Raw genomic sequence first — 72,089 nt, 5'->3', positions numbered from 1 at the left:
AGATATATCTGAAAGATAAAGGGTTTAATAATACATCTTTTTCCGGTTTGTAACACATATAAATGAATTTAAGCACATGTTTTTCCCACATAGTTAGATTCAAAAAATACAAAATAGTTCACATAACAATATTGATATAGAGGAATATAAACGAATAATTTCTAATAAAAATCACTTTATGAAAATCCATTTTCTCCTAAACCTTTGTAAGGTTCAAATATTGAAGGGACAATGTAAAAAAAAGAATAATAGATAAGAATGAGAATCAAGTTGGTTTGTGAATCACAACCTCATGTCACAAGAATTTTCTCTCCACCACCTTAAAGTTGGCCATATCAAAATTAATGGGTTCTATTTTTCTTAGCTCTGTACTATAGTATAAAATTACTCACAAGCTTTAAATTTGATTAATTATTTTGTTTAATAATAAATCATTCTATCTCTAATATTCAAGCTTCCAAAAATGTAATTTTTTATTTTTTAACACTAATACATCTCACTTTATTATGATGGTTCATATAAATTTATAATGATGGTTCATATAAATTTATTAATTTTTAATTAATGAAAGTATACTATTCCCATATACTTATTTGAATATACCAACAATATTTTTTTAGTGGTAACATTTCACACGCTCTTACATGAAGATCATGTTTTAGGGATTTTGAAAAATTTAAGTTATTGAGTAATAGGCCTAAACTACAAGGAAATATTATAACAATAAAATCACATTAGTATGTTAGGTTTTTTATTATCATAAAAACAATCTATTTTTAAGTCTTTCATTATGAACATCCAGTTCAACATCTTATATCATGTATTCCAGAATGAACGAGTTATGAATAACAAGTTCAACTCTTATATTGTAATACTCCTCGTGAAAAGTTAATATCGGTAAATAGTAAAGTTAACCATGAACAAAAACTTTATTTGAAAAGTATAAAACTATGTTGCTAGTATTATGATAATTAAAATTGTGTTAGTGCTATTTGATTTGAGCATATGATTAATCATGGTTAATAACTGTGGAGGCAGTTAAAATATAAAAAAAACCCTAACTACCTTAAGGAGGTAGTTGAGTCCCTAGAGAAAAAAGGGGAAAGATTGCCAAGTCTGGTAAGGATCAGATGGCAGAAAAAAAAGAAGGAATGTTATGTCTGGTAGTGATCAGATAGCATAGGAAAAAGGAAGAGATTTTCCTGTATTCGTTATGTCTGGTTAGGATCAGATAGCGAGATCTGGCGAGGCCAGTGAAATTGCAGTCAAGAGAGTCTGCAAAAGTGCTTGGGGGTGGAAGATCGAGAAGAATCTTCCTACGGACGGGTGGTTTGACAAGCATTACAAGTAGGTTTGTTGTTAAGCAGGTATGGCTTACTATGTATATCCGCTGAGAAATTTCTTGTGTGGTTCTGTGCTAAGAGAATAGAGATAGTGGAAAGTAATCTGTCTATTTTTTTTTTTTTTAAAGGAAAGAACATTAGATTCTATGTGACGGACAGAGACAGAACCTGCATTCTTTATTTGAAATAAAAGTGAAAACATAACGAACAGATCACTGTAATCTTGGCGGTAGCAAGGATTTAATGATAGGGAATAAATACTGTAGAACCCTTTTTCCATATTCAATAATCGAAAACGAAAGACTAGTAATCTTTGTATTCAGAAACCGGAAAGGAAATTATAAACATTCTCTGCTGAAAGAGACTGTAGCATACACTTATATTCACAAAAATGTACACAGAAAGTAAATCTGGTGTGATATGCACATCAAACAAATCCATATACTAAACTATATTATTGTCCATAGAGAGGTGATGAAATACCTTAAACCTCGGTCAAGTGGACCGCGGGATTAACCAGAGATTGATAACAAAACAGGTTCAACTCAATAACATTTTCTTATAACCGCATAACTGTGTCACATGATTAGAAATATATATATACATTCACGGTTAAAATAATACGAAAAGAAATAAGTATGAATGCTGAGGAACTGGCATAATAACCGTGGTCACATGCATGCTCAGCCAAGATTAACTTGCAACCCCACTCTGGATGAGCCACTCTAGCCGAGCCGTAGCATGTGCTTAGCCAGCGGAGGGCACCAAAGTCGAGTCATGTAATATATGAATTCATTATCTAAAAATAAAGGAAAACAATAGCTTTACCCTGAGTAGGGAGATAATATAAATTAAACATTAAGTCTGCAAACATAGTACAGTACAGAGAAGACGGATAAACCGAAAAACATTATGTGTAGAGCTAAAAGCTTACTAAAACCTTCGTGTCTCATTCAAGTTATTTCAACAAGTCTAAATCAGGAAACAAACCCTTCCACTTCAGCACCATTGTTTAACAAGTTACTGTCGGCGTTCAAAGACAAAGCTAATAGTTAATAGACAGTTACACTTTCACAATGAGACACGGATGAAATGGTCGTGCTCGCTATGCAGCACCTCCTAACAAAGAAATCCGTCTAAGCAGGGGCGAAAAACCCGATAAGAAAAAGTAGAACAGACAAACTGTCAACAGGGAAACCCTTGAGCTTGCACAGGGACCCAAATCCGAGAGAGTGACACCCGGCATCCCTGCCCAAGTGAACAAAAGTTCAGCCGTGGCCCTGAAAAGTCGAACATAGAAAGCTTCAGCAGTATATAAGCCTTACCTGGTATTGGGCTAGCAAGTAGCGTGAAGAAGCTTCTCGTCATCGAGGGCTAAACGACAAGCCATCCACCTGAGCACGATAACCAATTCATAAACTGAGAACCTGTTTAGAAGACAATGAAAGACTGAAACGGGAACAGAAAGACTTGTGCCAGCGGTAACCAAAAACTGGTGTGGCGTAAACTATTACCCGAAACATCAAGCTTTGAGAAAATATGAACCAGGTTAGCTTAACATTTTACCTGACGCCGAGGCGCAAAGTTGCTGGAGTAAGAAGGATTTCAGAACAATGCAATCGCCACAGTGTTGTGAGCGGACAGTCACACTAAAATGAAAAATAGAATCAGTCGAAAAAGGGAAACACACCTCTTACAAATATCTCATCCGCCTTACCGCATCGTGGCGTAATCTTAATCCTCGATCCGGAGCAACCTCTTACCACCGTTCGATGGCTTTTTGGAGTTCGGGAAAGATCAGGCGTGAAATGGCAAGCCCAAGGTATCCGTCCGTATGGCGCTTGGAGCCCCGGGCACGCGTAGTCACATGGCGGGTTGCCAGCTGACCATTCATCCATCCAAATGGACGATGGTGGTGTTGCCAGCGGGTTCAACGCACAGTTTCGGATATCTTGGGATTATAAACTGAAGTTCGACAACAATTGCCATAAATCCAGCATTTAAGATTGACAACCACTCCATGCGTTGTATAGATCCCGCATTTGCAACCGCAGAGTTGTATTATGCCATTACATCAAACTTTGTCAACGTTCAACTATTAACGAACCTTTGAAATAGGTGATAGCATTGAAAGGAGGCAAATATATAATCAACATAACCATTATATAGAGTGTGTAAGTATGTGTGTAACCATATTTATGTATAAAAGCAAAACTTGAAACTGTGCTGCTCGATAAACCGAGACACATGTAGATATTACAAAAGTGTGTATTCAAGAAATATTAATATGGATCGCATGTATAGTTTATGCATGGTAGATAAACCAAAAAAAAAAAAAATTACTTTACTTGTATAGCAAGGGAGTGTGACATATATCATGTATTTCAGAATGAACAAATTATGAATAACAACTTCAGTGTCTTATATCATGTATTTGAGAATGAACAATTAATTCAGTATTTACATCATGTATTTCATAATGACCAACAAAGTTCAATGTCTTATATAGTGTATTGTATTTCAGAATGAACAATTAATTCAATAACTATATTGGATTTCCCATTCATGGTTATACCACCACTGCTTTGCCAACAATAGACAAGACATTTATTAAAAAATAAAAAAATAAAATTACTTCCCTTACCATTTCAACATTGTACTCTAACTGCACATGACGTGCATGATGTAATGGCTGGGGCGGATGGCTTTCACACCCCCCACCCAAGTTCGAATCCTGCAAGGTTGTAAAAAAGTGGAAAATGAGTGGGTCCTACCGAAGCTTACAAAAAAAAACATTGTACTCTAACCAATACAATTCGTTTAAAAACAAATCTGCAAAAATAATTTGAAAACAATTTCGACCAACATCTTTTTATTACAAAATAAAAAATTACTTTTACGATTTCAGTATTGTACTATGAATAATACAGATCGTTTAAAAATAATTTTGAAAAAATTTCGGCGGGTATTCCCGTCTGCAACGTAGACCTTCTGACAGACCCTGGCAAGGACTACCGGCTACATGCAACACTCGTTATTCATAAATTATAAGTCAATTTTTTAAAAAATAACTGTATATATATATATATATATATATATTACTTTATAATAAAATTAAAAAATATATTTCAAGAACTCATAACAACAAACAAACAAAAAGACAGGCAAAAGGGGAGCGTTGTCTATGAACAGAAAGTATATCCGGTTTTTCCGGCGTTTTAACTTTCTATGGCTTTTTTTTCGGCTTTTTCTTCTTTTGATAACGTTCAAGTTTTATATAAATATATGGATAATTATTCAAAATATTTTATCAATCTTTTTATAATTTAATTATAATTATTTAAAATATTAAAAAATTAAAATAAAATAAAAAATAATTAGTTTATTATTTATATTTATAAAAATAAGGATCGGGATCGAGATGTAAAGGTGATAGTGATCTAATAGGGATTTGTCTGCACCTAATATTTTTTTAAATTTTTTTAAATTTGTTAAAAATTATTTTTATAATTTTTATTTTATTTGAAATTTAAATTTTAACCATTTTTTTTATTATGATTTTTTATATTTTTTAAATAATTTAAAGGTGAAGTATGTTTTAGGGGTATAATTTTTTAAATTAAATTGATATTAAATTACACTGTATTAATTTTTTTTTTTCCATAGTAACATTAAAATCTTTTTGCCATGGACAATTAAATTGTAAATCACAACAAATAAAATTTCTAAGTGAAATAGAGAAATCATAAATTAATTGAATCTATCAATTAAACATGAAAATAACAATAGTGCTTGGAATTGATATATTGACTAGAGGTATAGATTTAGTTTGTTATAGAAAGGTTACTCAGTGTTAGCCATAAAATAACACTTAATTTCACCCAAAAGGAACACACAAACAAAAATAATAATGACATACATGCAAACCCACACAGAAACATAAGAATAGGCAAACACAGAGATGAAATAGGTGAGCGTTGTAAAATTCGAAGATAACGTATGTCCGGATTTTTCGGCTTTTCCTCTTCGTGTATCCGGATTTTTCGGCTTTTCCTCTTCGTGTATCTTGCTTTTTCAGGGTTTGCAGTTGGTGTGCCCTGCTTTTTCCAGGTTGTCAAATTTTATTCTAAATATAGAGATAACGGTTAGGTTTTTTGAAATGACAATTTAAATAAATTGGAGAATGATAATTAATTAATTGTCATATTAATTATCCCTAACTTCTCTCGTATGCTTCGTCAACTTCACGGTCATATTTGTAGATGATGGAAGATTGCATCCAATTCAATATAGCATGCAAAGAGATTTCAAAATATCGTTCCGAACACTGGACACTGCTGCAAACACATGAAGCAAGCCTGAGAGATGGCACAAACCCAACATGCGTATTTCCTCACTCCACTCACATTTAGAACCCATCAAAGCCAAGTGTGCCACGGACCCTCTTAATGAAACTACCAGGCCAAGCTTCATTAGTGACCATGGCCGCTCACTGCAGCAGTAGCACGAGCGGTAGTGACCATGCCATCGACATTGTTTACGGACATGGGATTGTCAACCGGCATGGATCACACGAAGAATGCAATTTCACAGAAGACAGCGAAGACGATGCCAAGGCCTCAAATCCTCGAGATTTCATGGCGATTTTCAGAGAACAGCTCTGCGAGATACTGGAGGTATATCAGCCACACTCGTTTGTGTTTTCACATTTTCTGGCCTCCTCCTTTTCTCATAATCCCTCTTTACTGTGGAATTCGTTGACTAAAACGCTGCCCATATAGAGAGTTCGTAGCTCTCTTGACAATTGGGCAATTTGTACTCGATACATTTTAGTTTTACATAAAACCCTATGTACGTTGTCAGCTCCAGGGGAAATCATTGGTTTTAGAATTTCGTTTGGCCATCCCGCAACAGACCTTATCCTGGAGAAGATCCCTCAAACATTATAGTTGTCAACAACTTAGAGAAGGAAAAACCCTTATTACCAATTATTTCTCGCTCTGTACTGTTGAACCCTTATTACAAATTATTTATAACCCTCTAATTTGAACACTTTGAAGGATCTTTCCCCAGCGTGCTATTTCATTTTCTATCTTTCAAATTGAATGTTTCATAGCTGGTTCGAGATACTGCACTAGCCACAACGATTGTCTTTCTGATAATACGCCAATTTTAGGGTTTACTGGCCAGCGGCGGAGGTAAGTTATAAATTTCATTAAAACCCCTAACTAGATTTCATGCAACGATCCAAAATATCGTTCCGAAACAAAGATTATCACTGAACGCATTCCGGATCTTCCAGACTTTGGGAAATCCGCTTGATACAATACAATGATACATCTTTAAGATTGAATGCACGACATTCTAATCATAGCATCATTTACTATGTATAGTTTATATGGTTTAGTTGCTTTGGCAATTTTTTTATTTCGTTAAAATTATATTTATTGAGATTTCCATTCGTTATTGCTTTTTAATACTTAGGGTATTTAAAATATTGATGGAGGTTTTCTAAATAAAGTGAACTTTTTTTAAATATTGGCGGAGTTTTTCCATTAATATAATTTTTTTTTAATTTACTTTTTATTTATAAGTTAGAGGGTATTATTCATTAATTTATTCCTAAAAAGGTTAGATAACATGTTATCCTTTTATTTTTTAATTTATGTTTTATATTTTTAATTTAAATTATTTTGAATAATTTCTTAATTATATTTTATATTTTTAATTTAAATTAATTTTCAAAAAGTTGTATATAATTATATAATTGTATTTTTTGTTTTATAATAGTATTTCAAAAAATATTTTAATATCTTATAAAATCACAACCGATGTTATGTACATAGCTCCGTTTATACACAACACCAGATATACAACATCGACACATCACTGCATATAATACATGTACACAACACCACAGGTACAACATGTACAACATATAAACAAGAGTAGTACTTCACATGGAGAGACCACACTCTCTCTAGCAGGCAACCTAGCTTCTAGGGGAAACATTCTTAGAGCACTCTAGTATTCACTTGGATTGGAGAAAGAAGGCAAAGGAAAGCGAGAAAGCAGAAGGGAAAATTTGGATCAGTAACTACAGTTGGATTTCTTTGCAGTTATTGAGTTGTGTGTATGACTTCCTTGTTAGTTTTGGAATTCATGGTACATGCATCTGGTTTCTTAGTTATGCATTGTCATTGGCATGGAGGATTCCCTGGATTAACAGTGGTTTGAGCCTTGTCATTTCCTCGATATCCATGGTGTTGTGGGTTTCCCACTTGATTGTTTTATTATTGTTGCTCATGCACTTATGGTTGTGCTTTGAGTTACTAGTTCTTGGAGCCTTGGTTTGACAAACACTCTGGAAGTCCTAGAATAGCTTGGGTTGAGTTACTAATCCTGGAGCCTTGGTTGGAAAAACGATCTGGACCCCTTGGTGGGTTAAGTTACTAGTCAGAGAACCTTGGTTGGATAAAGTCTCTATAGCCTTGTGGCAGTTGTGGGTTGAGTTACTAGTCCTAGAGACTGGTTGGAACAAACACTATAGAGCCCTCGACACCTTGGGTAGAGACCGATCTAGTTGGTGTTGGTGATGTCTGAGCATGAGGTGGAATCGATGATGGTTGAGGTGGTTTGGAATTTGGAAGATTCGGTTTGGTTTTGGTTGGTTTATTCCATATGATCATACATTCATGTTTGAAATTTTTATGAATAGTTAATGAATGCATCAGATAATAGATATTATTGGAGCTATTATGAGAGTTCATTAGACCTTCTTGGAGAATCTCAAATAAGTTCCAGGCCCCTATGTTCAGATATGCATTCATTACTTGTAGATTTCATGTTCACCATATGTTTGACGAAATGATTGTCATGGTTAGGCTTGGTTAGATAAATTTATTTACTAAGATTTTTACGAATGGATTTGTGTTGATGTTATATATAATTCTAGAAAGTCTCACTAAGTTTTGGGCAGTGTTTGGGAGACAAGCCCTGAAAAGGTGGAAATTATTTTGGGGACGTAGGCTTAGAACTAAGCAATTGGGTGAGATGGATGTTGATGCTATTTTGGATCGGTTTGTACATATATTTAAGGTTATGATATTCATGTATGAGGCGATATAATTGTGATATTGTGTCATACTAATATGGACTGACTTGTGCAAATGTGATAGCCTCCCCTTAGATACATTGAGGTATGAGTGTGATTATGTCATATGTTTGGTTTATCTAACATGATATGTTTACAGTTTGTCTCAATGTTTGATTAATTGCATTATATGTGTCTGTGTCTATAATATTGCATTAAAGAATTATCTTGTTTTAAGATTATTTTACTATCACAATATGTGTTGGGACAACCAATATGCACTTGAGTGTAAGTCGGTGCTAGTTGTAGTATTATGATTAATGACTGTGAGTTGATTAAGGCATGAATATCAATCTTGGTAAAGGTTGATTTCAAATTAATATACATTATGTCTTGATCTTTGGAACATGTGACTGACATGTGTAACATCTGGTTTCATGTTATGGGGGATTCATCAAGGAATTGGAGTCCCTTGAGAGATAACATATGTATGTGTTCAGTTACAAGGAAGTATGCTCAACACAACAAGGTAAGGTAACAAGTATATTGTTACATTTATGTGTGCACTAATAGCTACGTGTTTATGGAAGTATGATGCAGGGGATTGCATGGAAAAAGAGATGGCCATGGAATCTTGGAGAAGGGTGAGGTTGATCTTTCCCTTGGAGGCATTGGGAACCCATGGGGTTGAGTCCTGGTTATTTTTTACTAGTCTTGTGATTTCGATGCTTTGTGATCTATTTGCACTTGATTTGTAGTTTATTTTATGTTTGGTGCATGGCCATGCACTTTTCTTGTGGTATTATAATGTTTTTTGTTTTTCATGGTTTTCTTCATGTTCTTTCCTTTTATGTTTTGGGGGACTTGGGAATTCATTGGGGAAAGAGGGAAGTTAATGGAGCTTGGGAAGCATTAAATGAAACCCAAGAGGTAATGTAAGACTCGAATGAAGCTTCATGCATGAGTAAATGATAGTTGAAGGAAATAATATGATTGTCAGTTGGATTGGTTGGGTCCATTGGGATAAATGGATGGTGGTAGGACATTCATGAGAAATGTGACGGGAAAGGTAAAGTGAATGAATCTAAGGTATTAGATGTGTTGGCTATGTTGAGAATTGTCCTTCTCAATGTTATGCATGTCATGGAGGGTAAAGAGAGTTATCTTAACCTTGACCATACAATAATAGGTAATTATGTTCAGAACTAGATTATGTTGATGTTTATATATGTATACATGTATGTGTGTATGTCATTGTCTGACATGGTTGTTAGGGATCATGATTATTTTATGGTAACGATTATGTATATGTAAGTATGTATGTCATTGTCTGACAAGATTGCCAAGGATCATGCTTTTGGAGGAACAATTTCTTATGTAGGTGAATGGCATGAAGAGTTACTTGGCTTTGTGAGGAATCAAGTGGGAAGAATAACCTGGAAGATCCATGAGGTTAATATTGCATGGATGAGATTTGATAATGTATGCTTGTACTATGCCTCTGTTGTTTTATGGATAGGTAATGACAAAGGATACATCGGCTAAATCAAATCATTATGATCGGAGACATGTTGGAACATGAATGGAGAGTGGAAAGACCCTAGAAGCTAGGTTCCCTGTGAGAGAGAGTGTGATCTCTCCATGTGAAGTACTACTGTTATGTATATGTTCTACATGTTGTAACTGTGGTGTTGTGTACATGTATTATATGCAATGATGTGTCGATGTTGTATATCTCGTGTTGTGTATATACGGTGCTATGTACATAACATCGGTTGTGATTTTATAAGCTATTAAAATATTTTTTGAAATACTATTATAAAATAAAAAAATACAATTGTATAATTATATACAATTTTTTAAAAATTAATCTAAATTAAAAATATAAAATATAATTCAAAAATAATTCAAAATAATTTAAATTAAAAATATAAAACATAAATTAGAAAATAAAAGGATAACATGTTACTTAACCCTTTTAGAAATAAATTAATGAATAATAACCTCTGACTTATAAATAAAAATTAAATTAAAAAATTTCATATCGATGGAAAACCTCCGCCAATATTTAAAAAAAAAATTACTTTATTTGAAAAACCTCCACCAATATTTTAAATACCCTATGTATTAAAAAGGAATAATGAATAGAAATATCATAAATGTAACTCATGGAAGTGCTTTTAACGAAATTCAAAATTTTATTTTTAGGTACCTTCTGAGGAGCAAAAGCAACTAAACCATATAAACTATACATAATAAATGATGCTATGATTAGAATGTCGTGTATTCTGATAGGAGGATTTGGTGTTCAATCTTAAATATGTATCATTGTATTGTATAAAGCGCATTTCCCAGAGACTTGAAGATCCGGAATGCGTTTAGTGATAACCTTTGTTTCGGAACGTTGCTTTGGATCGTTGTATGAAGATGCGAGATCATTGACATTGTGGTTTAAATCTCTTTGCATGTTATATTGAATTGGATGCAATCTTCCATCATCTACAAATATGACCGTGAAGTCGACGAGAGAAATTAGCCTTAATACGACCGATAATTAATACGACAATTAATTAATTATCATTCTCCAATTTATTTAAATTGTCCATGCACATATGTAGGATTTCAAAAAACCTAACCGTTATCTCTATATTTAGAATAAAATTTGACAACCTAGAAAAAGAAAGGCACACCAATTGCAAACCCTGAAAAAGTAAGATACGTGAAGAGGACAAGCCGAAAAATCCTGATATACATTATCTTCGAATTTTATTTCGCTCCTCTTGACATGGTGGTAGTCTGATGTGATCAGTATGAGACAATGCTCACCTATTTCATCTCTGTGTTTGTCTATCTTTATGTTTCTGTGTCTCTGTGTGGGTTTGCATGTATGCCATTATTATTTTTGTTTGTGTGTGTTACTTTTGGGTGAAATTAAGTCTGTGAGCCACAAAGCATGAAGGAGAGAAGGGAAAATTCCTCAAGCAGAGGTATTTCAGTACTATTCTATAGCCTAACCAAACCATCCAATGCAATCTCCATGACAGTTCTTGATGGATGGATGAGGTGAGGTAGATCTCGTTTCAATTTTTTTTATTAAATATCTTTCATTTTAGCATTGTGAATTTACTGGGCAAGAAGTTTTAAGGTACCTAGTAGTTACTTCTCAATACCTTCTTTAATATACCTGGAAGTGATGATGCTACTGTGTGGTGATTGGTATTTGGTTTAGTGATATGTGATGGTCTCGGTATGTGAGTTATTGATTGATTCAATGTGATAATGATTTAGACTTAGTTTTTCAGTATTTTGAGATTTGTATGTAGGTAGTCTTCACGAGAAGTGCGTACATACAAAGGTGTGATTCATAAGCGTAACTTATACCTTATGGCATATGATTGATCAAGATTTGTAGTGAAATTATCTAATTTATGTGATCTGAATGGTTATGCACTGAGATGATATGTTATGAATTAGTTTGATCTAGTTCCACTGGTTGATTAAGATTCAGTTACTACTTTGATGATTCAATTGGTTCCGTGATTGAGTGATTTGATATAGTGATTTATTTCATAAATGTTATTTGATATTGAGCTTAAATGATGGAAGTGCATCTAGTCTAAAAATATGATGAAAAGTGGCCTACAAGTTTGATGTTTTGAGTTAGTTTAATCCAGTATGAAACATTATGAAACGTGGTTCGCAAAAGAGCTAAGGGTTGGAGCCTTGAGTTAGGGAGTCAAGGCTTTCTTCTATTGGTAGCTGGTAAATCTATTCAGGGGTAGGAGATCCCTTCCAATGGGTGTTAGTAAATGAGATTAGGGTTTGCAACTCCCTTCTAGTGGGTGTTAGAGAATGAGAGAATGTTGTAGCCTTATGTAATTTGCTTCATGCATAGTGGTATGAGTCTGCTCCAGTACAATATTGTACTATGATTTCCCCTATAATAAAAGAAGAAGATATATACGATGACAGTTGTGGTTTTCTCCTACTTTTGGTTTCCACCTAAAATCCTAGTGTCCTCATGTGTTGTTGTGTTTCTTATGTGTGATGGTTTATTCTGCTCGTATTGTTCATGGTTAATGTTTAATTAATGCCTAATGAATTAATGATGCAATGGTTCAAGTTAAATATATTGTGAAATAAATAACAAGTTAGTCAAATGGGGGTATGATGTTTGTCTTCATCGTAGTTATGTGCATACGTTATTGTACTTAATGACAGTAGCATACAGAAATTTGAATAAGAAATTGAAAGGTTTATGTGAGTTTTAAAATATTGATTCATCGGCCCCCAGTATTTTTTCCAACATCCATCAATTCTCTAGAATGTATATTTTGTAGGCCTTTGATGACTCGTTATAACAAAAAAATATGATTTCTTTCCTAAAGGATCAAGATTGTTCCTCTTATATTTAGGGACATAAATATATATAGGAGAACCAAACATTCTCATGTGTCCAACCTGTGGCTTCCTTTCAGAGAATGTTTCTTCAAGATCCATACCTACTATAACTTTACGAGGGCTTCTATTTTGAATGTACATGGTTTTCAGTGATGCTTCAACCCGTAAAAAAATAGAAATTCCAAATCATGCATGATGTCCTTGACATACTCTTCAATGGACCTATTCTTTAATTTTTCTACACCATTCTAATATGGATTATAGGGTACAATTAGCTCCCTTGTAACCTTATTATGCCTATAGGCTTGTGTGTGGTATAGATCGAAGTGCCATATAACCCTTAGTATGCGGTATTTAACAATTGGTAAATTCATCACTCACCAACACCTTGTGTAATGGACTAAACCACTAGGAAACACTCATTTCATTAACTTAGTACAAAGTTTTATAGTTCAACATAATTTAGCGTGGAATTATGCAGCAAATATTTATTTTACTATGTTGCTTTTAGTAATTATTTAATGGGAAACCAATAATAATATAAATTCCATTTAACCAAAAAGAGGTTCTATGACAATACTATGCAAATACCTAGCTTAAAGTTTGGTACTAAGAAAATAACAATAATCTCACAATAATGATTAGCTAGATGTAACATCATTATTTAATTAATTACATTTAGTCTCATCTCATGTATAGGTCCATACCTTTACAATACATATAGCCCAATATATTTATGGAGAATGTAACTTAGTTCAATTTAGTTTATGAAAGAATTTGAGTGTAAGTATGGAGGTAACTTAGTGATCTCTTTACAATATATAATCTAATATAAATTATACATAGAGAGAGAAATTTAAATTAATTGGGTTTATTTTGAATATTTTGGAGTAATGGTTATTATTCTCTCCCCTCAAATTTCATTTTTGAAAGTGATTTATAAAAATGATATGATAAAATTTTTCATAATAGATTTTAACATTATTTTTTATTTTAATCCTTTTACTATTTAGATAGAAAAATCAAGTAAACTCATATTAATGGTCATGAAATCCCATCATGCTTGAATGCTATTTTTTTCTTTTTAAAATATTTTTTGCATTTAATAATTATATATAATGGCATAAATAGGATAATTGACGTAACTCGGGTAGTTCAATTGGAAGCCATGGGATCTAAGAGTGGTTGTAATAGTAGTAGTTGTTGAAACTTCACTAGTCATATTTTCCTAATCATTATATTCGATTTAAAAAATCCAATCTCATATGATTAGCATGAATAAACACTTACCCCTAGAGATAGGTGACTAGTATTTTGATGGTCAAAAGCAAAAAGAGGAGTTATGGAGGTGAGCTTCATTGAAATAATCTATAAAAAAAACATTTCCAAATATTAATATAATAAAAGTGAAGAAATGAAATCCGATTACAAATTTAGATATGTTATTTCTGACCATTTTAACTGAAGTAATTTATACCTTTATCTAGCTTTTCAAGGACTACACATAGTTGATGATTTCCTCTAACACAAGTGTAAGCTAGTATATAACATACAACGTAATAATAATTTTCAATTCAATCGATCAAACAACATTAATGGTTAATTCAGCCATCTTTAAAAAAACCATCGACTCAAAAAACAAAACCATATTGATCCGTCATTAATTTAGAAATCAGATTTAAGTCATCAATTCAACAAATATGAGAAGAGAGAAGATTTTTTTAAGCTCTCACTAGCCTTTATAATATTTAAATGACAACATAAGAAAATATTCCTTTTACAAAATTGTGTCACGATAAATAACTTTTATCTTAATGCACCTACTGCCTTTTCTATATATGCATTTTATTGATACTTCAGCTTTTTTAGTGTTGTGAAAGAAACTATGTAAAAAGAGCAGCAATATAACACTTTTGAGCAACCAAGAATAAGGTTTTGTACAACATTCTTGTCATCACTATTCTATGGCCTTTTGACTTACATTTCATTGAAATTTAATGTATATAAATATATTATGCGTCAAACCAATAAATTATTAATGTTTTATATGTATATATACCCTTTTCTTCTAGTTACGACTGTCTATAAACTATCCTCTTCTTGATCTCATGTGGATATAACCCTTCTGAGAATACAATGTTGCATTTGACCTCTACTTATTCTTTGCTATTGTTGATGATCTCAAAATCCTCAGGATCATGTATGAGAATTGGTGGAGTTTCATGTTCACTTAGGTCACGAGATGTTCTAGTCAACAAGATCGATGCATGGAAACACTATACAAGATTAACAACCGATGTTAGAAAAGTGTGAAAACGCTGAAAAAATTCAATCGAGTGAAACATTTAATACAAGGTAAAGAATGAATAAATAGAGTTCATATGCAAAAATAATTCATGGAAATGATGTTGCATGAGTGGATCCATAAAAGCATTAATTAATTGTAGACAAGTTTTCCTCACTCCATTGCAAATACGAAGATAAATTAGTGTTGAAAATCGGGTACCTGTGGGATCCATAAAGGCATGATGCATTGCTCGCAGATATATTGTTGTATGCAAAAGACCTAATATAGGATATCCCACTGAATAAACCCCTTTTCCAATTCCAATAAAGGCAATAGTTGTTTGTGCATTCCATGAAAGGATAAGATGTATGGATATGACAATTGCTCGACAAAATGGTTTGGTTAATCATTGTACGCCATTGTTCAAATCTGAGGAACCCTAAGGTATTGTGTCATACACCTCACCCGTCACACACATCATCATAGCAACATCAATAAGCCAGTGGCCGTGGTGTAGTGGAGTTGCACATAATGACGTATCTCTACTGATAATGGTGATTGTATCCCCAGATGCATAGTCAAGGTGGAGAATGAGGCCAATGTGGTAAAGGAAAGTGTGCTTGTTAATGGAATATTTGATACTTGAAGGAAAATGTTACCTATTGGCAAGTCTTTTCACGTGCACATCATATTGCGTTCGAACGTTATTTACTTTAGGGAAATGTTGTTCTAAAAATTAGGTGTGACAAAGCAAATTCACCAGCCCCCATTTGTCAGTTTTAATGATGAATATTGCATCCTTTCATTTAATTCTTAATTGAGTTCAAGTTTTACAACGAAGATTCACTTTATTCTGTGCATGATACTTTGGAGATAGGCTTCTGTCTTATAGTGTACTCCACCTGCAGATGATGAAATAACAAAATATAGGTAGTGAACTCTATGTTTCGACATTAAATTCCACCTGTACTTTAGACATGAGGTTTTAATCTTACACTATGCCCCACCCATAAGTAAAGAGAGTGGAACATTATTATTGTGCAAGATTTGGTTGATATTGAATTGTTCCTTTCTTAGCTTATTTCTCTTTAATGAGTTTAAAACCTAATAGCTTATCTTAATTAACGCGTTAAACTAATGAGATTATATTTTACAAAAATTAATTAATCTAAAAAAATTTAAAACCATTACTAATTAAACTTCTAAATATTATGTTTAAAAAAAAAAATTAATGTATTAAAATAAAAGTGTTTAAGGTTTGTTGTAATCTTTTGATTGTTGTTTTAGAATTGAATTAGTGATGTCAATTATAAGTGGAAATTATATGCAAGTGGAAATTTTATTGAGTATCATCCCTTGGAATAAGATTTCTCTAAAGTATCAAAAGGAAATGTCTCTACGGAGGCAGAATGGTCAAAGAATGCACATGAAAGTTGACTGAGCAGAATGAATAAATAAAATGAATATATTTTAGGTTAAAAATTCCACTCAACGTTTTCAAGATATTATTAAACAAACTTCAATATTACGGGTGAGGCCAATATTCTATAAAGTTTAACCTCTAACCATTGGTTGGGTCACTAACCATAAATGAAGAAAAAAATCATGTATGAATAGTGAAGTCTATAATGAATTTTTCCTATTCACATCAGTATTGCTCACTTAATGCTCAAACGAAATGATTCTGTAACACCCCCTAGCTGATTATCCATGTAAAAAAAATATAAGATTAAGGTAATGGGACACATATTCTAAGATGAATGGTGAGAAAAACATCGTAGTAGGTGTCACTTTCGGTTTATTTATGGCTAAGGAAATTGGCAAAGGAAATGGAAAAGAAAAAAAATGTATTAATTGGCATTTATTTATGAAAATAATGGAAAATAGGAGAAAAGGAAGTTTAAAGGTCATAAAATTGTCTGAGGATGAAATTGAAAGAAAATGAAGAAAAATAAGGAAAATAGAGGCCTTAATGATAAAAAGGCTTCTGAGGATCACTTGACAATCTTTCGTCAGTTCAATTTTGGGGCTGTATTCTATTGTCTCATTCTCTTCCCACTTGATTCCTCATGAAGCATGATCCTTGGAAATTTTGTCAGACAATGACATATATACTTACATATATATAATCGTTATCATAAAATAATCATGATCCCTAACAACCCGGTCAGACAATGACATACACACATACATGTATACATATATAGACATCAACATAATCTAGATCAGAACATCATTACCTAATATTGTAAGATCAAGGTTAAGATAACTCTCTTTACCCTCCATGACATGCACAACATTGAGAAGGACAATTCTCAACATAGCCAACACATCTAATACCTTAGATTCATTCACTTTACCTTTCTTGTCACCTTTCTCATGAATGTCCTACCACCATCCATTTATCCCAATGGACCCAACCAATCCAACTGACTATCATATTATTTCCTTCAACTATCATTTACTCATGCACGAAGCTTCATTTGGGTCTTGCATTACCTGTTGGGTTTCATTTAATGCTTCCCAAGTTCCATTAACTTCCCTCTTTCCCCAATGAATTCCCAAGTCCCCCAAAACATAAAAGGAAAGAACAAGAAGAAACATGAATAAAACCATGAAAAACCAAAAACATTATAATACCACAAACGAAGTGGCATGGCCATGTACCAGACATGAAATAAATTGCAATTCAAGTGCAAATAGATCACAAAGCATCGAAATCACAAGACTAGTAAAAAATAACCAGGACTCAACCCCATGGGTTTCCAATGCCTCCAAGGGAAATATCAACCTCACCCTTCTCCAAGATTCCATGGCCATCTCTTTTTCCATGCAATCCCCTACATCATACTTCCATAAACATGTAGCTATTAGTGCACACATAAATGTAACAATATACTTGTTACCTTACCTTGTTGTGTTGAGCACACTTCCTTGTAACTGAACACATACATATGTTATCTCTCAAGGGACTCCAATTCCTTGATGAATCCCCCATAACATGAAACCAAATGTTACACCTGTCAAATACATATTCATGAGAATAACATATGTCCACGCAATGTCAGGCAAAATAAAGGATAGGAAGACTTCATGTATTCATGCAAATCACTCATTCATTTGGAAAAAAAGGTCTCCGAACATAGCCAAATGAGTTTTCACCAAATTCCTTTCCTTTATATTTTTCCTTACTACAATGGAGTCTTTATATGTACTATCATATCACCCTACTGTTATTCATATAAAGAAATCAACTATTACCTTGTCATGCTAATACCAAGCATGTTACCTTGCAACTATTCACACATGTCAGTCACATGTTCCAAAGATCAAGACATAATGTATATTAATTTGAAATCAACCTTTACCAAGATTGATAGTCATGCCATAATCAACTCATAGTCATTAATCATAATACTACAACTAGCACTGACTTACACTCATGTGCATATTAGTTGTCCCAACGCATATTGTGATAGTAAAATAATCTTAAAACAAGATAATTCTTTCATGCAATATTATAGACACATACACATATAATGCAATTAATCAAACATTGAGACAAACTGTAAACATATCATGTTAGATAAACCAAACATATGACATAATCACACTCATACCTCAATGTATCTCAGGGGAGGCTATCACATCTGCGCAAGTCAGTCCAAAACCCACTGGAAGGGAGTTGCAAAACCCTAATATTTTCATAGAGAAATGATTAAGTATCACTATGGATTGCAAATTATAACTTTTTGTTATTGGAGGAGCTATTATATTACAACAAAGGTTGAATAACCAAAATTTTAATGACTATTAGGTTGGAATCATGTATTTACAAAATGTAATCTTTCATAAGCTATCCCTTTATAGTTTACTTATGCTTCAAATATTTCCTCACTTTATATTTTTCTTAGGCTTAGTATTTTAGATTAGGGAAGCGATATGAGAAGTTCAACTTATTTGAAGATATGTAATTCTTGCGCAAACAACAAATGCATTGATTTATTGAAAGTGAATTTTAATATAAAACCTTATAATTTTCAAATCCTCTTGATATATTCTAACAAGTTGTATAAATTTCATTATTATTACATAGATATAGACAAATTCTTTTAGTTCACTTGTTAGTTAATTATTTTAGGAGTCTCTATTGATGTTATTTCAAATACGTTTTTTTTTTGTTGTTGTCCACGTCTCATTCATCGCATACTCTTACAAATGAGATCGTTCTGCAACAAGATTTCTGCTAGATTGAATTCACTCAATACATAATGAATATGAACCATAATATAAATACAACATTGAATTTAAATATAAATTTTAAGAATAGTAAAAGTATTAAAAAATATTTAATTGTATTGGATATATATATATATATATATATATATATATATATATATATATATATATATATATATATATATATATCCAATTTATAATGGGTGGGAGGTCTAGTGATCAACCTCCCTACTCCTTCTCTCGTGCAAACTACTCAATAAAAAAAATTCCCATGGGATTTTGGATTGACACTGAATGGGTGCACTGTTAAGGCACTCCTTGCGATAGGTCACTAGTTCAAATCCCCTGTGGGTGCTTACCTACCAAAAAAAAGAAAATTTCAATAGTGCCTGACTAGAAATACTAGACTTGGTTTGTTATAGAACGGTTACTCAATGCTAACGAGTTCTTCCATCCCCAATAGGATGCAATTTAAGGAAAATTTAGTCAAGTAGATATATTTTCAGTTTCATTTTAAAATTTTAATTGTTATTGTACTCGAATATATTCTCAATTTTATTTAAGAAGTTTAGTAGAAATAATCGATTAAAGAATTATTTAATATTTATATCCTTATTATAGTCATAATTGGATATAAATAAGGAATAAAATTGTTAAAAGATTATTCTATATGACTTCTCTCAACCTTCTGGAGTAAACATCAAATTCATTACTTCTTGTGTTTCTTCCTTAACTCAAGAGGTACAAGAGATCTTAAGAGTCTCACTTAGTAATGATCAACATCCTCATATAGTTAGTTTGGTTTATAGGCTATAGGAGTCATGAAGTCTAGAAATTGTCCAAACACCTTAACCTAGAAAGTTACATAGCATCAATGAAATCCACATTTAATAAGATAATCAAATATTCCAACACCATGTTGTTTTCTCCAAGAAAAATGAGGATAAGGTTAATAAAGATATGCCATCTAACAAAATCATACATTTAATCTAGTTAATTGGGTTACAATGTGTCTAACCCATATTTCCCATGGGAGCATAGACTTTATGAACTTCATGCTTCCTTTTAGGATAAAATCAAGCAAATGGGAATACAAAATTCTAATCTTTAGAGGTAAAAAAAGGTAGTAAGTTGCCAAAAAAAATATAATGATCTACATACAAAAAGTCTATTGTTTGTTACTCATACACCCCAAATAGGAACCTCATTTTAGAAGCTTCTTCGTCATTCATGGAACGAAATAATCCCTTGTAACGTTCTTAATTTAATGGGGGAAGAGACAAGGATTAAGGATATGGGAGAACAAATGAGGAGGCACTCACTAATAGTTCATCTTATTGTATGATCAAGTTTAGTACTCCATAATATTGTCTTCCATTTCAAGAGAAAATAGAGGAGGACATTTTGTCTCTTAAACATCTTTGATTTAAGAGCAATTATCATCGCATGTATAATTGTTCCTACCCTGGGAAAAAAAATACCATTATGCTAATCAGAAACACATGGTGGAAGTATCATTATATCGCCTTCATTTCCCATGAATATCTCCCTATTTCTCCACAAAATGGAAAAGGATCTTGTGAAGGAATTCTAGACCATGTCAAGCTCTAGCTTCTTAGCAGTTTTCTAAGACATCTTTTCTCTACAAGGATACATCCCATAGATGTAAAGATGAAGAACACACATTTTCCCTATTTGAAGCAACAATGAACACATACATGATGTTAGGTGTAAATATTTCCCATGTAGTTGCATTTGAAACATATAAAGTTGATGACTTGAAGCTTTTAATATAGAAATATATTGTAAAATTCCAATATAATATGGGAAAGATAAAAACAAATCATGAGTTTAATTCGACGATCATGAAATAAACAAATTATTTAATTTAGTAAATTAAAAAGGAATCTTTCTTCTATCAATTTACCTTGGTATTAGAAAAAGATGTCAAACAGGTTGGTGGTAAGAAATATGAAGCACAAGACCATGAGAAACAACATATTAACTAACTCCATGGTTGTTGTAGTCTCACTAGTGAACATCAAATACATTTTTGTTTAAATATATGCATGTATATTTTTCTACCACATGGGGAAAATAAATAATGAAAAAATTTAAACAAAATGTTAAATATTTAGTATGCCTAGTCACAAATATTTAGTACGTGTCACTTTCGGTTTATTTATGGCTAAGGAAATACGCAAAGGAAATGGAAAAGAAAAAAAATGTATTAATTGGCATTTATTTATGAAAATAATGGAAAATAGGAGAAAAGGAATTTTAAAGGTCATAAAATTGTCTGAGGATGAAATTGAAAGAAAATGAAGAAAAATAAGGAAAATAGAGGCCTTAATGATAAAAAGGCTTCTGACGATCACTTGACAATCTTTCGTCAGTTCAATTTTGGGGCTCTATTCTATTGTCTCATTCTCTTCCCACTTGATTCCTCATAAAGCATGATCCTTGGAAATTTTTTCAGATAATGACATATATACTTACATATATATAATCGTTATCATAAAATAATCATGATCCCTAACAACCCTGTCAGACAATGACATACACACATACATGTATGCATATATAGACATCAACATAATCTACATCAGAACATCATTACCTAATATTGTAAGATAAAGGTTAAGATAACTCTCTTTACCCTCCATGACATGCACAACATTGAGAAGGACAATTCTCAACATAGCCAACACATCTAATACCTTAGATTCATTCACTTTACCTTTCTTGTCACCTTTCTCATGAATGTCCTACCACCATCCATTTATCCCAATGGACCCAACCAATCCAGTTTACTATCATATTATTTCCTTCAACTACCATTTACTCATGCACAAAGCTTCATTTGGGTCTTACATTACCTGTTGGGTTTCATTTAATGCTTCACAAGTTCCATTAACTTCCCTCTTTCCCCAATGAATTCCCAAGTCCCCCAAAACATAAAAGGAAAGAACAAGAAGAAACATGAAGAAAACCATGAAAAACCAAAAACATTATAATACCACAAACGAAGTGGCATGGCCATGTACCAGACATAAAATAAACTGCAAATCAAGTGCAAATAGATCACAAAGCATCGAAATCACAAGACTAGTAAAAAATAACCAGGACTCAAGCCCATGGGTTTCCAATGCCTCCAAGGGAAATATCAACCTCACCCTTCTCCAAGATTCCATGGCCATCTCTTTTTCCATGCAATCCCCTACATCATACTTCCATAAACATGTAGCTATTAGTGCACACATAAATGTAACAGTATACTTGTTACCTTACCTTGTTGTGTTCAGCACACTTCCTTGTAACTGAACACATACATATGTTATCTCTCAAGGGACTCCAATTCCTTGATGAATCCCCCATAACATGAAACCAAATGTTACACCTGTCAAATACATGTTCATGAGAATAACATATGTCCACGCAATGTCAGGCAAAATAAAGGATAGGAAGACTTCATGTATTCATGCAAAGCACTCATTCATTTGGAAAAAAAGGTATCCAAACATAGCCAAATGAGTTTTCACCAAATTCCTTTCCTTTATATTTTTCCTTACTACAATGGAGTCTTTATATATACTATCATATCACCCTACTGTTATTCATATAAAGAAATCAACTATTACCTTGTCATGCTAATACCAAGCATGTTACCTTGCAACTATTCACACATGTCAGTCACATGTTCCAAAGATCAAGATATAATGTATATTAATTTGAAATCAACCTTTACCAAGATTGATAATCATGCCATAATCAACTCATAGTCATTAATCATAATACTACAACTAGCACTGACTTACAGTCATGTGCATATTAGTTGTCCCAAGGCATATTGTGATAGTAAAATAATCTTAAAACAAGATAATTCCTTCATGCAATATTATAGACACATACACATATAATGCAATTAATCAAACATTGAGACAAACTGTAAACATATCATGTTAGATAAACCAAACATATGACATAATCACACTCATACCTCAATGTATCTCAGGGAGGCTATCACATCTGCGCAAGTCAGTCCAAAACCCACTGGAAGGGAGTTGCAAACCCCTAATATTTTCATAGAGAAATGATTAAGTATCATTATGGATTGCAAATTATAACTTTTTGTTCTTGGGGGAGCTATTATATTAATTGCATCCAAATGCAAGTATCGCATTAGTCAAAATATGTTATTTTTTTTATAATTTAGTTATAATTATTTAAAATATAAAAAATAAAATAAAACCAAAGGTATTTATGAATCTTACTACTTGTATTTATAAGATATTCAAATTTTAAATTTAAAGTTAAAAATTATTGGTATAATCTTTATTTTATTTGAAATTTAAATTTTAACTATTTTTTATTATAACTTTCTACAAGTTTTAAATAATTTAAAAGTGAATTTTTTTTTAGGGGTATAGTTTTTTAAAATTAAATTGATATCAAATTACACAATATTAAAATAATTTTTCTAATATAACATTAAAATCTTTTTTCTATGGTTCACTAGATTGTAAACTATTAAATAAAATTTTAAGTGAAATAGAAAAACCATAAGTTAATTGAATCCATCAATTGTACATGAAAATACCAATGGTGCTTAGTGCGATGGCTCAAGCACTTTGGCAAAGGCTTAGTCATAATGGGTGGGAGGTCGAGTGACCTTCTTCTCTGAAGGTTTTGGATTGACGGTAAATGGGTGCACTATTAAGGCACTCCTTGCGATATGTCACTAGTTCAAATCCCCTGTGGGTGCTTACCTACCAAAAAAAAAGAAAATATCAATAGTGCCTAACTAGAAATACTAGACTTGGTTTGTTATAGAACCTTTACTCAATGCTAGCGAGTTCTTCCATCCCCAATAGGATGCAATTTAAGGAAAATTTAATCAAGTAGATATATTTTCATTTTCATTTTAATATTTTAATTGTTATTATACTCGAATATATTTTCAATTTTATTTAAAAAGTTTAGTAAAAGTAATCAATTAAAGAATTATTTAGTATTTATTTCATTATTATAGTCATAATTGGATAGAAATAAGGAAGCAAATTGTCAAAATATTATTCTATATGTCTTCTCTCAACCTTCTGGAGTAAACATCAAATTCATTACTTCTTGTGTTTCTTCCTTAACTCAAGAGGTACGAGAGATCATAAGAGTCTCACTTAGTAATGATCAACATCCTCATATAGTTAGTTTGGTTTATAGGCTATAGGAGTCAACAAGTCTAGAAATTGTCCAAACACCTTAACCTAGAAAGCTACATAGCATTAATGAAATCCACATTTAATAATATAATCAAATATTCCAACACCATGTTGTTTTCTCCAATAAAAATGAGGATAAGGTTAATGAAGATATGCCATCTAACAAAATCATACATTTAATCTAGTTAATTGGGTTACAATGTGTCTAACCCATATTTACCATGGGAGCATAGACTTTATGAACTTCACGCTTCCTTTTAGGATAAAATCAAGCAATTGGGCATAACACATTCTAATCTCTAGAGGTTAAAAAAAGGTAGTAAGTTGCCAAAAAAAATATAATGATCTACATCCAAAAAGTCTATTATTTGTTACTCATACCCCCAAATAGGAACCTCATTTTAGAAGCTTCTTCATCATTCATGGAACAAAATAATCCCTTGTAACATTCTTAATTTAATGGGGGAAAAGACAAGGATTAAGGATATGGGAGAACAAATGATGAGGCACTCACTAATAGTGCATCTTATTGTATGATCAAGTTTAGTACTCCATAATATTGTCTTCCATTTCAAGAGAAAATAGAGGAGGACATTTTGTCTCTTAAACCTCTTTGATTTAAGAGCAATTATCATCGCATGTATAATTGTTCCTACCCTAGGAAAAAAACACCATTATGCTAATAAGAAGCACATGGTGGAAGTATCATTATATCGCCTTCATTTCCCATGAATATCTTCCTATTTCTCCACAAAATGGAAAAGGATGTAGTGAAAGAATTCTAGACCATGTCAAGATCTAGCTGCTTAGTGGTTTTCTAAGACATCTTTTCTCTACAAGGATACATCCCATAGATGTAAAGATGAAGAACACACATATTTCCTATTTGAAGCAAAAATGAACACATACATGATGTTAGGTGTAAATATTTCCCATGTAGTTGGATTTGATACATATAAAATTGGTGACCTGAAGCTTTTAATATAGAAATATATTGTAAAATTCCAATATAATATGGGAAAGATAAAAAAAAATAATGAGTTTAATTCAACGATCATGAAATAAACAAATTATATAATTTGGTAGATTAAAAAAGAATATTTCGTCTATCAATTTACCTTGGTATTAGAAAAAGATGGCAAACAGGTTGGTGGTAAGAAATATGAAGCACAAGACCATGAGAAACAACATATCAACTAACTCCATGGTTGTTGTAGTCTCACTAGTGAACATAAAATACATTTTTGTTTAAATATATGCATGTATATTTTTCTACCACATGGGGAAAATAAATAAAGAAAAAATTTAAACAAAATGTTAAATATTTAGTATGCCTTGTCACAAATATGATTGTGTCACAAATGCACTAAAATTCCTTATGAGTAGTCCACCACTATGCCCTATTTTCATAAATAAAAATAAGGTTATACTAGTATCTTTTAAATAACATCCAAAATAAAATTTTCATAAGATTATACCTAGACATTGCAGGCATTTTGACATGGATGTATAACTCAATAAAGAGGTATAAATAAAGTGGCAATAACTATGACAAATGAAATGGTGATCGCATCCAATTATGGATGGACATAATCCCAATTGTCAACTTAGAAGGAACCAACGCCGACATGGAAACTCTCTTAGCTAGTTGAAGGCCAGTGGCACTGAGAAAATTGTTGATATATCCCTCTGGAATAGAGATGGGGTCTCAACTGGCTGGCTGCACCTGGACATCCTACCAAATCTCAAACCCCATTGGCCAATTTTGTTCAATATTTTGAAAGGATATGCTCAAGTTGCCACTGCCAAGTTGGAGCGGCGAATTTGGACAGGATGCAAGAGCATTATGTACTTAGTCAAAACATGGGTATACTATGCTGTTAAAATATTCAACACAATTTTTGCCAAGTCGGCTTTGGAAGAAGATATGGAATTCGTCCATGGAAAAGTATTGACTGCAGAAAACTTAAGGAAAAGGAACATTTATGGGCCTTCACGCCGTGCCTTATGTGAACAAGCAGAAGAGCACATTCCAAATCCTTTAGAAAATTCTCTCATGCTTTAGAAGTCTGTAACATGATTTGTATGCACTAGTATGCTTGGTATGCACTAGGATGCATAAATTAAGATTGAAAACCAAATCCTCCGAACGGAATATAAGACATTCTAATCGTTCTGAAACAATCATAGCATTATTTAGTATGTTTACTTGCTTTTTCTCTTGGAAAGGTTCCCAAATTCTCCTCTAAAGGTTCACGAAAATAAATTTTTGAATTTGGTTAACAGCTCTTCCAATGAGTTACATTTACAAAATTTCCATTCTTTATTGATTTCTATATTTTCTATGGCTATTCAAAATATACGCAGAAGTTTTCCATAATAAAAAATTTTCCAAAACAAATAAAGTATTTATGAGTTGCATAGGGTTTTAAATTTTAATCTTTATCTAAATGGTATCTGTAAGTTTTACATAATCTCTATTTGATTAAGAAACTTTACATACCTATTTTAAAAATTTTAATTTTAATTTTATTTTTAAATTAGAGATTATTATTCGTAAGTTATAAGTCAATTTTTTTAAAAAAATAACTTTATCTATATATATATATATATTATTTTTTATAATAAAAAAAAAATATATTTCAATAACTCATAACTACACACAAACACAAAGACACGCAAAAAAAGGAGAGCGTTGTCTCATAGTGAGCACATGAGAAGGGATACAGATAATTATTCAAAATATTTTATCAATCTTTTTATAATTTAATAATAATTATTTAAAATATTTAAAAAAAATAAAATCAAATAAAAAATAATTAGTTTGTTATTTATATTTATAAAAATAAGGATCAGGATGGAGATGTAAAGGTGGTAGTCATCTAATAAGGATTTGTCTGCACGTAGTATTTTTTTAAATTGGTTGAAAATTATTGTTACAATTTTTATTTTATTTGAAATTTAAATTTTAACCATTTTTTTTATTAGGATTTTTTATATTTTTTAAATAATTTAAAAGTTGAGTAGCTTTTTAGGGTATCATTTTTTAAATTAAATTGATATTAAATTACACAGTATTAATTTTTTTTTTTACCATAGTAATATTAATAGTGAAATAGAGAAATCATAAATTAATTGAATCTATCAATTAAACATGAAAATAACAATACTGCCTGGAATTGATATATTGACTAGAGGTATAGATTGAGTTTGTTATAGAAAGGTTACTCAGTGTTAGCCCGTTCTTCCACCCCCATCATGGTCCAATTTAAGGAAAAATTAACCAAATTAATATATTTTTGTTTTCATTTTAATATTTTAATTGTTATTCTATTAAAGTATATTTTTATTTTTATTCAATTTTTAATTCATTTTTTAAAAATTTAATAAAAATAATCAATTAAATAAATTCAAAAAAATATTCATTACTCTTGGGAAAAAATAGTCCCTTAACCCTTATTTAACATAAGGCAAAAAAGAAAAAATCTCAAGGATATGGGAGAACAAAAGATAGAAATCGCATGTTTATTAATAAATAATATATTTTCCAAGAGCTAGTGGAGGAGGAATGTTTATCTTTGAAACCTCTTTCCTTTCATTGAAGAACACATATCATCGGATGTATAGTTGTCCCTACCCTAGAAAAAAACTTGGCATTATGATGGCTTGAAACACAAGGTGGAAGTATCATCATACCACCTTTATTGTTCATGAAAATTATGAAGACACTTATGCGAGCATTCCAACTCAAACTTCTTGTTTCTCCACAAACTAGAAGAGGATTCTGTGGAAGCATTCTAGGCTTCACAAAGATGTAACTTATTAGAGGTTTTCTAAGATATGTTTTTCTACCAAGATATATCTGAAAGATAAAGGGTTTAATAATACATCTTTTTCCTGTTTGTAACACATATAAATGAATTTAAGCACATATTTTTCCCACATAGTTAGATTCAAAAAATACAAAATAGTTCACATAACAATATTGATATAGAGGAATATAAACGAATAATTTCTAATAAAAATCACTTTATGAAAATCCATTTTCTCCTAAACCTTTGTAAGGTTCAAATATTGAAGGGACAATGTAAAAAAAAGAATAATAGATAAGAATGAGAATCAAGTGGGTTTATGAATCACAACCTCATGTCACAAGAATTTTCTCTCCACCACCTTAAAGTTGGCCATATCAAAATTAATGGGTTCTATTTTTCTTAGCTCTATACTATAGTATAAAATTACTCACAAGCTTTAAATTTGATTAATTATTTTGTTTAATAATAAATCATTCTATCTCTAATATTCAAGCTTCCAAAAATGTAATTTTTTATTTTTTAACACTAATACATCTCACTTTATAATGATGGTTCATATATTTTCCGAGAGAAATGATTAAGTATAATTATGGATTGCAAATTATAACATTTTGTTCTTGGAGGGGCTATTATATTAAAACAAATGTTGAATAACCAAAAATTTAATGGCTATTAGGTTGTAATCATGTATTTACAAAATGTAATCTTTCTTAAGCTATCTCTTTATAGTTTACTTATGCTTCAAATATTTCCTCACTTTATATTTTTATTAGGCTTAGTATTTTAGATTAGGGAAGCTATATGATAAGTTCAACTTATTTGAATATAGGTAATTCTTGTGCAAACAACAAATGCCTTGATTTATTGAAAGTGAATTTTAATATAAAACCTTATTATTTTTTAATCCTCTTGATATATTCTAACAAATTGTATAAATTTCATTATTATTACATAAACATACACAAATTCTTTTATTTCACTTGTTAGTTAATTATTTTAGGAGTCTCTATTGATGTTATTTCAAATAAGTTTTTTTTTTTGTTGTCCGTATCTCATTCACCATATACTCTTACAAATGAGACGGTTCTGCAACAAGATTTCTGCTAGATTAAATTCACTCAATACATAATGAATATGAACCATAATACAACATTGAATTTAAATATAACTTTTATTGGCTATCTATCTATATCTATATATATATATATATATATATATATATTCAATTTTTTTGCTACCAGAAGAAGATTTCACCCTCAAAATTGTCCCTAGATGCAATTTTCAAATAATTCTAAATGCATCCGTTTTTTAATTATATTATATCTTCTATTTAATTATTTTTCCTACACTAATTTAAGATATGAATAAACCAAGCCCCACGGGGGTAGGCGAGTTGGTAATCACATCGCGGGAAGTCGTTAGAAAGGCGACTCCGCTCTGAAGGTCACGAGTTCAAATCCCCCGGACTTACCTTGGTGATGCGTTATAGTGGGCCGGCGCGAAGCCCAGAGGTTATAGTGGTGGCGGCCAGAATCGACCCCGTGTCACGCGAGTTGCGAGGCTGTCCCAGTTGCCGATTCCTCTGATACAAAAAAAAAAAAAAAAAAAAAAAAAAAAAAAAAAAAAAAAAAGATATGAATAAACCAAAATAAGTCATTTTTTATTTGAAATTAATTGTAATTTCTAACATCATTATTATTACTCTATTCCTTTTGTTTGTTATGTAATGTGAATCTTTATATGACTCACACCCTTAATCTTTGGTTTGAATAGCCATGACCCAGGGATATCTAAGTTCTCAATATCTCTTGAGGGCACTTGACCTATGCTACAAAACCCTTTAACATGGATGGATTTTTTCCCATGAGATTTCAAACTAGTAATAAAAATCCATTTTCTCGTAAACCTTTGTAATGTTCAAATATTTAAGGGACAATGTAAAAAAGAGAATAATAGATAAGAATTAGAAGCAAGTTGGTTTATGAATCACAACCTCATGTCACAAGAATTTTCTGTCCACCACCTTAAAGTTTGCCATATCAAAATTAATGAGGTTCTATTTTTCTTAGCTCTATATTATACTATAAAATTACTCACAAGCTTTAAATTTGATTAATTATTTTGTTTAATAATAAATCATTTTAGCTTCCAAAAATGTACTTTTTATTTTTTAATACTAATATATATCACTTTATTAATGATGGTTCATATATTTTTAGAGAGAAATGATTAAGTATCATTATGGATTGGAAATTATAACTTTTTGTTCTTGGAGGAGCTATTATATTACAACAAAGGTTGAATAACCAAAATTTTAATGACTATTAGGTTGGAATCATGTATTTACAAAGTGTAATCTTTCATATGCTATCCCTTTATAGTTTACTTATGATTCAAATATTTCCTCACTTTATATTTTTATTAGGCTTAGTATTTTAGATTAGGGAAGCGATATGAGAAGTAAAACTTATTTGAAGATAGGTAGTTCTTGTGCAAACAACAAATGCCTTGATTTATTGAAAGTGAATTTTAATATAAAACCTTATTATTTTCGAATCCTCCTTATATATTCTAACAAATTGTATAAATTTCATTAATATTACATAAGTAAACACAAATTCTTTTAGTTCACTTGTTAGTTAATTATTTTAGGAGTCTCTATTGATGTTATTTTAAATACGTATTTTTTTTTTTGTCCACATCTCATTCACCATATACTCTTACGAATGAGATGGTTCTGCAACAAGATTTCTGCTAGATTGAATTCACTCAATACATAATTAATATGAACCATAATATAAATACAACATTGAATTTAAATATTGATATATATATATATATATATATATATATATATATATATATATATATATATATAATCTTTTTGCTACGAGAAAAACATTTTACTCTCAAAATTGTCCCTAGATGCAACTTTCAAATAATTCTAAATGCATCGATATTTTTATTATATTATATCATCTATTTAATTATTTTTCCTACACTAATTTAAGATATGAATAAACCAAAATAAGTCATTTTTTATTTGAAATTAATTGTAATTTCTAACAGCATTATTATTACTCTATTCCTTTTGTTTGTTATGTAATGTGAATCTTTATATGACTCACACCCTTAATCTTTGGTTTGAGTACCCATGACCGAGGGATATCTAAGTTCTCAATATCTCTCGAGGGCATCTGACCTATGCTACAAAACCCTTTAACATGGATGGATTTTTGCCCATGAAATTTCAAAGTGGTAATATTTTCACCATGGAGTGCCTTAACAAAACACTATGTCACTACCTATTATATGCCCTATAAACTTATTGTACTTTATTTTTAATGTTATGAAATAATATATCAACCTATTCTATAATATACGATATTAAAACAATAATAAAATGTAAATCTTCACATGAATCTTATTATATTACTTTTACGTTTATAGTATCCATAAATTGTTTGTCCATGATTTTTTTCTTTAAACAAAATTAACCATAAACATAAATATAATTTTCAAAATTTAGAATTATTCTTAGTATAATGATATATTTCGTAGTTTCATATTAACTTGATTAATACTCTACGATCACACGTTGGTGAACAATGAAATGTAATAATAAACATGTACGGTGAATCATGGCTACATGTTCAGAGTTCAAATTCCAATATGAGGAAGAAAGGAGAAGCGAAAGTGATTAAATACGGTGTGACTACTGTATTGGTACAAAAGAAATTGAATGCGATGGATTTGGAACAAAATCTATACAAACATGAGACTCGATCATTGATTATTCTATTGATGTGAAGGAATATTGGGATTGTTTTGAATTAATTTGAATTGGTTAGGTGGGCATATCTATACATTGGGGAAGTGATGTATGCTTAAACAATTTATCCATTGAGGAAGTGGTACAATTAGGGAAAAATAAAGAATATATATATATATATATATATAAAAGTTTGTGTGGGGTTTACTTCTCATTAGGTAATAGTTTCAAATCTTATGGGGAGGGGTTGAGGATGGGAGATACCTTTAGAAAAATAAAACTATCCCAAGGGGTGCATTGAGATTCCAACATGCCTTAATAAAAAGATAGTATGGAACTTGTTATGTGCAAGGCATGGAACTTGTTACGTGCAACACACAAAATCATAGAATTCAAAGTTTGTGGAACTTGTTATGTGTAGCACAAGAAATCATAGACTTGAAAGTGGGTGGTGAAATAGCACGCAACTATCACAATTTTAGGCATTTACTCTTGTTTATAGTTTTGTTGCAACATAGTGTTAGGTGCCTCTTTGGAGAAGACCATGATTGTTAAGGACCCTATCTTCAAGTTGGGCTCATCAATCGCTACAAAAAAAGAAGACAATTTCTTGGGTGGTTGATAGGGAGCATTCGTTGGAGAACACATCTTGGGGATGATAAAGAGTCCATTATTATGGGAGCATCCTTCTTCTAGCTTAGAAAAGTTCCTTCTTCAATTTGATAATAGATTTTGAGATCTGGGTCTTGTTAAGAACTTGTAGTACCTCTAAAAGTATTTAATATGGCTTCTAACACCTAGGGAGTACCCCTCTCTCCCTCCCTCTCCCTCTTCCCTCTCACTGTTCCTCTCCCTCTCCTCTCCCTCTCCCTCTCCCTCTCTCTCTCTCTCCCATGCTCCCTCTCTCTCCCTCCCCCCTCCTCTCTATACCTCCCCCTCGTCCTCCCGTCTCTCTCTATCTCTCTCTCTCCCCCCCTAACTCCTCTCCCTCCGTCTCCCTCTCTTTTCCCCTCTCGCCTCCCTCCCTTGTTCCCTCCTCCCATCTCTCTCTCTCTCTCTCTCTCTCTCTCTCTCTCTCTCTCTCTCTCGAATCTCCCTCCATATATTATGTGTGTGTGAGTCCCCCTCTCTCCTCCTCCCTCCCTTTTCCCATCACCCCATCTCTCTCTAAATAATAACAAAATACAATTCACATAGGTAAAATAAAACATCCCTCTCTCTCTCATAACAAAAGATAATAAAAAATAAAACATCTCTCTCTCGCTCTCTCCCTCACTAATAAAAAAAATATATAATAATTTTTTCACATACGTAAAATAAAACATGTCTCCCTCTCACTAATAAAAAGATAAAATAATTTTTTCACATAGGTAAAATGTCACGTACACATAAAAAAAATATTTCTTTTTATATTGATTAACTACCATATATATATTTATCAGGATTAACCTCATGGTAATAAGCATGTAAGTCTTTATATGTTACCTTTCACAAGGACTCATCCATATCCATCATACATCAACAGTTATATAATAAAGTAATGAGTTTAAGGGTTGAGTTTCAATATATATATATTCGTTGGACATACCATATACAAAGGTTCTCGTAAGGAACCATAAACAAACAATATATAGCATACATGTATGACTTTCCAAAGTCTGCAACGAGTTATATTGCGCATAAATGAAAGGTCTGACAGTCTTTAAAGGCAAGTTATGGCAATTTGTTGACGTGTCTCTGTTCTAATCCCGAGATATCTGTAAAAGGGACGTTGTGTCCGGCCTTGACCTCGGTGGAAAGCAACACCGTCCATCTGGAAAGATCCACGGCCAGCTGCCGTGAGGCCATGTGATCCCAGTGCTCCAAGCACTTACGGATCTGCTACCTTGGACTTAACACTTTCGCGCCCGAATCCATTGAACATGATGTGCCATCGAACGATGGTAAACCTTTCCTGCAGATCAAAGGTTGAGGGTTTAACACGTAGCTGGCAGGTGAGGCGTGGTATATATTATTGAGGTTCTTCATTTTCGGCTTATTATTCCTCCTTTCTCGCTGCGACGGTGTGTCGCAGAGCCATGGCGTTTCACTTACCTCTGCTCCGGCTACTACGTTCAGCTCTAGACCCTTGGTTCATTTCCTCCTTCGCATCAGTTGACACAGGTATAAGATCATACGATTATATTGTTTTCAGTTTATGTCAGTTTCCAGTTTTGCAATGCCATTTCAAAGTTTAACCAGACTCTCGTTGTTTTTCCCTTCTGTCTCAGACGCACAGTGACCGGTGACCACACCTTGTCGGAGATGGGAGCCCTTTCGCTCTTCCTTCTGTTGGGTTATAGGTATGCTCGAATACCATTATGCCGTTATGCCGTTTACTTTTTATTCCCATAGTTTTGTTTTAGGACAACAGCTGAGTGTTAAATTACTCTGACAGGGATACCCAGTGGCATCACCGCGGCATGGAACCCTGTTAACAGTTTTGGGTTTCGACCCGAGTCTTAGATTATAGACTTGTCTAGGAAAAGGTTCAGTCTAAGAGTAATATGCTCAGCCGTGACCATTGATTTGTATAATATTACTTTTGGAAGTCATTCTGCTTTGTATCCGAACAGGTTAAGGGTTTAAGCTTGAATGTTGTTTACGCGGGTTGATACCCTGACTTTGTCAATTAAATAGTTCAAGGGACAGAGCGCGTAAGATTTAATGGTTCCCACCCGTGCATGATGTTATTTCCTTTGTTAAATGCCCTCGTGGCCATAGCTACATATATACGAACTTGTGATACAGGTTTTCAAGGTTCTTTTCTAATGAAATGATTTGTATTACTGTTGCTTCAGTATCGAATTTATATATGTGTTTACGTTTCAGTTTTATGACCTCTCGTTTGGCTCATTGTAAGCACTCTCTGTTCCTAAAACGGAGTTGAGGCTACATTGCTTATGTGCTCTTGTTTATGACATTCGGTTTCTAACTCTTGCGAGGGTTTTAAGATTTATTGGTTATCTGTTAACTTGCTTTATCCATATACATGCATGCATTTATATTTAACATTCGACATTCTATGCGACTGTAAGGGTTTGCCCAGTCTTTAATACAGTTCTGGATCACTCATGATTCCGCCGGTGAGGTTGAGGGTTTCCCTCCTTCCACGCTCGAGCGAAGTGATAGATTGCATACTCAAGTTTACTCGCATGGGCTCCAACCCGTTTTCATTTTCGTCTGTATTTCTTTATGATTATTAAATCACACACAGCTTGTTCATTTTCTAATACTGGCCGAGAGGCTAACTCGTTTACTGTTGAATACACACATAGAGTGCCAGGGTTGGCTACTGCTTCACGGCAGGGTGCGCTGTACTTATTCTTTTTGCTTCTTGAGATATCTGAGTATTTATTCCTTTTCGCATGCATATGGTTTACTGTTACATAATTTTCTTGAAATGAGTTATAATGTTGACGTTAAATCTGATATAACCCAGTTATCTATTATTTCATATATATCTTTGGTAGCCAGACCACTCAAGTTCGGATATTGCTTTTCATACAGTTATCAATGTTTTACCAGTAAATGTATATTCAGGTTACAGGCCATACTCGTATCTGTTCGTTCCTCTATTGCTTACAGTTTATGCTACTGTTTTTCATAACACTGTTTGCGAATTTATGCAAATACTCTATTGCTTACAATATATGCTACTTGCTTTCATAACACTGTTTACGAATTTATGCAAATAGCTGTTAGTTCCTTTCACTTTCTCAGCACAGTACAGTGTAATAACATACTAACAGAGGCAACAAGTAGCAACCATACCTGTTATCTGCCAACTTACTGGTAATGCTTATCAATCCACCCGTCCGTAGGAAGTCCTCACTGAACTTCCACCCCCAAGCACTTGCAGGTCCTACTCGACCGCAATGGCACTGGTCTTCGCCAGTCAACGCTATCTGGTCCTAACCAGATGTAGCGTGCACAGGAAAATTTCTTTTTCCCCTTAAGCTATCTGATCCTAACCAGCATAGCATTCCTTCTCATTTTTTCTCTGCCATCTGATCCTAACCAGACTTGGCATTTTTCCCCTTTTTCCTCTGGGGACTCAACTACCTCCAGGTAGTTAGGGTAACCGATTCCTCAGTTACTAACCATGATTAATCATAACTCAATTCAAAATGGTACCAACACAACTGTCTTTTTATTAATATAACATTAACAACAGGATTACACGTAATTTAAATAAAGTCTTTATTTCATAATTACTTCACTAGTTACTAGCATTTACTTTTCACAAGGGGTGTTACATCTCCCCCTCCTGAAAGTCTACATCGTCCCGATGTTGCTTCTTATCCAAAAATAGTCTGGGATAAATATCCCTCATCTTTTGTTCATCTTCCCAGGTGGCCTCTTCAGGCCCAAAGTGCTGCCACTGCACTTTAACCTGGCTGATGACCTTTCTCCGCAGCTCGACTCTTCTCTGATCTAATATGTTCACTGGTTCGACCAGGAACTCTCCTTCCGGTTCCACCTGAAACACAAAACAATTAAGTCAGCTGCTTACTAGTATATTTTTTAAGTTTACATCATCTAACAGGCCTTCTTACCTGAATATCCTGCCAACTTATAATATGTCTAGGGTCATACACATATCTCTTCAAAACTGATACATGAAAGACATTGTGGACCCGAATATGGCTGGGTAGAGCGAGCTGGTAAGCTACCGGCCCAACTCGTGCCAGAATTTGAAATGGTCCACAGAAACGCGGTGCCAATTTGGCACAGGTATTCCATTGAAGGGTACTTTTCCTAGCACGAATTCTGATGTACACATGTTCACCCACTTGGTACTCTTTAAATGTTCTTTTCCGATCTGCGAAATTTTTCTGCCTGTCCTGAGCCATCTTTAGATTAGCTCGAACTTTTTTCACCATCACTTCCATTTCTTCCAACATCTCAGGACCCAGCAAAAATTTGTCCTCTGGTCCACCCCAACTGGAGGGTGTGCGACACTTTCGGCCGTAGAGTACTTCGAAAGGACTCCTCTTCAAGGATGAGTGATAACCATTGTTATAGGCGAATTCCACTAGGTGTAGATACTCTTCCCATCGTGTAGGTTGCTGCATCACATAAGATCTCAACATGTCCTCCAGTACTTGATTCACGCGCTCAGTCTGTCCGTCAGTTTGCGGATGATATGCGGTGCTGAAGTTTAATTGAGTCCCTAGACCTTCAAATAAGGTCCTCCAAAAAGCTGAGGTAAACTTAACATCACGATCCGATATTATTATTTTCGGCAGCCCATGCAGTTTAAATATATTTTGCATGAAAATGTTTGCGATTTGAGCTGCACGATAAGTGGATTGAACCGGTATAAAGTGGGCTGACTTGCTAAGTTTGTCCACTACTACCATTATTGAATCATTATTCTTTTTGGATCTCGGCAAACCGGTAATAAAGTCCATGGTTATGGTCTCCCATTTCCATTCTGGTATGGGTATAGGCTGTAGTAGTCCTGCAGGATGCTGATGTTCAGCTTTCACTTGCTGACACTCCAAACAGCGTGCCAGGTATTCTACAACATCCTTCTTCATGCCGGGCCAGTAATATTCCTTCCTTAGTGAGGTGATTAGTTTCTGGTAACCAGGATGCCCTGCATAGGGACTTCTATGATTTTCATCCAGAATCTTTTCTTTAATACTGCTTTGATTAGGTATGTAGATCTTCTTTTGAAAACACAACATGCCAGCTGTATTCAAGGTATAACCTTGCTGTATGGAACGGTCATCTGAATTTTGCACCAAATGTTTCTTTTGCAAATAAATCTGATCTTGCGCCGCAGCCTCCTCAATCTCTTGGTCAAGAGTGGACCATCCTTGACTGATACCAATCTCATAAATGCAATGTACTTTTCGACTTAGTGCATCAGCTACTCTGTTCTCCTTTCCTTTTAGGTGTTTAATTTCGAAATCGAAATTTCCCAAAAAGTCCACCCATCTTGCTTGTCTTGCGTTTAAAGTAGGTTGACTAAAGTAACTAGTCAAACTGTGGTGATCTGTCATTAGCAGAAATTTTCTCCCTACCAGATAATGGCGCCACATCTTCAAAGCATGAATCACAACGGTTAATTCCAGGTCATAGGCAGAATATTTCTGCTCATGCTCCTTCAACTTCCTGGACTCATAGGCAATCACTTTGCCTTCCTGCATTAGCACTCCACCCACGCCCTCCTTACTGGCATCTGTACAGACTACATATTCCTTTTCAGGATCTGCCACACACAGCACAGGTGCTGTGGTGAGTAAATGCTTGAGCTGTTCGAAGCTCCGCTGACAATCTGCTGTCCACTTAAACGCTTTTCCTTTCTTTTGCAAGGAGGTAATGGGAAAAGCAACTCTAGAAAAACCCTCTACAAACCGCCGGTAGTGTCCAGCCAGCCCCATGAAAGATCGAATGTCTGCTACATCCTTGGGTGTAGGCCAATCCATTATAGTTTTAATCTTTTCAGGGTCTACGGCTATACCGTCCTTTGTAATAATGTGACCCAAATACTGGATCTGCTCTTTATAGAAATCACACTTGCTGAATTTTCCATATAACTGATGCTCCCATAAGGTCTGTAACACTATCCTTAAATGTTCCTCATGTTCTTTCTTATTTCGGGAATAAATGAGTATATCATCAATGAAGATTAATACAAATTTGTCTAAATATTGATGAAATACACTATTCATCAAGCACATGAATGTTGCAGGTGCATTTGTTAATCCAAAAGGCAGTACCACAAACTCGTAATGTCCGTAACGAGTACGAAAAGTTGTCTTGGCTATGTCCTCATCTTTAATTCTGATTTGATGGTAACCTGATCTCAAATCGATCTTTGAGAAGATGGTCGCCCCCTTCACTTGATCAAATAGCTCATCAATGCGGGGTAGTGGATATTTGTTTTTGACTGTTAGTTTATTCAGTTGTCTATAGTCTATGCTCATTCGCAGAGTCCCATCTTTCTTCCTCACAAACAGCACAGGTGCTCCCCAAGGAGAGACACTGGGACGGATGTACTTCTTTTCTAGCAGCTCTTGCAGCTGCATTTTTAACTCAGTTAACTCTGGCACACTCATCCGATAGGGTGCCCGGGATACTGGGGCTGCTCTGGGTATCGGCTCAATGGTAAAATCCAAATCCCTTCTGGGTGGCAGCCCTGGAATCTCTTCAGGGAATACATCTGCAAATTCTTGCACTACAGGTATATCTTTAACAGTTGCAACCTTATCCACTGAATCTGCAAACCCCACTTGCACTGCATAAATCTGACACTTATTCCGGATACATTTAACCAGCTGGGAGGCTGTGATCGGCCGAATCTGCACTAGTTTCTGGATGCCTTGGATTTCCTTTCCCATACCCAGCTCATCTCTATAAGAAACTGTTTTTGTTTTACAATTAATTATAGACCACCGTCGTTCCAACCAGTCCATTCCTATCAGCACGTCATAGGAACCAAGAGGGAGTACATTTAACTCAGTTGTTATGATTTGGCCAGCTAACTTTAATGGACAATTACTGACTTTGGTTAGTACTCTTCTTTTGGTCCCGGTGGCCAGCTGTACTAACCACGGGCTTTTGAATTTAGTGGTTTGCAAACCACAGCCTTCTACCACTTTAGGACTTATATAGCTTAGAGTAGCTCCTGGGTATACTAAAACAGAAACAATTCGGTCAAAGATCTTACCTTCGAACTCTATCATAGTTGGCTGGTAATCAGCTTGCCGATCTTCCAGTGCTGCATTTATTCTGGGCATGGATCGAGCCACATCTCCTACTGTTGAAGCTTCGTAGATTTGGGACAACTGATCGCTGTCCTTTCGATGAGGGCAGTTTCTGATATAATGGGGTCCGCCACAGCCCCAACACTGAACAGGTGGTCGAGCAGCGCCTTCAGTGTCCAATCTAACTTGCTGTTCACTGTATTTGGAATCTGCAGGATGTTTGAATCTGCTCTGAGTTTTTGCTGGATTTTTGGTACTAGTTCCTTTCGAAAATCCTTTCTGAAAACTACTGCGTGCTCCTTTACTACCCATAGGTATTTTACTGCCTCGTTTATCTGTCCAACGCTTTCCAGAATTTTCTCCTTTTGATTTATTCTGCTGATAACACAATCTTGCTTTTCGGATTGCTTCGTCCATGGTTTTCGGATTATCGAACTCTATCCTTTCTCGCATTGTCAAAGGTAGGCTACTAACAAATCTTTGTACTTTAGCCTTCTCTTCATGAATATAGGGCACATAGCGTAGCAGGGAGGTGAACTTGGTTACAAACTCATCAATGGTTTGCTGTCCCAGCCGCAGATCGTGAAATTCGCGTGCCTTTTCATCATAAAACCTCTCTGTCAGGTACTTCTCTTTAAAATATTTTTGAAACTTTTTCCATGTCACATCCTGTTCACTTATTCCCCGCACCATCTTGACCTCTTCCCACCATAGCGTGGCTTTGGCTTGCAACTGGAATATAGCCAGCCTTGCCTTAAGATGCTGATCGTATTCATACACCTGAAAATACTTATTCATATTGATCAGCCATGCTTCTGCAGCTTCTTCAGACTCTCCGTCAAAATGAGGCGGTTTAATCTTCCTGAATTCTCCATGTAATTCCATCCGGGGTCTTTTTGGAGTCTGGTATTCAGAAGCGTTAACAGACTTCTCTCCTCGTGTCTCTCCTCTATCTTCTGCTTCCTCCTGTTCAGTATGATAGCTCTGTTCATCTGTTATTGGTGCTTGTTCCGGCCTCGGATGTGACTGCTGCTGATGTTGTTTATCAGATAAGCTTTTCAGGATCCTCTCCTGTTCCACATTCAATCTTGCGTTATCCGCACGCAGCTGAGCCATTTCATCTTTTAGTTCCTGCAATGTCCTCAGTAGCGTTGAGTCAGTGGTGCGACCTGCTGCTCCTAATTGTACCCAAAACTCAGAATTCCCTTGAGGTTGTTCCACGTTATCTGGAGGTTCCGGATTCCCATAAGGAGCACTGTTTGCTCTTCTCATTATGCTACTACCTGCTTCAGAACAACTCATTAAACAGATTTAATTTATCTTGGTGTATTGCAGAAGTGTTACTTTAATACTGTTTATGTTCATGTTGCTGTAATCTTTAAAAATTTTCCCAAAGGTCACAGAGTTGTAAACCTTGGGCTCTGATACCATATTGTCACGTACACATAATTTTTTTTTTTTATATTGATTAACTACCATATATATATTTATCAGGATTAACCTCATGGTAATAAGCATGTAAGTCTTTATGTGTTACCTTTCACAACGACTCATCCATATCCATCATACATCAACAGTTATATAATAAGGTAATGAGTTTAAGGGTTGAGTTTCAATATATATATATTCGTTGGACATACCATATACAAAGGTTCTCGTAAGGAACCATAAACAAACAATATATAGCATACATGTATGACTTTCCAAAGTCTGCAACGAGTTATATTGCGCATAAATCAAAGGTCTGGCAGTCTTTAAAGGCGAGTTATGGCAATTTGTTGACGTGTCTCTGTTCTAATCCCGAGATATCTGTAAAAGGGACGTTGTGTCCGGCCTTGACCTCGGTGGAAAGCAACACCGTCCATCTGGAAAGATCCACGGCCAGCTGCCGTGAGGCCATGTGATCCCAGTGCTCCAAGAACTTACGGATCTGCTACCTTGGACTTAACACTTTCGCGCCCGAATCCATTGAACATGATGTGCCATCGAACGATGGTAAACCTTTCCTGCAGATCAAAGGTTGAGGGTTTAACACGTAGCTGGCAGGTGAGGCGTGGTATATATTATTGAGGTTCTTCATTTTCGGCTTATTATTCCTCCTTTCTCGCTGCGACGGTGTGTCGCAGAGCCATGGCGTTTCACTTACCTCTGCTCCGGCTACTACGTTCAGCTCCAGACCCTTGGTTCATTTCCTCCTTCGCATCAGTTGACACAGGTATAAGATCATACGATTATATTGTTTTCAGTTTATGTCAGTTTCCAGTTTTGCAATGCCATTTCAAAGTTTAACCAGACTCTCGTTGTTTTTCCCTTCTGTCTCAGACGCACAGTGACCGGTGACCACACCTTGTCGGAGATGGGAGCCCTTTCGCTCTTCCTTCTGTTGGGTTACAGGTATGCTCGAATACCATTATGCCGTTATGCCGTTTACTTTTTATTCCCATAGTTTTGTTTTAGGACAACAGCTGAGTGTTAAATTACTCTGACAGGGATACCCGGTGGCATCACCGCGGCATGGAACCCTGTTAACAGTTTTGGGTTTCGACCCGAGTCTTAGATTATAGACTTGTCTAGGAAAAGGTTCAGTCTAAGAGTAATATGCTCAGCCGTGACCATTGATTTGTATAATATTACTTCTGGAAGTCATTCTGCTTTGTATCCGAACAGGTTAAGGGTTTAAGCTTGAATGTTGTTTACGCGGGTTGATACCCTGACTTTGTCAATTAAATAGTTCAAGGGGCAGAACGCGTAAGATTTAATGGTTCCCACCCGTGCATGATGTTATTTCCTTTGTTAAATGCCCTCGTGGCCATAGCTACATATATACGAACTTGTGATACAGGTTTTCACGGTTCTTTTCTAATGAAATGATTTGTATTACTGTTGCTTCAGTATCGAATTTATATATGTGTTTACGTTTCAGTTTTATGACCTCTCGTTTGGCTCATTGTAAGCACTCTCTGTTCCTAAAACGGAGTTGAGGCTACATTGCTTATGTGCTCTTGTTTATGACATTCGGTTTCTAACTCTTGCGAGGGTTTTAAGATTTATTGGTTATCTGTTAACTTGCTTTATCCATATACATGCATGCATTTATATTTAACATTCGACATTCTATGCGACTGTAAGGGTTTGCCCAGTCTTTAATACAGTTCTGGTTCACTCATGATTCCGCCGGTGAAGTTGAGGGTTTCCCTCCTTCCACACTCGAGCGAAGTGATAGATTGCATACTCAAGTTTACTCGCATGGGCTCCAACCCGTTTTCATTTTCGTCTGTATTTCTTTATGATTATTAAATCACACACAGCTTGTTCATTTTCTAATACTGGCCGAGAGGCTAACTCGTTTACTGCTGAATACGCACATAGAGTGCCAGGGTTGGCTACTGCTTCACGGCAGGGTGCGCTGTACTTATTCTTTTTGCTTCTTGAGATATCTGAGTATTTATTCCTTTTCGCATGCATATGGTTTACTGTTACATCATTTTCTTGAAATGAGTTATAATGTTGACACTAAATCTGATATAACCCAGTTATCTATTATTTCATATATCTTTGGTAACCAGACCACTCAAGTTCGGATATTGCTTTTCATACAGTTATCAATGTTTTACCAGTAAATGTATATTCAGGTTACAGGCCATACTCGTATCTGTTCGTTCCTCTATTGCTTACAGTTTATGCTACTGTTTTTCATAACACTGTTTACGAATTTATGCAAATACTCTATTGCTTACAATATATGCTACTTGCTTTCATAACACTGTTTACGAATTTATGCAAATAGCTGTTAGTTCCTTTCACTTTCTCAGCACAGTACAGTGTAATAACATACTAACAGAGGCAACAAGTAGCAACCATACCTGTTATCTGCCAACTTACTGGTAATGCTTGTCAATCCACCCGTCCGTAGGAAGTCCTTGCTGAACTTCCACCCCCAAGCACTTGCAGGTCCTACTCGACCGCAATGGCACTGGTCTTCGCCAGTCAACGCTATCTGGTCCTAACCAGACGTAGCGTGCACAGGAAAATTTCTTTTTCCCCTTAAGCTATCTGATCCTAACCAGCGTAGCATTCCTTCTCATTTTTTCTCTGCCATCTGATCCTAACTAGACTTGGCATTTTTCCCCTTTTTCCTCTGGGGACTCAACTACCTCCAGGTAGTTAGGGTAACCGATTCCTCAGTTACTAACCATGATTAATCATAACTCAATTCAAAATGGTACCAACAAAACTGTCTTTTTATTAATATAACATTAACAACAGGATTACACGTAATTTAAATAAAGTCTTTATTTCATAATTACTTCACTAGTTACTAGCATTTACTTTTCACAAGGGGTGTTACATAAAATAAAACATGTCTCTCTCTCACTAATAACAAAATACAATAATTTTTTCACATAGGTAAAATAAAACATTTCTGTCTCATAACAAAATATAATAATTTTTTCACATGGGTAAAATAAATCAGCTCGCTCTCTTTTTTAGTAATATCTCTTTCTCATAACAAAATATAATAATTTTTTCACATAGGTAAAATAAAGAATCTCTCTTAGTAAAATATAATAATTTTTTCACATAGGTAAAATAAAATATCTTTCTGGACAAAATATAATAATTGTTTCACATAGGTAAAATAAAACATTTAATCCCATATTTGAGAGTATAATAGTCTCTTTCAAATATAATAATTTTTCACATAGGTAAAATAAAATAATAAATCTTTTCTGGAAGATCCATGTTTTATTTTACCTATTTGGAAAAATTATTATACTTGAGAAAAAAGATACAATGTTTTATTTTATCTATGTGAAAAAAATATTATATTTAAGAAATAAAGCCTATTGTACTTTCTATTGTACTTTCGATCATAAGATCTAATGAAAAAATTATTCTGTTTTTTTAAAAGAAATGTTTTATTTTACCTATCCTTGAGAGACTCTATTATACTCTCTATCATAGGATCCGACGTTTTATTTAACAGAAAAACCAGAGACATAAATCTGTGTTTTATTTTAACTATGTGAAAAATTATTATATTTGAGAAAGTGTAATAGGCCCTTGCATGCGTTCGTCCAATGAAATATAACCGCAACAGTTTGATTACGGTGTTACAAGCCACCTACCTAGCTGAGCTTACACGCTCCCAACCAATAGAATATTAGCAAAACGAGAGATTAGGGTAACTGCATCTTTAAACGGTTTTTTTTAAAGAGACGACGGATTAGGTTTATTTTTGACGTTTTATATAGTTATTTTTGACGTTGCATATAGTTATATGGCTTTTGATGTTTTATATAGTTATTTTGACGTTGCATATAGTTATATGTTCTGGATTATAATTGAAGTTAATTGTTATATGGTTTGGATTCCAATTGAGAGAAGTTACAGATTTCTTCGTATTTCCGTCTACGTATTACTTCGTTTTTACCAGATTTGTGTTTGTAGACGTGGGCAGATTTCGACCAAACCATCATGGATTCATTCGCAACATATTTTTTAGGAGCGGGTGGTAGCAGAGTTGTGGTGCTCTGCATGTCCATGACTCTCACCAGCTAACGGTCAAGTTTTACTATTTTCTGAAGTCCTACATATGTCCAATACATATGTCCAACTCCATTTTAAATCAATTCGAAAATGATTTTCCTGGGTGATAATTAACTGATTTTCTCTTGGACTCTTCTTTAACTTAAAGTCATCTTTTAGATGACGGAAGATTGCATCCAATGCATAATATGGCATAGACAACCGAAATGTTTCATGATCTTCCAGACACTCAGAAATCCGCATCTTCATACAACAACGATCCAATGCATCTGGAGAAAAGAGGACATTCTATGAAGAAAAGAATATTATAAAAAAAATATTATATTTTAATTATCAATATTCACAATATTTAAAAAAAAATATTATTTATGATTATAAATTGATTGTAAAGAAAATATCTAAAAAAATGATTAATAAAATTTATATTTATAAAATAATTAATAATTTTTTTATAATTTAAATATCATAAGTCAAAATATCTTATTTTTTTTTATAATTTAGTTATAATTATTTAAAATATAAAAAAAAAAACATAAAACCAAAGGTATTTATGAATCTTATTAGTTCTACTTATAAGATATTCAAATTTTAAATTTGAGGTAAAAAATTGTTGGTATAATCTTTATTTTATTTGAAATTTAAATTTTAACTATTTTTTATTATAACTTTCTACAAGTTTTAAATAATTTAAAAGTGAAATATTATTTTAGGGGTATAATATTTTAAAATTAAATTGATATCAGATTACACAATATTAAAATAATTTTTCTAATATAACATTAAAATATTTTTTCTATGGTTTTATATTGTAAACTATTAAATAAAATTTTAAGTGAAATAGAAAAACCATAAGCTAATTGAATCCATCAATTGTACATGAAAATATCAATAGTGCTTAGTCCGATGGCTCAAGCGCTTTGGCAAAGGCTTAGTTATAATGGGTGGGAGGTCTAGTGATCGACCTCCCTACTCGTGCTTTGGCAAAGGCTTAGTTATAATGGGTGAAAGGTCTAGTGATCGACCTCCCTACTCCTTCTCTCGTGCAAACTACTCAACAAAAAAATTTCCCATGGGGTTTTGGATTGACGCTGAATGGGTGCACTGTTAAGGCACTCCTTGCGATAGGTCACTAGTTCAAATCCCCTGTGGGTGCTTACCTACCAAAAAAAAACAAAATACCAATAGTGCGTGACCAGAAATACTAGACTTGGTTTGTTATAGAACGGTTACTCAATGCTAACGAGTTCTTCCATCCCCAATAGGATGCAATTTAAGGAAAATTTAGTCAAGTAGATATATTTTCAGTTTCATTTTAAAATTTTAATTGTTATTGTACTCGAATATATTCTCAATTTTATTTAAAAAGTTTAGTAGAAATAATCAATTAAAGAATTATTTAGTATTTATATCATTATTATAGTCATAATTGGATAGAAATAAGGAAGCAAATTGTTAAAAGATTATTCTATATGACTTCTCTCAACCTTCTGGAGTAAACATCAAATTCATTACTTCTTGTGTTTCTTCCTTAACTCAAGAGGTACAAGAGATCTTAAGAGTCTCACTTAGTAATGATCAACATCCTCATATAGTTAGTTTGGTTTATAGGCTATAGGAGTCATCAAGTCTAGAAATTGCCCAAACACCTTAACCTAGAAAGTTACATAGCATCAACGAAATCCGCATTTAATAAGATAATCAAATATTCCAACACCATGTTGTTTTCTCCAATAAAAATGAGGATAAGGTTAATAAAGATATGCCATCTAACAAAATCATACATTTAATCTAGTTAATTGGGTTACAATGTGCCTAACCCATATTTCCCATGGGAGCATAGACTTTATGAACTTCACGCTTCCTTTTAGGATAAAATCAAGCAAATGGGAATAACAAATTCTAATCTCTAGAGGTAAAAAAAAGGTAGTAAGTTGCCAAAAAAAATATAATGATCTACATCCAAAAAGTCTATTGTTTGTTACTCATACACCCCAAATAGGAACCTCATTTTAGAAGCTTCTTCATCATTCATGGAACAAAATAATCCCTTGTAATGTTCTTAATTTAATGGGGGAAGAGACAAGGATTAAGGATATGGGAGAACAAATGAGGAGGCACTCACTAATAGTGCATCTTATTGTATGATCAAGTTTAGTACTCCATAATATTGTCTTCCATTTCAAGAGAAAATAGAGGAGGACATTTTGTCTCTTAAACCTCTTTGATTTAAGGGCAATTATCATCGCATGTATAATTGTTCCTACCCTGGGAAAAAAAATACCATTATGCTAATCAGAAGCAGATGGTGGAAGTATCATTATATCGCCTTCATTTCCCATGAATATCTCCCTATTTCTCCACAAAACGGAAAAGGATCTTGTGAAGGAATTCTAGACCATGTCAAGATCTAGCTTCTTAGTGGTTTTCTAAGACATCTTTTCTCTACAAGGATACATCCCATAGATGTAAAGATGAAGAACACACATTTTCCCTATTTGAAGCAACAATGAAAACATACATGATGTTAGGTGTAAATATTTCCCATGTAGTTTCATTTGAAACATATAAAGTTGATGACTTGAAACTTTTAATATAGAAATATATTGTAAAATTCCAATATAATATGGGAAAGATAAAAACAAATCATGAGTTTAATTCGACGATCATGAAATAAACAAATTATATAATTTAGTAAATTAAAAATGAATCTTTCTTCTATCAATTTACCTTGGTATTAGAAAAAGATGGCAAACACGTTGGTGGTAAGAAATATGAAGCACAAGACCATGAGAAACAACATATCAACTAACTCCATGGTTGTTGTAGTCTCACTAGTGAACATCAAATACATTTTTGTTTAAATATATGCATGTATATTTTTCTACCACATGGGGAAAATAAATAATGAAAAAATTTAAACAAAATGTTAAATATTTAGTATGCCTAGTCACAAATATCATTATGTCACAAATGCACTAAAATTCCTTATGAGTAGTCCACCGCTATGCCCTGTTTTCATAAGTAAAAATAAGGTTGTACTAGTGTATTTTAAACAACATCGAAAATAAAATTTTCATAAGATTATACCTATACATTGTAGGCATTTTGACATGGATGTATAACTCAATAAAGAGGTATAAATGAAGTGGCAATAACTATGACAAATGAAATGGTGATCGCATCCAATTATGGAAGGACATAATCCCAATTGTCAACTTAGAAGGAACCAACGCCGACATGGAAACTCTCTTAACTAGTTGAAGGCCAGTGGCAATGAGAAAATTGTTGATATATCCCTCTAGAACAGAGATGGGGTCTCAACTGGCTGGCTGCACCTGGACATCCTGCCAAATCTCGAACCCCATCGGCCAATTTTGTTCAATATTTTGAAAGGATATGCTCAAGTCGCCACTGCCAAGTTGGATCGAAAAATTTGGATAGGATGAAAGAGCAATATGTACTTAGCCAAAGATGGGTATACTATGCTGTTAAAAGAATCGACACATTTTTCGCCAAGCCGACTTTGGAAGAACATATGGAACTCATCCACGGAAAAGTATTGACTGCAGAAAACTTAAAGAAAAGGAACATTTATGGGCCTTCACATCATGCCTTATGTGAACAAGAAGAAGAGCACATTCCACATCTTTTTAGAAAATTCTCTTATGCTTTACAAGTCTGGAAACATGCTTTGTATGCACTAGTATGCTTGGTATGCACTAGGATGCATAAATTAAGATTGAACACCAAATCCCCCGATCAGAATATAAGACATTCTAATCGTTTCGAAACAATCATAGCATTATTTAGTATGTTTGCTTGTTTTTTCTCCTCTAAAGTTTCACAAATTCTCCTCAAAAGGTTCACGAAAATAAATTTTTGAATTTGGTTAATGGCTCTTCCAATGAGTTACATTTACAAAATTTCCATTCTTTATTGATGTCTATACTATTGCTATTCAAGATATACGCGGAGGTTTTCCATAATCATAAAATTTCCAAAACGGATAAAGTGATTATGAGTTGCATAGGGTTTTAAATTTTAATCTTTATCTAAATGGTATCTATAAGTTTTAAGCATAACTCATTTCATTCTTTTCTTTAAAGACCTTACCTAAGATCAGGACCTCGAGGGATCAGAATAAGGGACACAGACCTGACCTTACTGATGCTAAAACGCATTTCAGGACCTGCCAGCCGGGAAAGTGAAGGTAATCTCTATTTGATTAAGAAACTTTACAAACCGATTTAAAAAATTTTAATTTTAATTTTATTTTTAAATTGGAGATTATTATTCATAAGTTATAAGTCAATTTTTTAAAAATTAACTCTCTATATATAGATAGATATATATATTATTTTTATAATAAAATTAAAAAATATATTTCAAGAACTCATAACAACAAACAAACAAAAAAACAGGCAAAAGGGGAGCGTTGTCTACGAACAGAATGTATATCAGGTTTTTCCGGCGTTTTAACTTTTTGTGGCTTTCTTTTTCAGCTTTTTCCTCTTTTGATAACGTTAAAGTTTTATATAAATATACGGATAATTATTAAAAATATTTTATCAATATTTTTATAATTTAACTATAATTATTTAAAATATTAAAAAAAATAAAATAAAATAAAAAATAATTAGTTTATTATTTATATTTATAAAACTAAGGATCACGATCGAGATGTAAAGGTGATAGTCATCTAATAGGGATTTGTCTGCACCTAGTATTTTTTTAAATTTGTTAAAAATTATTGTTATAATTTTTATTTTATTTGAAATTTAAATTTTAACCATTTTTTTATTATGGTTTTTTATATTTTTTAAATAATTTAAAGGTGAAGTATTTTTTAGGGATATAATTTTTTTAAATTAAATTGATATCAAATTACACAGTATTAATTTTTTTTTTCCATAGTAACATTAAAATCTTTTTGCCATGGACAGTTGAATTGTTCTGCGTGTTGCAGCATTTGTTTATTTGTTTTAATTCTTTTATTACGAATTATGATGAATATATAATTTAGTTGTTAAATAAAGTTAAGAAAATTACATTTTTTAAATTAATATTATTAATTATAAAAGCAATAGTTAGATATCTACATTTAAAGGAACTTGTTAGAAAATTTTTAATAGTGGAGATTATTCATCATTTTATTATATTTATTTTATAAATAAAATTATTTAAAATATTATTCGTAAATATTATATTTTATTAATATTAGTTTTAATTTATAAATAAGCTTGCTTAAAATATTATGAGTCAATATCATACTTTATTAATATTAGGTGAGAAAAAATTATGATTCATTTCACATTTAATATATTGTAGATAAATACCCGGATGCGGGTGACACGCATGAGAAGGACGGTTCGCCACCTGGTAACCATGGGCGGCCTCAAGTTTGGAAGGATTATTAACTGCACTCCGCCGCCCTCGATGGCAAGCGTGAGAGCAGAGGCGCGAGAGGACGACAATTCATTGCCAGGTCTGAGCTCCATTAACTGTTTCAGAGGGGAGTTATGGCATACCAGGATCGAGGCAGACCAGCGCAGCATAAATATGATAAGAATATGGAATGTTATGCATCGGATCAAGTTCGAATTCTGGAATTGGGTTTCTGGACGTCAGTTCTCCGAGCTCAGGCTCAAGAGCTCCCTTCGGCAATTGGAGGTGGACACAGGGCAGCAAGGGTGGGTGAAGGCGGTTTCACACCCTCCATATCCTTCTCCCCTGCTCTGTTACGCTCATCGGACATTAAGGAAATTATGGTTCCGCCAAGACAGCGGCTCATTAGCCGTCGAGGCTCTGGAAGAGGTGGAGCTTCACGCCCCCCGGTTGCCAATCCACCTTCAAGCTGCTGCCGTTGTCTGTGCCACCAAGTGGCTGAAGCACACCCCATTCAGTCGAACCAGTTTATGGACGCCAGGACTCCAGATTCGAGCGCTGCCCTGCTACCTGCGTTTGGAACAGCGGTATTCTCCTTCAGCAGCGCCCAGGGCAATGCTAACATTAATGCTCATGTCTCGGTCCTATTACTGGAGGAACCAAAAGAGGAGGTTGGGGAGCAACCCCGCACCCAAGTTCATCTTGCTGAAGCTCTAGGGCTGCTGAGGGAAGGGCAGAGGTACAACCTGAGCCGGAGGTCGCTCCACCATCGACTCAACCGGCGTCTGCTTCAGGCAAGGCCAAGGTTGATTGGGGGCCTCCCCCGGAAGGCGAGTACTGGATTTATGAAGAAGAGTCGGACGAATAGGAGTCCGCTCAATCAAGCTCATGCCCTCAGACAATGCTCAGGTTTTTTTGTGAACTGTTACTCTTATCACAAGTGCTCAATGTATGTCGTGAATGTCTTTGTTTGGCTTGATAATTCCGTAGTTCTGTGTTTGACTACGCCCTCATGAGGGATTTCGATGAAGAACTTCCTTTTCTCTCTTTTTCCCTTGCGTGGGATAGATAATTTTGCTTTCTTTGTTCCCCAAAGGTCTACGGCCCCTGCGTGGGTAACACGTCTCAGTCATGGTGCCCTTGCATGGGTATTTGGTCTCAATGATGTTGCCCCTGCGTGGGCGTTCAGTGTCGATGAGGATGCCCCTGCGCGGGTAGTTTTTTGTGAGCACTATCAATCCAGAATGCCATCCTTGGCCTCTGGCGACATGAACTCTTGGCTGTAACTGTTTTCTTTTGTTAATGTAAATAATAGAAATAGCATAGTATTAACGATAAAAAAAAATATATATTGTAGATAAATGTCCTAACATATGACTAATATTAGCAAGGAACTAATATTTCGATATTTATGGTTCTTATGTTGCATTTTACTATTTATAGTTCCGTATCTCTTTATTACTATTTAAAATTTTCCTATATTATGATTTATTTTGTTTAACATAATTATTATAAATATACTCTTAACATTTCCTTTTTCCTTTTACATAAATCATATTTTATAACAATTTCTTAATTCTTTATCTTTATTCATTTTTTTGCAATATTATAAACTTATTTAATATATTTAAAATTATTAAATACACTCTTAACTACTTTATAAATATATAATATCTTTATAGCAATTCTTAACCCTATCCTTTATAAATCTATTAAAATTTTGTTATTATAATTAGTTTATTTAATATAACGAAAACCTCCAACAACTACTTTATATTAAATATACTAATTCTTATTTTTGAGAGTTTTTTTTTAATTAATTATATAATTTTTTAATTAAACTCAAAAGTAAAAAAATTTTAAATTACTAAAATATTTTATCAATATTGTGTAAAATTTAACTCTTTATTATTTATCTATAATTATAATTATTGATAATTAATTAAAATTTAAAAAATTATATATTAAATTTTTTTATATTAAAATATTTGAAAAATAATTTTATTTTAAATTATTTATCAAATAATATATATATATATATATATATATATATATTTAAAAATTTATTTAAATAAAAATAATAAAGAAAAATATAATAAATTTATTAATTTTTAATTAATGAAAGTATACTATTCCCATATACTTATTTGAATATACCTACAATATTTTTTTACTGGTAACATTTCACACGCTCTTACATGAAGATCATGTTTTAGGGATTTTGAAAAATTTAAGTTATTGAGTAATAGGCCTAAACTACAAGGAAATATTATAACAATAAGATCACATTAGTATGTTAGTTTTTTTATTATCATAAAACTATCTATTTTTAAGTCTTTCATTATGAACATCCAGTTCAACATCTTATATCATGTATTCCAGAATGAACGAGTTATGAATAACAAGTTCAACTCTTATATTGTAATACTCCTCATGAAAAGTTAATATCGGTAAATAGTAAAGTTAACCATGAACAAAAACTTTATTTGAAAAGTATAAAACTCTGTGCTAGTATTATGATAATTAAAATTGTGTTAGTGCTATTTGATTTGAGCATATGATTAATCATGGTTAATAACTGTGGAGGCAGTTAAAATATAAAAAAAACCCTAACTACCTTCAGGAGGTAGTTGAGTCCCCAGAGAAAAAAGGGGAAAGATTGCCAAGTCTGGTAAGGATCAGATGGCAGAAAAAAAAGAAGGAATGCTATGTCTGGTAGTGATCAGATAGCATAGGAAAAAGGAAGAGATTTTCCTGTATTCGCTATGTCTGGTTAGGATCAGATAGCGAGATCTGGCGAGGCCAGTGAAATTGCATTCAAGAGAGTCTGCAAAAGTGCTTGGGGGTGGAAGATCGAGAAGAATCTTCCTACATACGGGTGGTTTGACAAGCATTACAAGTAGGTTTGCTGTTAAGCAGGTATGGCTTACTATGTATATCCACTGAGAAATTTCTTGTGTGGTTCTGTGCTAAGAGAATAGAGAGAGTGGAAAGTAATCTGTCTATTTTTTTTTTTTTAAAAAGGAAAGAACATTAGATTCTATGTGATGGACAGAGACAGAACCTGCATTCTTTATTTGAAATAAAAGTGAAAACATAACGAAAAGGTCACTGTAATCTTGGCGGTAGCAAGGATTTAATGACAGGGAATAAATATTGTAAAACCCTTTTTCCATATTCAATAATCGAAAACGAAAGACTAGTAATCTTTGTATTCAGAAACCGGAAAGGAAATTATAAACATTCTCTGCTGAAAGAGACTGTAGCATACACTTATATTCACAAAAATGTACAAAGAAAGTAAATCTGGTGTGACATGCAGATCAAACAAATCCATATACTAAACTATATTATTGTCCATAGAGAGGTGATGAAATACCTTAAACCTCGGTCAAGTGGACCGCGGGATTAACCAGAGATTGATAACAAAACATGTTCAACTCAATAACATTTTCTTATAACCGCATAACTGTGTCACATGATTTATATATATATATATATATATATATATATATATATATATATATATATATATATATATATATATATATATATTCACGGTTAAAATAATACGAAAACAAATAAGTATGAATGCGGAGGAATTGGCATAATAACCGTGGTCACATGCATGCTCAGCCAAGATTAACTTGCAACCCCGCTTTAGATGAGCCACTCTAGCCGAGCCGTAGCATGTGCTTAGCCAATGGAGGGCACCAAAGTCGAGTCATGTAATATATGAATTCATCATCTGAAAAGAAAGGAAAACAATAGCTTTACCCTAAATAGGGAGATAATATAAATTAAACATTAAGTCTGCAAACATAGTACAGTACAGAGAAGACGGATAAACCGAAAAACATTATGTGTAGAGCTAAAAGCTTACTAAAACCTTCGTGTCTCATTCAAGTTATTTCAACAAGTCTAAATCAGGAAACAAACCCTTCCACTTCAGCACCATTGTTTAACAAGTTACTGTCGGCGTTCAAAGACAAAGCTAATAGTTAATAGACAGTTACACTTTTACAATGAGACATGGATGAAATGGTCATGCTCCGTATGTAGCACCTCCTAACAAAGAAATCCGTCTAAGCAGGGGCGAAAAACCCGATAAGAAAAAGTAGAACAGACAAACTGTCAATAGGGAAACCCTTGAGCTTGCACAGGGACCCAAATCCGAGAGAGTGACACCCGGAATCCCTGCCCAAGTGAACAAAAGTTCAACCGTGGCCCTGAAAATTCGAACATAGAAAGCTTCAGTAGTATATAAGCCTTACCTGGTATTGGGTTAGCAAGTAGCGTGAAGAAGCTTCTCGTCATCGAGGGCTAAACGACAAGCCATCCACCTGAGCACGATAACCAATTCATAAACTGAGAACCTGTTTAGAAGACAATGAAAGACTGAAACGGGAACAGAAAGACTTGTGCCGGCGGTGACCAAAAACTGGTGTGGCATAAACTATTACCCGAAACATCAAGCTTTAAGAAAATATGAACCAGGTTAGCTTAACATTTTACCTGAAGCCGAGGCGCGAAGTTGCTGGAGTAAGAAAGATTTCAGAACAATGCAATCGCCACAGTGCTGTGAGCGGCACAGTCACACTAAAATGAAAAATAGAATCAGTCGAAAAAGGGAAACACACCTCTTACAAATATCTCATCCGCCTTACCGCATCGTGGCGCAATCTTAATGCTCGATCCGGAGCAGCCTCTTACCACCGTTCGATGGCTCGTTGGAGTTCGGGAAAGATCAGGCGCGAAATGGCAAGCCCAAGGTATCCAGCCGTATGGCGCTTGGAGCCCCGGGCACGCGTAGTCACATGGCGGGTTGCCAGCTGACCGTTCATCCATCCAAATGGACGATGGTGATGTTGCCAGCGGGTTCAACGCACAGTTTCGGATATCTTGGGATTATAAATTGAAGTTCGACAGCAATTGCCATAAATCCAGCATTTAAGATTAACAACCACTCCATGCGTTGTATAGATCCCGCATTTGCAACCACAGAGTTGTATTATGCCATTACATCAAACTTTGTCAACGTTCAACTATTAACGAACCTTTGAAATGGGTGATAGCATTGAAAGGAGGCAAATATATAATCAGCATAACCATTATATAGAGTGTGTAAGTATGTGTGTAACCATATTTATGTATAAAAGCAAAACTTGAAACTGTGTTGCTCGATAAACTGAGACACATGTAGATATTACAAAAGTGTGTATTCAAGAAATATTAATATGGATCGCATGTATAGTTTATGAATGGTAGATAAACCAAAAAAAAAAAAAAATTACTTTACTTGTATAGCAAGGGAGTGTGACAAATTGGTATCAGAGCCAGGTTTACAACTCTGTGACCTTTGGGAAAATTTCAATTAACACAGCAATGTAAATATACATAGTGTCATGACAAAAGTTGAGAGTATGTTAAAAAAAAATTATATCTGTTTAATGAGTTATCTTAAGCAGGTAGCAGCAGAATGAGGAGAGCAAGTAGCACTCCTCATGGAAATTTGGATCAACCAGATAATGTGGGGCAACCTCAGGGAAATCCTGAGCTTTGGGTGCAACTGGGAGCTGAAGGCCGCAATACTGATTCGATGATATTGAGGAGAGTTCAGGAACTGAAGGACGAAATGGCCTGGTTGCGTGAAGATAACGCGAGATTAAATATGGAACAGGAGAGGATTCTGAAAAGTTTATCTGATAAGCAACATCAACAGCAGTCACATCCAAGGCCTGAACAGACACGAGTAACAGATGAACAGAGCTATCACACTAAACAGAAGGAAGCGTAGGACAGAGCAGAGACGCGAGGAGAGAAGTCTGTTAATGCTTCTGAATATCAAACTCCAAAAAGACCGCGGATGGAATTACAAGGGGAATTTCGGAAGATTAAACCACCTCATTTCGATGGGGAATCAGAAGAATCTGCAGAGGCGTGGCTAATTTATATGAATAAGTATTTTCAAGTATACGAGTATGATCACCATCTTAAGGCAAGGCTGGCTATATTCCAGCTGCAGGCCAAAGCCACACTATGGTGGGAGGAGGTCAAGCTGGTGTGGGGAGTGAGTGAGCAGGATGTGACCTGGGAAATTTTTCAAAGATATTTCAAGGAGAAGTATCTGACAGAACGCTTTTACGATGAAAAAGCGCGAGAATTTCATGATCTGCGGCTTGGACAGCAGACCATTGACGAGTTCGTAACTAAATTCACATCCCTGCTTCGCTATGTGCCGTATATTCGTGAGGAGAAGGCTAAGGTACAAAGGTTTGTTAGTAGCCTACCTCTGGCAATGCGAGAAAGGATAGAGTTTGATAATCCGAAGACGATGGATGAAGCAATTCGGAAGGCGAGACTATGTTATCAGCAAAGCAAACAAAAAGGAGAAAATTCTAGGAAGCGTTGGACAGATAAGAGGAGCAGCAGAATGCCTGTGGGAACTAAGGGAACTCGCAGCAGCTTTCAAAAAGGATTCTCGAAAGGGGCCAGTATTAGAAATCCAACTAAAAGTCAGAACAGATTCAAGCCTCCTGCTGAATCTAAATATAGTGAACAACAGGTTAGATTGGATAATGAAGGCTCAGCTAGGCCACCCGTTCAGTGCTGGGGTTGTGGTGGACCCCATTATATTAAAAATTGTCCTCATCGGAAGGAAAGCGATCAATTGTCCCAGATCTATGAAGCTTCTACAGTAGGAGATGTGGCCCGATCCATGCCCAGAATAAATGCAGCACTGGAGGATCGACAAGCTGATTACCAGCCAACAATGATAGAGTTTGAAGGTAAGATCTTTGATCGAACTGTTTCTATTTTAGTAGACCCAGGAGCTACTTTAAGCTATGTAAGTCCCAAAGTTGTGGAAAGTTGTAGTTTGCAAACTATTAAGTTTAAAAGCCCTTGGTTAGTACAGCTGACCACTGGGGCCAAAAGACGAGTACTGACTAAGGTCAGCAACTGTCCATTAAAGATAGCTGGCCAAACAATAACAACGGAATTAAACGTACTCCCTCTTGGATCCTATGATGTGCTGATAGGAATGGACTCGTTGGAACAGCGATGGTCTGTAATTAATTGTAAGACGAAAACAATTTCTTACCGAGATGAACTGGGAGTGGAAAAAGAGATTCAGGGCATCCAGAAACCAGTGCAGATTCGGCCAATTACGGCCTCACAGCTGGTTAAAAGTGTCCGGAAGAAATGCCAGATTTATGCAGTACAAGTAGGGTACGCAGGGACTGTGGATAAAATTGCAACTGTTGAAAATATACCGGTATTGCAAGATTTTGCAGATGTATTTCCTGAAGAGATCCCAGGGCTTCCGCCCAAAAGAGATTTAGACTTCACCATCGAATTGGTACCCGGAGCAGCCCCAGTTTCCCGAGCACCCTATCGGATGAGTGTGCCAGAATTAACTGAGTTAAAAATGCAGCTGCAAGAGTTATTGGACAAGAAGTATATCTGTCCCAGTGTATCCCCTTGGGGAGCTCCTGTGTTATTTGTGAGGAAAAAGGATGGAACTCTGCGTATGTGTATAGATTATAGACAGCTGAACAAATTGACAGTTAAAAACAAATATCCATTACCCCGCATTGATGAGTTGTTTGATCAGGTAAAGGGGGCGACAATCTTCTCAAAGATCGATTTAAGATCGGGTTACCATCAAATCAGAATTAAAGATGAGGACATAGCCAAAACAGCTTTTCGTACTCGTTATGGACACTACGAGTTTGTGGTACTGCCTTTTGGGTTGACCAATGCACCGGCGACATTTATGTGTTTGATGAACAGTGTATTTCATCAGTACCTAGACAAATTTGTGTTGATCTTTATTGATGATATACTTATATACTCCCGGAATATCAAGGAGCATGAGGAGCATCTTAGAATAGTGTTACAGACATTACGGGAGCATCAGTTATATGGTAAATTCAGCAAATGTGATTTTTATAAAGAACAGATCCAATATTTGGGCCACATTATTACGAAAGAAGGTATAGTTGTGGACCCCGAAAAGATCAAGACTATAATGAAATGGCCAATACCCAAGGACGTAGCAGATATCCGATCCTTCATGGGGCTGGCTGGATATTATCGGCGGTTTGTAGAAGGTTTTTCCAGGGTTGCCTACCCTATCACCTCTTTGCAGAAGAAGGGAAAAATATTTAAATGGACAGCAGATTGTCAACGGAGTTTTGAACAGCTCAAACACCTACTTACCACTGCACCTGTGCTGTGTGTGGCAGATCCCGAAAAAGAATATGTAGTTTGCACGGATGCAAGTAAAGAGGGCGTAGGTGGAGTGTTAATGCAGGAAGGTAAGGTGATTGCATATGAATCCAGGAAGTTAAAAGAACATGAGCAGAAATATTCTGCCTATGATCTGGAATTAACCGCGGTGATTCATGCATTAAAGATGTGGCGCCGTTATTTAGTGGGGAGAAAATTTTTGCTGATGACTGATCACCATAGCTTGACTAGTTACTTTAGTCAACCAACTTTAAACGCAAGACAAGCAAGATGGGTGGACTTTTTGGGAAATTACGATTTTGAAATTAAACACTTGAAAGGAAAAGAGAACAGAGTAGCTGATGCACTGAGCCGAAAAGTGCATTTCATTTATAAAATTGGTATTAGTCAAGGATGGTCCACCCTTGACAAAGAGATTGACGAGGCTGCTGCACAAGATCATATTTACTTACAAAAGAAGCAATTAGTACAGAATTCAAATACCCACCTAATACAACAAGGGTACACCTTGAATGCAGCCAGAATTTTGTGCTACCAGAAGAAGATTTATGTACCCAATCAGAGCGGCATTAAAGAAAAGATTCTGGATGAATATCATAAAAGTCCTTATGCAGGACATCCGGGTTACCAGAAGTTAATCACCTCGCTGAGGAAGGAGTATTACTGGCCAGGCATGAAGAGGGATGTGATAGAATACCTGGCGCGTTGCTTAGAGTGTCAACAGGTGAAGGCTGAACATCAGCACCCTGCGGGTTTACTACAGCCATTACCCATACCAGAATGGAAGTGGGAGACCATAACCATGGACTTTATTACGGGTTTGCCAAAATCCAAAAAGAACAATGATTCTATAATGGTGGTAGTAGATAAACTCAGCAAATCATCTCACTTCATACCAGTTCAATCCACTTATCGTGCGGCTCAGATCGCAAACATTTTTATGCAAAATATATTTAAACTTCATGGGCTGACAAAAATAATAATATCCGACCGTGATGTTAAATTCACCTCAGTCTTTTGGAGGACCTTGTTTGAAGGTCTAGGAACTCAATTGAACTTCAGCACCGCGTATCATCCGCAGACTGATGGGCAGACTAAGCGAGTGAATCAAGTTGTGGAAGACATGCTGAGATCTTATGTGATGCAGCAACCTACGCGATGGGAGGAGTATTTACACCTTGTAGAATTCGCTTATAACAATGGTTATCATGCATCCTTGAGGATGAGCCCATTCGAAGTGCTTTATGGCCGGAAATGCCGCACACCCTCCAGTTGGGGTGGACCGGAGGACAAATTCTTGCTGGGCCCTGAGATGTTGGAAGAGATGGAAGTCATGGTAAAAAAGGTTCGAGCTAATTTAAAAATGGCCCAGGAAAGGCAGAAAAATTTTGCAGATCGGAAGAGAACATTTAAAGAGTACAAGGTGCGTGAGCATGTGTACATCAGAATACGAGCTAGGAAAAGTACTCTCCAATGGAATGCTTGTGCAAATTGGCATTGCGCTTCTACGGACCCTTCCAAATTCTGGCACGAGTGGGGCTGGTAGCTTATCATCTCGCCCTACCCAGCCATATTCGGGTCCATAATGTCTTCCATGTATCAGTTTTAAAGAGATATGTTTATGACCCTAGGCATATAATAAGTTGGCAGGACATTCAGGTAAGGGAAGACTGTTAATTAATATAAACTGAAATAGAATGTTAGTAAGCAGCTGATCTGATTATTATGTGTTTCAGGTGGAACCAGAAGGAGAGTTCCTGGTCGAACCAGTGAACATACTAGATCGGAGAAGAGTCGAGCTGCGGAAAAAGGTCATCAACGAGGTTAAAGTGCAGTGGCAGCACTTTGGGCCTGATGAGGCCACCTGGGAAAATGAGCAGAGTATGAGGGACACTTATCCCAGATTGTTTTTGAATGAGCAGCAACATCGGGACGATGTAGGACTTCAGGAGGGGGAGATGTAATACTCCTCGTGAAAAGTTAATATCGGTAAATAGTAAAGTTAACCATGAACAAAAACTTTATTTGAAAATTATAAAACTCTGTTGCTAGTATTATGATAATTAAAATTGTGTTAGTGCTATTTGATTTGAGCATATGATTAATCATGGTTAATAACTGTGGAGGCAGTTAAAATATAAAAAAAAACCCTAACTACCTTCAGGAGGTAGTTTAGTCCCCAGAGAAAAAAGGGGAAAGATTGCCAAGTCTGGTAAGGATGAGATGGCAGAAAAAAAAAGAAGGAATGCTATGTCTGGTAGTGATCAGATAGCATAGGAAAAAGGAAGAGATTTTCCTGTATTCGCTATGTCTGGTTAGGATCAGATAGCGAGATCTGGCGAGGCCAGTGAAATTGCAGTCAAGAGAGTCTGCAAAAGTGCTTGGGGGTGGAAGATCGAGAAGAATCTTCCTACGGACGGGTGGTTTGACAAGCATTACAAGTAGGTTTGTTGTTAATCAGGTATGGCTTACTATGTATATCCGCTGAGAAATTTCTTGTGTGGTTCTGTGCTAAGAGAATAGAGATAGTGGAAAGTAATCTGTCTATTTTTTTTTTTTTTAAAGGAAAGAACATTAGATTCTATGTGACAGACAGAGACAGAACCTGCATTATTTATTTGAAATAAAAGTGAAAACATAACGAACAGATCACTGTAATCTTGGCGGTAGCAAGGATTTAATGACAGGGAATAAATACTGTAGAACCCTTTTTCCATATTCAATAATCGAAAACGAAAGACTAGTAATCTTTGTATTCAGAAACCGGAAAGGAAATTATAAACATTCTCTGCTGAAAGAGACTGTAGCATACACTTATATTCACAAAAATGTACACAGAAAGTAAATCTGGTGTGACATGCAGATCAAACAAATCCATATACTAAACTATATTATTGTGCATAGAGAGGTGATGAAATACCTTAAACCTCGGTCAAGTGGACCGCGGGATTAACCAGAGATTGATAACAAAACAGGTTCAACTCAATAACATTTTCTTATAACCGCATAACTGTGTCACATGATTAGAAATATATATATACATTCATGGTTAAAATAATACGAAAACAAATAAGTATGAATGCCGAGGAACTGGCATAATAACCGTGGTCACATGCATGCTCAGCCAAGATTAACTTGCAACCCCGCTCTGGATGAGCCACTCTAGACGAGCCGTAGCATGTGCCTAGCCAGCGGAGGGCACCAAAGTCGAGTCATGTAATATATGAATTCATTATCTGAAAAGAAAGGAAAACAATAGCTTTACCGTGAATAGGGAGATAATATAAATTAAACATTAAGTCTGCAAACATAGTACAGTACAGAGAAGACGGATAAACCGAAAAACATTATGTGTAGAGCTAAAAGCTTACTATAACCTTCATGTCTCATTCAAGTTATTTCAACAAGTCTAAATCAGGAAACAAACCCTTCCACTTCAGCACCATTGTTTAACAAGTTACTGTCGGCGTTCAAAGACAAAGCTAATAGTTAATAGACAGTTACACTTTTACAATGAGACACGGATGAAATGGTCGTGCTCGGTATGCAGCACCTCCTAACAAAGAAATCCGTCCAAGCAGGGGCAAAAAACCCGATAAGCAAAAGTAGAACAGACAAACTGTCAACAGGGAAACCCTTCAGCTTGCACAGGGACCCAAATCCAAGAGAGTGACACCCGGCATCCCTGCCCAAGTGAACAAAAGTTCAGTCGTGGCCCTGAAAAGTCGAACATAGAAAGCTTCAGCAGTATATAAGCCTTACCTGGTATTGGGCTAGCAAGTAGCGTGAAGAAGCTTCTCTTCATCGAGGGCTAAACGGCAAGCCATCCACCTGAGCACGATAACCAATTCATAAACTGAGAACCTGTTTAGAAGACAATGAAAGACTGAAACGGGAACAAAAAGACTTGTGCCGGCGGTAACCAAAAACTGGTGTGGCGTAAACTATTACCCGAAACATCAAGCTTTGAGAAAATATGAACCAGGTTAGCTTAACATTTTACCTGACGCCGAGGTGCGAAGTTGCTGGAGTAAGAAGGATTTCAGAACAATGCAATCGCCACAGTGCTGTGAGCGGCACAGTCACACTAAAATGAAAAATAGAATCAGTCGAAAAAGGGAAACACACCTCTTACAAATATCTCATCCGCCTTACCGCATCGTGGCGCAATCTTAATCCTCGATCCGGAGCATCCTCTTACCACCGTTCAATGGCTCGTTTGAGTTCGGGAAAGATCAGGCGCGAAATGGCAAGCCCAAGGTATCCGACCATATGGCGCTTGGAGCCCCGGGCACGCGTAGTCACATGGCGGGTTGCCAGCTGACCGTTCATCCATCCAAATGGATGATGGTGATGTTGCCAGCGGGTTCAACGCACAGTTTCGGATATCTTGGCATTATAAACTGAAGTTCGACATCAATTGCCATAAATCCAGCATTTAAGATTGACAACCACTCCATGCGTTGTATAGATCCCGCATTTGCAACCGCAGAGTTGTATTATGCCATTACATCAAACTTTGTCAACGTTCAACTATTAACGAACCTTTGAAATGGGTGATATCATTGAAAGGAGGCAAATATATAATCAGCATAACCATTATATAGAGTGTGTAAGTATGTGTGTAACCATATTTATGTATAAAAGCAAAACTTGAAACTGTGCTGCTCGATAAACCGAGACACATGTTAATATGGATCGCATGTATAGTTTATGCATGGTAGATAAACCAAAAAAAAAAAAAATTACTTTACTTGTATAGCAAGGGAGTGTGACATATATCATGTATTTCAGAATGAACAAATTATGAATAACAACTTCAGTGTCTTATATCATGTATTTGAGAATGAACAATTAATTCAGTATTTACATCATGTATTTCATAATGACCAACAAAGTTCAATGTCTTATATAGTGTATTGTATTTCAGAATGAACAATTAATTCAATAACTATATTGGATTTCCCATTCATGGTTATACCACCACTGCTTTGCCAACAATAGACAAGACATTTATTAAAAATAAAAAAAAAATTACTTCCCTTACCATTTCAACATTGTACTCTGACCAATACAATTCGTTTAAAAACAAATCTGCAAAAATAATTTGAAAACAATTTCGACCAACATCTTTTTATTACAAAATAAAAAATTACTTTTACGATTTCAGTATTGTACTATGAATAATACAAATCGTTTAAAAATAATTTCGAAAAAATTTCCGCGGGTATTCCCGTCTGCAACGTAGACCACCTTCTGACAGACCCTGGCAGGGACTACCGGCTACATGCAGCACTTGTTATTCATAAGTTATAAGTCAATTTTTTAAAAAATAACTCTATATATATAGATATATATATTACTTTATAATAAAATTAAAAAATATATTTCAAGAACTCATAACAACAAACAAACAAAAATACAGGCAAAAGGGGATCGTTGTCTACGAACAGAAAGTATATCCAGTTTTTCCGGCGTTTTAACTTTCTATGGCTTTTTTTTAGGCTTTTTCTTCTTTTGATAACGTTCAAGTTTTATATAAATATATGGATAATTATTCAAAATATTTTATCAATCTTTTTATAATTTAATTATAATTATTTAAAATATTAAAAAATTAAAATAAAATAAAAAATAATTAGTTTATTATTTATATTTATAAAAATAAGGATCGGGATCGAGATGTAAAGGTGATAGTCATCTAATAGGGATTTGTCTGCACCTAATATTTTTTTAAATTTGTTAAAAATTATTTTTATAATTTTTATTTTATTTGAAATTTAAATTTTAACCATTTTTTTTATTATGATTTTTTATATTTTTTAAATAATTTAAAGGTGAAGTATTTTTTAGGGGTATAATTTTTTAAATTAAATTGATATTAAATTACAGAGTATTAATTTTTTTTTTTTCCATAGTAACATTAAAATCTTTTTGCCATGGACAGTTAAATTGTAAATCACAACAAATAAAATTTCTATTTGAAATAGAGAAATCATAAATTAATTGAATCTATCAATTAAACATGAAAATAACAATAGTGCTTGGAATTGATATATTGACTAGAGGTATAGATTTAGTTTGTTATAGAAAGGTTACTCAGTGTTAGCCCATTCTTCCACCCCCAGCATGGTCCAATTTAAGGAAAAATTAACCAAATTAATATATTTTTGTTTTCATTTTAATCTTTTAATTGTTATTTTACTAAATTATATTTTTATTTTTATTCAATTTTTAATTCATTTTTAAAAAATTTAATAAAAATAATCAATTAAATAATTATTTATTATTTATAAAATTTTTATAATTATAATTTAATAGAAAAAAGAAACAAATTGTTAAAACATTATTCTATATTTCTTATATTTCTTCTGTCAACCATGTGGAATAAACATCAACTTCCCTCCCCCACTACTCACTGCCTCTCTTCCTTTCCCTCCCTCGTCCTTCCCCCCTCCTGCCCCCCTCTCTGTATCCTTATCTCCCTCTCCTCTCTCACCCTCCCTCCAACCCTCCCTCCGTCTCTCTCCTCTCCCCCCTTCCCTGCATCTCTTTGTCTCTCTCCCGCTCCCTCTCTGCATAATCCCCACCACTCGCTCCCTCTGTTCCTCTCTGTCCCTCCTCCTTCACCACTTCCCCACCTCTCTGTCCCTCTCCCCTGACCCACCCTGCCTCCCTCCTCTCTCCTTCTCCCTCCTCATTAATCACTCCCTCTCTTCCTCTCCCTCCCTCGTCCTCCCCCCTCCTCCCCTACTCTCTATATCCTTCTCTCGCTCTCCTCTCACCCCTGCCTCCCTCCCTCCATCTATCTCGTCCTCCCTCTCTTCATCTCCCCAACACTAACTCCATCTCTTCCTCTTTGTCCCGCCTCCATCCCCACCACCACCACCCCTCTCTCTCCCTATCCCCCCACCTACCACCTACCCCCTCTACCTCCCTCTTCTCTCCTTCTCCCTCCCTCCCTCCATCTCCCCCTCTCTTCCCCTCCCTTCATCCCTCCATCCATCTCTCTCCTCCTCTCTCTCTCTCCCATCCTCCATCTCTCTCCTCCTCTCTCTCTCCCTCCCTACATCTCTCTCCTCTCTCGTGCTCTCTCCCTCCCTTCTTGTTGCCCTCCACCCCCCTTCGTCTCTTCCTCTCTATCCCTACTCCTTTGTCGCCGCCACCCCCCTCACTCTCCCTCTCACTCCACCCCCTTGGCCTCCCTCCTCTCTCTCTCCTCCCTCCCCTTGCCTCCCTCTCTGCATACCCCCCCACCATGCGCTCCCTCTCTTCCTCTCTGTCCCTCCTCCTTCACCGCCTCTCCCCCCTCTCTCCCCCCCTCCTTCTCTGCATACCGCCCACCACTCACTCCTTTTGTTCCTCTCTGTCCCTCCTCCTTCACCACTTCCCTCCCTCTCTCTCCCTCTCCCCTCACCCACCTGACCCCCCTCCTCTCTCCTTCTCCCTCCCCATTACTCGCTCCCTCTCTACCTCTCCCTCCCTTGTCCTCACCCCTCCTCTCCTTTGACCCCCTACCTCTTACACTCCTCTGCCCCCCTACCTCCCTCCCTCCATCTCTCTCCTCCTCCCTCTCTTCATCCCCCCAACACTAACTCCCTCTCTTCTTCTCTGTCCCTCCTCCTTCCCCACCTCTACCACCCCTCTCTCTCCCCATCCCCCCACCTACCACCTATCCGCTCTGCCTCCCTCTTCTCTCCTTCTCCCTCCCTCCCTCCATCTCTCCCTCTCTTCCCCTCCCTTCATCCCTCCCTCCATCTCTCTCCTCCTCTCTCTCTCCCATCCTCCATCTCCCTCCTCCTCCCTCTCTCCCTCCCTACATCTCTCTCCCCTCTCGTGCTCTCTCCCTCCCTTCTAGTCGCTCTCCAACCCCCTCTGTCTCTTCCTCTATCCCTCCTCCTTCATCGCCGCCCATCTCTCCCTCTCTCCCTCCCTACATCTCTCTCCCCTCTCGTACTCTATCCCTCCCTTCTTGTCGCTCTCCAGCCCCCTCTGTCTCTTCCTCTCTATCCCTCCTCCTTCGCCATCGCCCATCTCTCTCCCTCTCCCTCCACTCGCCTAGCCTCCGTCCTCTCCCTCTCCTCTCTCCCCTTGCCTCCCTCCCTCCGTCTCTCTCCCCCTCCCTCTCTGCATACCCCTCACCACATTCTACCTCTCTTCCTCTCTGTCCCTCTCCCCCCACCACCCGATCTCCCTCCTCTATCCTTCTCCCCCCCCCATTACTCACTCCCTATCTTCCTCTCCCCCCCTCTTCCTCCCGCCTCCTTTCCCCATCTTTATATCCTTCTCTCGCTCTCCTCTCTTCCCCTGCCTACCTCCCTCCATCTCTCTCCACCTCCCTCTCTTCCTCTTTGTCCCTCCTCATTCCCCACCTCCACCACCCCTCTCTATCCCTATGCCCCCACCTTCCCCCAACCCCCTCGGCCTCCCTCCTCTCTCCGCCTCCCTCCCTCCCTCCATCTCCGCCTCCCTCCATCCCTCCCTCCATCTCTCTCCTCCTCTCTCTCTCCCTCCCCCCATCTCTCTCCTCCTCTCTCTCTCTCTCCCTCCCTACATCTCTCTCCTCTCTCGCCCTCTCTCTGTACCTTCATGTCCACTCCTCCCCTCCTCCCCCGCTCCTCCGCCTCCCCCACTACTAGCTCCCTCTTCCTACCTCCCCCTCCCTCTCCCACTCTCTATATCCTTCTTTCCCTCTCCTCTATCCCCCTTCCTCCCTCCTTTGTCTCTCTCATCTCTCCCCTTTCCCCCCTCTCTCTGTCTCTCTCCTCCCTCCCTCTCTCCATCCCCCCCACGACTCACTCCCTCTCTTCCTCTTTGTCCCTCCTCCTTCCCCAACCCCTTTTCCTCTATCCCTCAATCTCTCTCCTCCCTCCATCTCCCGCACTCGCTCCGTTGTTGTTCCCCTGCCTCCCTCGCTACTCACTCCCTCTCTTCCTGTCCCTCCATCCTCCCCTCTCCTATCTCACTCTCCCTTTCTCTCTCTAATTTTCATGATCAACTGTATACTAACCTAATTTGTCATATCATTTACTAAAATAATAAATAAAAAATAGTAAATAATTATTTCAAGAGTAGTGAGATGTTTTATAATTTGGCATAAGGGATAAGTGTTTACACTAATATTTAAAAAAAAAATACAATTCAATCTCATCCTAAACAAAATATAGATAAATATATATTAACAAGAAATTATTAAAATTTTTATAAATTAAAAAAAAAATTGATATTTTAAATATTTTTAGATAAGAGAAAAAAATATTATATGTATATGTATATATATATATATATATATATATATATATATATATATATATATATATATATACTCGGATCATAGGATCTCAGATTTTATGTTTTATTTTACTTGGGTGAAAAAATTACTATAATTTGTTTTTTTATAACATTTTTTTCAATATTATATGTATTTTTCAATGTTCTTTTTACAAGTGGGAAACGTATTTTTCACAATTCCATTAAAACTATTTGTATAATTATTATTTTTATTACATTTTTTCAATAATTTATAAAAGTCATAAAAACATTATTTTTTTTTATAGATTATTGAAAGGAATGTAATAAAAATAATAATGATGCAAATATTTTTAATGGAAATTGTTTTCCCGCTTATAAGAAAGAACATTGAAAAATACATATAATATTAAAAAAAAATTATAAAAAAATTAACTATAGTAATTTTATAATTGACCTTCGCATGTTTCGTCCAATTTGTGCGTACAATCCAACGAAACACATGCCAACTAGTTAGCTAAGCTGTCATGCTCCCCTACAATAGCAAATTCACACAACGGGGTGGAGATGGAAATACTAAAATCATTATGTAACATCCAACTGAATAGAATCCACCAACCTAGATAGAATATTAGCATAACGCTGTCGTGACTGGATATGATACTCACTGCATCTTGAAACCGGGTTTTTCGATGCGACGAATTAGGTTTAGGTTTAGGAAGAAAGAACAGAGCCTCATTCTTTTGTTTCGTTGAGAACAGAGCCTCTATTGCGTGTTATATTCCCCTAGTCAGCTGTTATATTCCATCTAGAATATTAGCAGAACGTTCTGGTGATAAAACCATCATGGCTTAATTCATGGTGTGCGAGTGATGGCAGAGTTGTGGGACTCTGTATCTCCAAACTCTTAATAGCTAAGCCCAACCCAACCTCAAGATGAATGGAGAAAGACTGTGTTGGCGGCTAAGACATAGAAACAAAATTATGAAGATAAAAATTAAAAATGTTTTAAGAGTAAGGCCACCACCCAGAAATCAAACATCTAAACTAAAAGCCGATTCAAACAAAGAGCAACCTGAAATCTGAAGATAAAACTCTGCGGTTAAACTAAATTTGTTCAGAATTATTAAACCATTTATGCTTCAGTAATTCACCTTCATTTTCGTGATTCCTAAATCTACGTGAAGGATTGAGCTTGACAACGGGAAATCTTATTCTTTAAGATGCAACTTATTCTTTATGTTCTCAATATATTCTGTGAAGCCCAACTTTGTATTAGTTATGCAGATACATTTTTTGACCAAATACTTCTAAGAGAACATATATTCTGTGAAGCCCAACTTTGTATTAGTTATGCAGATACATTTTTGACCAAAGACTTCTAAATCTTATAAGTAAATTGATATTTAAAGCCACAACACCCGAATCAAGAAGGTATTGAGAAGTAACTGCAAGGTGCCTTTTAACTATTTTTTGTGCGCTGAGTGACTGCCACTCTCTTTCCAATTATGAGGTAATTGAGAGAGAAATCACACGCTATACTTATTTTTCATAGCTATTTCTATATTTCCATATCTAGAAATTAGACAAACGTCTTTATATTTTTAACCAAAGAGTTCTGAATCTCATAGATAAATCGATTTTTAAATTAACTACACTACAATCAAATCAAGAAGGTATTGAGAAGTAACTGCCAGGCACCTGCTTGCTCCATAGTCGTGTTCACTCCATGGTTTTTCCTTTCTATGTGCGCACTAAAGAAGCTGAAATAATCGAGAATACCAAAAAAAAAATTAAGATATAATCAGTAAATTCACAATACTAAAACGAAAGAGATTTAATAAAACAAATGAAAACGAGATCTGCCTTACCTCATCCATCCATAGTCGTGTTCACTCCATGGTTTTTCCTTTCTATGTGCGCACTAAAGAAGCTGAAATAATCGAGAATACCAAAAAAAAAATTAAGATATAATCAGTAAATTCACAATACTAAAACGAAAGAGATTTAATAAAACAAATGAAAACGAGATCTGCCTTACCTCATCCATCCATCGAGAAGTAGCATGGACATCGCATTGGATGGTTTGGTTAGGCTATAGAATAGTACTCAAATACCTCTGCTTGAGGAATTTTCCCTTCTCTTCTTATGCTTTGTGGCTCACAGGCTTAATTTCACCCAAAAGGAACACACACAAACAAAAATAATAATGACATACATGCAAACCCACACAGAAACATAAGAATAGGCAAACACAGATAACGTATGTGCGGATTTTTCGGCTTTTCCTCTTCGTGTATCCGGATTTTTCGGCTTTTCCTCTTCGTGTATCTTGATTTTTCAAGGTTTGCAGTTGGTGTGCCCTGCTTTTTCCAGGTTGTCAAATTTTATTCTAAATATAGAGATAACGGTTAGGTTTTTTGAAATGACAATTTAAATAAATTGGAGAATGATAATTAATTAATTGACATATTAATTATCGGTAACTTCTCTGGTATTCTTCGTCAACTTCACGGTCATATTTGTAGATGATGGAAGATTGCATCCAATTCAATATAGCATGCAAAGAGATTTCAAAATATCGTTCCGAACACTGGACACTGCTGCAAACACATGAAGCAAGCCTGAGAGATGGCACAAACCCAACCTGCGTATTTCCTCACTCCACTCACATTTAGAACCCATCAAAGCCAAGTGTGCCACGGACCCTCTTAATGAAGCTATCAGGCCAAGCTTCATTAGTGACCATGGCCGCTCACTGCAGCAGTAGCACCAGCGGTAGTGACCATGCCATCGACATTGTTAACGGACATGGGATTGTCAACCGGCATGGATCACACGAAGAATGTTCGCCTTCCAATTTCACAGAAGACAGCGAAGACGATGCCAAGGCCTCAAATCCTCGAGATTTCATGGCGATTTTCAGAGAACAGCTCTGCGAGATACTGGAGGTATATCAGCCACACTCGTTTGTGTTTTCACATTTTCTGGCCTCCTCCTTTTCTCATAATCCCTCTTTACTGTGGAATTCGTTGACTAAAACGCTGCCCATATAGAGAGTTCGTAGCTCTCTTGACAATTGGGCAATTTGTACTCGATACATTTTAGTTTTACATAAAACCCTATGTACGTTGTGAGCTCTTCGGGAAATCATTGGTTTTAGAATTTCGTTTGGCCATCCCGCAACAGACCTTATCCTGGAGAAGGTCCCTCAAACATTATAGTTGTCAACAACTTAGAGAAGGAAAAACCCTTATTACCAATTATTTCTCGCTCTGTACTGTTGAACCCTTATGACAAATTATTTATAACCCTCTAATTTGAACACTTTGAAGGATCTTTCCCCAGCGTGCTATTTCATTTTCTATCTTTCAAATTGAATGTTTCATAGCTGGTTCGAGATACTGCACTAGCCACAACGATTGTCTTTCTGTTAATACGCCAATTTTAGGGTTTACTGGCCAGCAGCGGAGGTAAGTTATAAATTTCATTAAAACCCTAACTAGATTTCATGCAACGATCCAAAATATCGTTCCGAAACAAAGATTATCACTGAACGCATTCCGGATCTTCCAGTCTTTGGGAAATCCGCTTGATACAATACAATGATACATCTTTAAGATTGAATGCACGACATTCTAATCATAGCATCATTTACTATGTATAGTTTATATGGTTTAGTTGCTTTCGCAATTTTTGAATTTCTTTAAAATTATATTTATT

General features: G+C 35.1%; 2 long non-coding RNA genes across 2 annotated transcripts; both read left to right on the top strand.

Moving 5' to 3' along the window:
- The first annotated feature begins 33,941 nt into the window (after window positions 1–33,941).
- On the top strand, window positions 33,942–35,044 carry LOC149249352 (uncharacterized). Its single transcript, XR_016265842.1, has 3 exons — window positions 33,942–34,332; window positions 34,440–34,511; window positions 34,607–35,044. It is a non-coding gene; the product is annotated as an uncharacterized LOC149249352 (long non-coding RNA).
- A 6,930-nt stretch (window positions 35,045–41,974) lies between these two features.
- LOC149249351 (uncharacterized) lies at window positions 41,975–42,857 on the top strand. The gene is made up of 3 exons (XR_016265841.1): window positions 41,975–42,144; window positions 42,252–42,323; window positions 42,419–42,857. It is a non-coding gene; the product is annotated as an uncharacterized LOC149249351 (long non-coding RNA).
- The last annotated feature ends 29,232 nt before the right edge of the window (window positions 42,858–72,089 follow it).

The sequence above is a fragment of the Pinus tabuliformis genome, chromosome 7 (genome assembly GCF_031772625.1).
Source record: "Pinus tabuliformis cultivar Carrire ecotype Pingquan chromosome 7, CPIR1, whole genome shotgun sequence".
NCBI classification, from domain to species: domain Eukaryota; kingdom Viridiplantae; phylum Streptophyta; class Pinopsida; order Pinales; family Pinaceae; genus Pinus; species Pinus tabuliformis.
This window is presented reverse-complemented; position numbering and strand designations above follow the sequence as displayed.